The sequence below is a fragment of the Lactuca sativa genome, chromosome 3, assembly GCF_002870075.4.
Source record: "Lactuca sativa cultivar Salinas chromosome 3, Lsat_Salinas_v11, whole genome shotgun sequence".
Lineage (NCBI taxonomy): Eukaryota > Viridiplantae > Streptophyta > Magnoliopsida > Asterales > Asteraceae > Lactuca > Lactuca sativa.
Window position 1 is genome coordinate 278,983,707 of NC_056625.2, and position 72,089 is coordinate 279,055,795.

General features: G+C 39.2%; 1 protein-coding gene across 1 annotated transcript; it reads right to left on the bottom strand.

Moving 5' to 3' along the window:
* Positions 1–23,222: 23,222 nt before the first annotated feature.
* Positions 23,223–24,155, bottom strand: LOC111877366 (ethylene-responsive transcription factor 2). Its single transcript, XM_023873895.3, has one exon. The coding sequence runs from the start codon at positions 24,099–24,101 to the stop codon at positions 23,277–23,279; it is 825 nt and encodes a 274-aa protein (XP_023729663.1). The 5' UTR covers positions 24,102–24,155; the 3' UTR covers positions 23,223–23,276.
* Positions 24,156–72,089: the final 47,934 nt, after the last annotated feature.

Genomic DNA, 72,089 nt, shown 5'->3' on the forward strand with positions numbered 1-72,089 from the left:
TGAAGACACTTCATTTTTCTAACTCTTGTGTTCTTTTAATGGTTTTTAATTTAAGTGACTTTTGGTTTTCCATGACTTGAGGACAAGTTATGGACTCCATTAAAACACATTATGATTAAGAATTAAACTACCACATAGGTTACAAATAATTCCTATGATCATCTAAACATCATAAGATCCAGAACATGAATATGAACACTTTCATGAATCAAAAATTACACATAAAACTTTGTAATTTTGAAAACAAGTTGTTGTAAATGGATTAGCAAAGACATTACACCATCTAAAACAAGTTTTCAAGTACCAAAACAGTTTTGGGTAATGTTTATAGTCCATTTCCAGCAACTAAAGTCGAAAATCTGCACTCTGTGGCTTCTACTCGCCGAGTGCATGAACCTACTTGGCGAGTAGGTTGAAGATACACATGAACTCGGCGAGTCCCCCCATGGACTTGGTGAGTTCATCAGGCAGACAACAAGTTTTTTGACTTTTTCAACTATTTTGCATCAAGTATCAAACAAACAAGCCTAGGCTCTGATACCACTGATGGGTTTTGAGCATTCTAACACTTCCTAAGTGTACATGCAACCCTAATAAACCTTGGATCTATGTTTGTCTAACATACATGCAAATAATTATTTTTCCAACGTTCATATCCTAACTAGCATGGCATAGGGAACATGAATCAAATAAAGCTAGTAGAAATACTTACCTTGTAGTTGTAGTAGATTGTTTGGAGTTTTAGAGCCTAGCACCAATAGTGTGGATGCCTCAAATGGAAATCACAAATCACCACAAACTTGGAACTTTGAAAGAATAGTCACTACTATCTTGAAATCGGCCCTCACCTCAACAAGTGTCAACTATTGTTCACTGGCTTGATTTCAAGAACCAAAGCCTCCTTTATATAGTGTGGTGGATTTGGGTTATATCCATGTAAACCCTAATACCCATGTCTCTTCATTTCCATGAGATCCATGGGTTAAAGCTCCATGGAGTATCCATGGACTTTTCCATGCAAGCCTAGCCCATTCCAAATAAGCCTTAGCCCACACTATATAAATATAGAAGCCTATATTTAATTAGTAATATCTTTGATCTCTAAATTAATCCTAGATTAATTATAGATCAATACTAATTAAATAATATGATCTTATATTAATATATTAGAACTTATAATATATTAATAAATCATAACTTGTACTATTCTCAACAGACTATCCATAAATTGTTCGGGTGAAGTGCAACCCAAATGGACCATGCCGGGTCGGGTCAAGTACATACCAAATATAGTTATGGACTTAGACACTATATCCAATAGTATCATGTTCCGAGAAACCCTATGAACCATGATGGGTAGGACCCTGTCAGCAGAACCTCCCTCAGTGAGGTTTTGAGCAGCTGGAGGTAGGTTGTTGACTTCCGGCTCCGAGTTGGAACTATCAGAAAAACCCTTGGCATGGTGATCATCCAAAGGGATTGGGTGATCATCTTCTTGTTCTTCCTCTAGCCATCCAGCGTTTCCTTGGTTTGGTAAGTACGGGTCGTCGTGGGGAAATCCCGCCATTTAATATCTACGCGAGAAAAGGGATATAAGAAATAACTAAATAGACGAACTAACTAAGATAATTACAGTAAGACCAAATACCCCTATGGTATTTCTTTATGGTTGTGTTGGTAAGTTTTTAGACTTGGTGCCACATCACAACCATTCTTGGGCATATGCTAATCACTCCTTGGACCATCATAGTTGATCAGGCTATGCCACTCCTAAGACTGACCATATATCCCCAGGCTTACATGTGATATTCAACAATCATAATACTTTTGTTCTTGTAGTTGTGACACCTATTTTAGTATGAATGCAGACACGTATACTTACTTAAATATTTTAGTATTTAAAAGTATAAGCTCTTAGACAAAATGGTTTAATCCCAATGTATTTATAGTTTGTATATCTTTTATGGGTTGATATACTATATTCACGATAAACAATGCTCTGATACCAATCTGTCACACCTCAAAACCAAGAACGGCGGAAACGTTGAGGGGGTGGAGGACGTCATGTGAAGTATCATAATAGTGTAAACTAGTAAACAAGAAACAACATCATCCATTGCATTAAAAGTAAAGTTTTAATACATGTATGTTCTTTCATTGTAATAAGACACCAAAATAAGTAATCAAGATAAAAGACGGGTCTTATATGTGCTCCATCTTCTCAAAACCTGGCCATCGTACCTGTCTACTGGTGACCTGAGAATACAAGTTATTTTGAAAGCGAGTATCAGCGTAAAGCTGGTGAATTCATAAGTATTTAAGTGTCATTGCCTTGTTTTGGAAAGCTATTATGAATGCCATGTAAATCTTTGAATGAAACATTTGATATAAGTATGAAAACCATAGAAAATCCCATATATCCTAGTAGTATAAGAGTAGTCTTCTACCAAGACCCGAATGTTTTGAAAGTAGTCTTCTACCATGACTTGTATGTTTGCTAGTAGTCTTGTACCAAGACATGTATGTTTTGCTATACAAAGATAGTTTTTCCTCTTTTTGACTACTACTAACAGTACCTAGTCTACCTCATCATTTATGTGAATGTATCACAAAATAAAGTAATAGGAAAAATATAGCCATGTAAGTGTTATCTTTTTGTATTAGGATCAACTCGACATCGCGACTTCCGAAATATATAACCTTGAACATCCGTAGATTGTTCATTTTCCTCTGTAGCTGGCAGCAGGTTTAAGGAATGGTTAGTCCTGTAAAGGTACCTTTAATATAAGTATCAACCATAGGCATCCATAGATGTTCATTACCTCTGTTGCTAACAGGTAGGTGCCAGAATGGTTAGTCCCGTCTAGTTATCCTTAGCACTAGGATAGGCAGAACAAATTTACATGTATGGTATGTACTAGTAACTCATCATATAGAATCTAGGTACAAGTATCCATGTAAGTGTATTCAAGTAAATGTATCTATGTAAATCTATTAATGTAAGCGTATCGATGTAGACGTATTCATGTAACATGTAATGTATAGTATAGACTCATGAATGAACTGACTCTAGTGTAATTCCGTGTAATAGGAATAATGTTTTGTATCTCCTAACTATCCCTATAATAGTTTACTGGAAGTTAATTGATGTCCAAGAAGGTTTATACACCCTTGCTACACAAGATTGTGGGAACTGAATGAAGGATGAAAGCTATCATATCAATACATATATATAAGAACATAAGTGTATAGATATAGTTTTGATCAAGAGGATAAAAATGCTTTTGTAAAACATTTAAGAGTTTTGAACAATAACTAACAATGACTTGATGTCATTTTAATAAACATTTCAAAAGTAATACATTTGATAACAAAGTATTTTTAAGATAGAAAACCATTTCATGTATCACATTTTGAAGTATGTGAAATCTGCTAGATGAAAACACAGTTATAAATCACATATGATTGATTCATTAACATGTTGTTTTCTACTTGTATTCCCCCCCCCCCCCATTAAGGCATTTAAAATCATTTAAAACATTGATTAAGGGGTATGAACTCACCTGTAGAGGGTGGTTTGGATGAACTGAACGATGTAGGATTGCTAAGTGTCAAGTGAAAACTTATACACATCGAAAGATCCTAGTTAACATATAATCACACATATATGTACCCAATTAGTATTAAACTACTAATTGAAAATGTTAAGACATCCTATAACATGCTAAACACCTTATATAAGTGTTATAAGCCCTAAGGATTGCATCTAAGTTGTTGTTGGACAAGGCTAGTGGGTTTAGGGTTACAAAGGACCCCATTCTTGAGTTTACTCTCCAAGAACCATCACACAAGGAGTTTATGGTCGTAAACCCTTGAGTTTACGGCCGTAATCTCTTAATCCCTTGTTCATTTGATGTTTTGTAGTCTTACATGTTCCCTAGAAGTATTTCTACTTGATGGTTTAGTCCTTGGAAGAGATTAGGGCACCTTTCAAATTCTTTGAGGAGTTCACGGCCCTAGAACCAAATCCCTTAGATATTATGGCTGTAATCTCTCATGGAAATGGTGTTTTTGGTGTTTTCAAGTTTCTCACACATTAGGGTACGGGTCTAGGCTATTTTCATAATGAAAGGAAGGGACTAGGGCACACTTTTGGCCCTTAAAGAAAGGTTTACGGTCCAAGGTGTTCTTAGGCCGTAAACTCTTTGATCTTGTTGGTTTCTTATGATTTCTTGGTTACTAGACACATAACAAGCCCTATAGTACACTTAGATAGAAGTACTCACGATTTGGGACGAAAGGCCGAAGATCCGTGAGAGAGAATTTGGCTTTTCTCTAGTTGGAAATGGAACAAATGAATAAATATGGTTAAGGACCATATATACCCCTGGGGTTTTGGACCGCAAACTCCATGTTTGGGTAGGAAATTTCCAAATTCTTGTAGTATGAAAGTTTATTGTTGCACAATAACCCTAAGAGCATCCCCTCTCCTGGCATCTCCTAAAGTGTTAATCATAAAATGTTCAAACTTATCCCAAATCGTCTGTAAATTAACAGTAACTGTTCTGACTTCTATTGACTTGATATATTGTACAAAATGGAAATTTCGGGTTGTCACAGATGGCAACATCAAAAAGTATAAGTTGATTCCGGTACAAAATCTTTTTACTCATCTGAATCATTGCCTCTCGAAACAATCAAGTTCATTTTATGTGTCTTTTAATCTAACCTCCCATCTCAGTGTTAAGTTGAATAGTCTCTAAACCTTTTGAAGTCCAAGAACCAATATAGTTACATTGGTGAGAATTTTGTCTCGGAATATACGTCATAATGTCATCCCGGAATTCAAATCCTAAAAGGTATGTAAGTACTTTTTTGTCTCACTACGAAATTTTTCTCTTCGGAATGCAACTTATTTTCACTTCGGAACATTTTAAAATTTTCACTCCGGAATGTTTTTCAAACTTACTTCGGAACTTCTTTTCTAAATCACTTCTCCGAACACGTTCTCATATTTGACTCCAAAAATTTAAAAATTTCTTCTCCGGATTTTTTTCAAAAATTTTGCTCCACAACTTTACTTCAACTTTGGACTTTAGAATTCTGACCCTCATCATTACCATACTTGACCCGACCCATTTCCATCACCTATATAAAACTCTCAAACCCTCATTTGACTCTTTATTCATTCAATAGTCTCACAAATTCCCAAATTCTTCTCTATGATGTTTGTGTTCTTCAAGCTTTCAAAAACCTTCAACAATGGCGTCCCAATCATGTTCATAGAAACTCACTCAAACCGCTTCAACTCCTAAGAAATCTATTGCCAAGAAGAAATCACCTAAGGGATCTTCATCCTCTACCTCACCTGAACCCTTTCTTCGGGATACAACCCAACTGCGCTCACTGAATCCGATGGATTATGATGAATCCATCAGAGTAATGATCAAATTCATTGCGAACCATCCCATCTCCATCCCTCTAACCAAAGCCCCCGAACCTCCACTTCCACTTTATCTTCTTCACATAACATTCATTTAAGTGAAAATCCATGACAATGTGTTGGAAACCAAGATCACAGGCGATAGGATTGTGCCCATTCGCAAATCAACATTTCGTAGGGCTATTGGTGTAAAAGAAAACCCCCAATGGTTTCAAGGTACAAGAACCCACTGCAGAAGAATTTCAACTTTTCTTGAACCGCATTCGGTACAACCAGGATTACAAGGCCAAGTATTTCAAAAAATCAACTGTTTCCAGACTATTGACCGTGCTGATGCACTTCATCATTGTTGGGCTATCTAGAAAGCATGGTGGTACAGACATCCTGAGCAAAGACTGGCTGCACGTAGTCTACAACATATTCTCTGGCCGTAACAATGTTGTCGATCTTCCGGAGGTGCTATGGCAAGACATCCGCAAGTTTGCCATCAAGGGGAAAGACAATGAGATTTCAAGCCCCGGGTTTTGGGATTTGATCATTCAGGAACTCTACAAGGAAAGGTCTGGACCAATTTTCCTTTGGTCTTGTCTGAAGATTGCCTCAACAAATGATGGACCTTATCCCTTCCGGATCTACTCATTTGAAGAAGCATTTGGAGACTTCGACTGTGTACATCTCAACACAGTCTACCCAAGTCCCCATTCAGCCCACTACGAAAGTGGCCAAGCAAACATCATCCGAACCCAAGACAAAGAAGTCTGCAAAATGGAAATCTTCTCCCACCAAGTCAAAGTCGAAAAAGAGAACCAAAGTCGTTTCTTCCTCTCAACAAGAAGGTGCTCATGATATTCCGACTTACTCTGGCCGTCCGAGCACCCCACCTACCCACTCGTCTAAGGTACCCCTCGATGTTTCAAAACCACTTGCACACACTCACGGGGAGTCTACTAATAGACCACCCACACCTTCCTAATAAGGTGATGTTGGCGTTGAAAAAAGTTCCTTGCCCCCCGGGAACAATCCCACGAGTCAATTTTGATATCCCATCTTCTTCTACATGTACACACTCTGGAACCCCTGTTCCGGACCCCTAGCATTCTGAAGCCGAAGTTGTCCCTCCAACTTTGGATGCCACAACTGGTCTGATACCCAGAAGGTGTATAGGAGGACCAGGGGTTAACGATCCGTCATGGGATGATTTTGTTGACAGAGCTATGTCGAGGAATTCCAAATTTACAAGGTCTCAAGTTGAAGCTACATTGATCTCGATGCGAAATAGAGCTCTCCAAAACAATCAACCTTTTGTTGCCTCCACTGATGATGAAGCAGACCAAGAGCTCAGCACAGGAGGAACTCTTTCATCACCTAACAACAACCTTCAAGAAACTGATCTGGACAAAGAGCATTCGGAGGAAGTTATGTTTGATGAAGAAGGAGAAAAAATTTCCACCACCCCAATCCTGCCCTCCCATAAGTTTTAGTCTAAAGCTTACTCATCAAAATCAATGTTTGATTTCGGATCCTCATCTTCAACTCCGGAAACCGAGTCATCTCTCAAACTCCGTGATGATGCTGCAACCAAGCCTGGTACTTCTATTCACCCTAATAATCCGAACCACAATCACTCCAGTGACTCTACCGGATCCTTAACGGGCAAGCATATCGATCCATTTTCCTTCTTGGAAATTCAGGAAAATGTGTTCGGAACCATGAAGAAGGTGGAAACAATCGAAGCATATGTCTCCGGACTTAACTCCGAGATTGAAGAAAAGGTCTCCGGACTGGACTCCAAACTAGATGCAATTCTCCAGTCCTTATCAAGTCAGTATGGACCTTCTGTAGCTGAACGAGAAGACCAAATAAATAAACTAATCTCACTCCGGCTTAAACATTCAATCGAAGAAGTTGAAGTGAAATATGATGCCTCCATTGATCACTATCTCAATACAATCACCCAGATGCTCAAAGTCCATGACGACTTGGTTGCTGCTACCAATGAACTCATCAAGCAAACCCATGTCCGTTATGAGAAGAAGATTCAGAGGCTGGAAAAGTATATTAAGAACAAGGACGAGACGAACCTGATTATACAACAAGTCCTCGTCAAACTGCTCTGATCCACTTGGATCATTTTTGATGTTCTGAATCGCAAGTTTGATGAGATGATTGCCATCCTTGGACACTTATTTGATCATCTCACATCTCAGGCACCTACTGCTGAAGCCTATGATGCTCTCACCCTTCAACTCAACAAAGGTCTTCAAAAGGTTTTTGAGAAGTTTTCTGATTTGAAGGAATCGTTAACGCTTGCACCGGTTTCCAAGACCACCGATACTAGAGGGGGAGAAGTCCCAAGCACAGTATGGAAACGTGCCTCGGAGTTTACACTTAGGGATGAAAATTAAAGTAATGATGATGATCTAACGATTCTTTCCGTCTCTCCTCCAAAAATTTCTAATGAAAAAGAAAGTGAAGCTTGAAAGGAGAAGACAAAATAAGAAGACAGTGAAGAAGAGGAATATGCTACCAATGGAGTTATTGGTCTTGAAACTCCAAGGAAGCTTTTCCCACAGGTGATGACTGAAGAAGAAAAGAGGATCCGGTCTGCAGTTTCTTGGCCATCCGTTTTACCTGATGTTCTTCAAAGGGGAAGCAAAATGGCTAAGGCAAAAACCTTTCTAACTGCTCAAGCCTTCCGAGCCACCCCTTCAATGTTACCACCAATTCCGGCCCCAAAAATTGATCCTATTTACCAGGGTTCCCCACTACGAATCCCTGATGACATTCTGGAAGAACCTCTTTTGACGCTTGGTCTAGAATTTATTGTTGATGAAAACATGAAGCATGTGCGTGCAGCACTGAATAAAGATAAGGGCAAAAAGCCTATCATTGAAAGTCATCAAGCTTATCCCTCTGGACATCCTTCAAAGCAAAAATTCGGATGGTCTTAGGATGAAATCAACCAAGCTCTAGAAGACAACATCCAGATCCAAGCGCTAAAAGACAATCCTGATCCGATGTGTGGTATCTCTCCTCTCTGCTGTGAAGGTATTCTTAAGGATGTCAATATAGTACCCGTCATGTACTATGCCATTCCTTCTAATGATTCGGAATAGCTTAATCTGCCCCTCTCACCCTTCAACAAGTGTTACATCAAATTTGCTCCTCTCCATCCCGATGACAATCCGAAGGTCACCATCTGGACAGAGCGTGACTATAGTTGCACACTTTCAGATGACAATCCCTTAAAGGAAGTATGGATGAGAAAGAAGATTACAAAGATCACTGGGTACGGAAGGAAGATCCTCACCAAATTCGAACTCAGTTGTCCACTATTCTGGTACCATGTTTCCAAAAATAATCCAACTTATAAAACCATCACTGATGTGGATTTTCCCGCAATGAGTCTAAACGATATCCTGACTATAGTTGCACACTTTCGGACCCTTCAAAATGATGATATCAGTATAGGTGCTTATCATGCTTCCATAAACTTTCTCAAGGACTATGTCGCGGAATTTTGTCGATGCGACTACGAGTTAGCATGTTGGTACGGAACCAAATATTTCATTGACAAAATTGAATACATGCTGCCAGAAGCCGAACTGCTAGCAGAAGGTCCCATTGATGATCTGGTTCTAGGTTTTGGTTACAAAACCAGAAAGACAAACAAGAAGGACTTCTTCCGATTCCTTGATAAATACCTAGTTCCAACAAGAGCCCTCAACAAGTTCATCTGTAACAGCCCGGAATTTCAGGTATTTCTTTAAATTATTTTTAGGGCACATTTAGGAGGGGACTCGGCGAGTTGGTGCACGACTCGCCGAGTAGGGCCATGGTCTTGGTCGCAGATACGCGACTGGACTCAACGAGTCCAATAAGGGACTCGGCGAGTCGACGCTGTTCAGCTGAACCCTAGCCGTTTCGATTCTGAATCGTATATAATGATCTTATGGCCGTCATGTCGCGTCTTTTGGCCGATTGAAGATACCTTGGGAGTTTGTGGGCATCTGGAGCAGGAGTGAGGGCTAGAGGAAGGTTGAAGAGATTGTTAGACAAGGAGAGGTAAGGCGGTGATCAAAGGAAGTCCAAGGAGTCGAGTACTGGAGGTTGGGGACACAGGGAACACGTTTCCAGGTAATCTTCGGATCATAATCTGTAGCTTTTACGTTGTATGCGAATTTAGGGTTTAGGAAACCCATTTAAGGAATTGTTAGATTATAGTGTTGTTACAAGTGTTTAAAAAAACCCCTGTAATAGTATATGTGAAAGTCCAGGAAGCCCCATATCTATATACTTCGAAATCATGCGAAATACAGGAGGCAGCGGATTGACTGCATGGCGAGGACTCGCCGAGTCCAATGATCAGACTCGGCGAGTAGCTTGAAGATTCACTAGGGCTCGCCGAGTTGTTCTTCAGACTCGGCGAGTAGCTTGAAGATCTACTAGAACTCGTCGAGTCGTCCTTTAGACTCGGCGAGTGGAGTCGGGGTGTCTATACTCGCCGAGTTGCCCTTTTCACTCGACGAGTCCGGTCAAGATTGACCGTTGACCTGTATGTAACTTAGTAGGGTCAATTGTCTTGTTTGATAAGATCATTAATAAAGGTATGTGGTATTATAGGGAACCTGCGGATTAGCGGATCGAGTGCGAGTAGCTCAAAGGGTTTATAGCTTGCATACTACGAGGTGAGTCTTCTCACTATACTTCACCCGGAAGGGTTTGACTGTGAGACCGGAAGGTCGTATGTGTTATATTTATGCTATGTCTAGAGAGGTAGATGCTTTATATGTGATGTATGCTTATATGTGATGTATGCTTATACGGGCCGGAAGGCGAGACTTTATGTGATAGAAAGAACGGTATGATGTATGACTTATGTATTATGTGCGTTGTGTTACATGTGTTATGTTTTATACTATTATGGGCCGGAAGGCAAAATACTATGGGCCGGAAGGCAATTTAATACGGGCCGGAAGGCGATATGTTATGGGCCGGAAGGCGATTATGTTACGGGCCGGAAGGCAATGTTATGTGGACCGAAAGGTCCGGGCCGGAAGGCGTATGTGGGTAAGTCGTATACTGGGGAACTCACTAAGCATTTATGCTTACTAGTTGTGTTTATGTTTTCCAGGTACCAGTGATGACCGTGGAAAGGCGCCGGCGTGACACGTACACACTGCCATTGTCGAAGATCTTGGAGATTTATTATTTATACTTTTGCAATAAACTTGGAATAAACTCTTTTGTCGAATAATGATGTTTTGTTTTTAAATGAAAATTTTATTCGAAAATTTGAGCTGTTACAATTGGTATCAGAGCCTTGGTTTGAGGGATTCGGGTGTACTTTTGGGTGCAACTGAACTCAGACCGGGGATTTGAGGAAAAACTTTTTTTTAAATAATAAGGACACAACATTTTATAAATGGTAAGGCGGTAAAACAAGGATGGAACAGTGTGTACGAGCAGCCAACGTCCGGACGGTAAAGATCCCCAGAATACCTTACGATGTTATGTTATGCACTGAATTATGAATTGTTATGCATGCTAGAAGACTAGGTATACATGATAGGACTAGAATTGCCTGTTTTGTGATGCCTTAGTCTAGGGAGATTGCTTATATGAAATATTTTGTAGCGTGCAAGTAGATAGTGCATACTAGAGGTAGAGTACTCATTATTCGGGATTTGGGGAGGAAGATTTGGGACGAATACTGATACGGTGTGGTCGGTAGTATTGGGCCCGTACTACCGAAGGCACCGGATCAGTGGAAGACTCAAGTAAGAATCCCTGGAAATCGGAGACTGGGTAGGGCGCGTATCGAGTACAATTGTACTTGGTGGAGTCTCTGATGATTTTATGTTGTATTTCAGAGACATCATGGTTATCACACGCAATGGGGCGAGTTCGAGCGGTGCGAGTGACGAGGAGATTCGTCAGATTATTCAGGAAGAGGTAGCTGCGGCGGTCCGGGCTGAGATCCCGGAGATGTTTGGGTCTATTAAGACCACGCTGATGGAGGAGTTTGAGGAGCGGTACGCCGCACTTACTGAAGCTGCAGTTGCTGCCGCTACCGCAGCTGTGGCTGCTGCCAGGCCGCAAGGGGGTGATTCATTACTATTCAGGGAATTCAGCAACACGAAACCCCCTGAATTTGATGGGACGCAGGATCCGATTGCAGCTATGAGGTGGATCTCCGACATCGAGGGGTGCTTCTATACTTGCTCATGCCCGGAGCACTTGAGGGTACGGTTCGCCTTGAACCAGCTCCGTCTGGGAGCGAAGGATTGGTGGAAGTTCGTGACGGCGAACTTCGCTCAGGCAGAGATTTCGGCGGTGACATGGGAGAGGTTTACGGAGATGTTCAGGGACGAGTACGTTCCCCCGGTAGAGAGGGAGCGATTGATTCAGGAGTTCTTGACCCTTAAGCAGGGTACTGATTCCGTGGCAGTGATCACACAGAAGTTTCATGAGAGGGCAATGTTCTGCCCCGAGCTGGTATCTACGGAGCAGTCGCGGATGAGCCGCTATTTGGGTGTTTTGAAGAGGGAGATCCGGGAGTTTGTGTCAAACTCCACCTATCGTACTTTCACTGAGCTTCAGGCGAACGCCAGGAAGCGCGAGATCGAGTTGGAGACTCAAGCGAGGGAGGAGGCTGAGTCTCGACAGGTGGATCGACGGCCGGCCCAGTCTCAGCCGGCAGCCAAGCGGACTAAGTTCGCTGATTCGAGGATGGGAGGTTCGAAGGGTCGCACTTGCGCGAAGTGCGGCAAGAGTCATGAGGGGGCGTGTCGAGCTGGTGGTTGCTACAAGTGTGGCAAGGAGGGACATATAGCCAGAGATTGCCCTAAGGGGTTTATGGTTTGCTTTCACTGCAACCAGACAGGCCATCGGAAGGCCGAGTGTCCGCAACTTCGTCAGGGAGCTACACCTACTACCCAGACTACTGAGACCCGACCGGCGAAGGTCGAGGCCCCGAGGGCTCGCGGGAGAGCCTTTCAGCTGACTGCGGAGGAGGTCCGCGCTGCGCCCGATGTTGTGGCAGGTATGTTATCATTCGCGTATTTAATTAAAGGTCGAAATGTTATGCTTATGTTAATGTATGTGTAGGTACTTTCCTTGTGAACTCTATGCCTGCTCTAGTGTTATTTGATTCGGGTGCGAGTAGATCGTTTGTATCGTTAGCTTTTAGTCAGCACATCGGCATTAGTCGTGAGCCGTTAAGTCGACCTTTGAGCGTTTCTATTGCGGCTGAGAGGGTGATTTGTGCTACGGAGGTTCTTCGGGGATGTGTGCTAGAGATCTTCGGGGTCGCATTTCCGATTGACCTCATTCCTATTGCGATGGGGGATGTCTGTGTCATTGTAGGCATGGACTGGTTGAGCCGATTCAGCGCTGTTATCGACTGCGAGCGTCAGCTGGTGACTATACGAGACCCTAGTGGGGGAGTTCTTACGGTATACGGCGAGGGTACCCGTTCGGGATCGGCTTTTTGTTCGGCCGCTAGGGCGAGGCAATGCCTACATCGGGGATGTAACGGTTTTGTGGCGTATGTGATGGATACGCGGGAGAGTTCCGAGAGACCGAAGACATTGAAGGAGGTTCCAGTGGTGCACGAGTTTCCAGATGTTTTTCCCGAGGATTTGCCAGGAATACCTCCTGCGAGGCAAGTGGAGTTTGGTATCGATCTAGTTCCAGGGGCTGCGCCTATTGCGAAGGTGCCTTATCGTCTTGCACCTCCAGAGATGCAAGAATTTTCCTCGCAACTTCAAGAGTTGTTGGGGAAGGGATTTATTCGGCCGAGTAGCTCGCCGTGGGGAGCACCGATTCTGTTCGTCAAGAAGAAGGATGGTTCACACCGGATGTGTATCGATTACCGGGTGTTGAACAAGGTGACAGTCAAGAACCGCTATCCGTTACCGAGGATCGATGATCTATTCGATCAGTTGCAAGGGGCATCTTGGTTTTCCAAGATTGATTTGAGATCAGGGTACCATCAGGTAAGAGTGCGGGATGAGGACGTCCAGAAGACAGCCTTTAGGACGCGGTATGGGCATTACGAATTCGTGGTGATGCCTTTTGGGCTCACCAATGCCCCAGCAGTGTTTATGGATCTCATGAACAGGGTATGCAGGCCGATGCTGGATCGGTCTGTGATTGTATTCATCGACGACATTCTGGTGTATTCGCGGTCTAGGGAGCAGCATGAGGGACATTTGAGGGAGGTCCTTGAGGTAATGAGGTCGGAGAAGCTATATGCAAAATTCTCCAAATGTGACTTCTGGTTGCGGGAAGTTCAATTTCTGGGGCACGTTGTAAATCAGGCAGGGATATTGGTCGATCCGGCCAAGGTGGAAGCGGTGATGAGTTGGGAGGCACCGAAGTCACCTTCGGAGATCAGGAGTTTCCTTGGGTTGGCGGGGTACTATCGAAGGTTCATTAGGGACTTCTCCAAGATTGCGGTGCCACTTACCAAATTGACCCGAAAGGGTGTTACATTCTCATGGGGACCCGAGCAGCAGACTTCCTTCGAGACACTTCGTCAGAGACTGTGCGAAGCACCAGTATTAGCTCTCCCGGAGGGGATGGAGGACTTTGTCGTATATTGCGACGCATCGATTTCAGGACTGGGTGCAGTGTTGATGCAGAGGGGCCATGTGATAGCCTATGCATCGAGGCAGCTGAAGCCTCACGAAGCGAGATATCCCACGCATGACTTAGAGTTGGGGGCAGTAGTGTTCGCCCTCAAAATTTGGCGTCACTACCTGTACGGGGTTCGTTGTACCATATACACGGACCATAAGAGTTTGAAGTATTTGATGGATCAACCCAACCTAAACATGCGTCAGAGGAGATGGTTAGACGTGGTTAAGGATTATGACTGTGAGATCCTATACCACCCAGGCAAGGCTAATGTGGTAGCTGATGCATTAAGTCGTAGGGCGGAGAGTACTCCATTGCGGGACGTGTGTTTGAGATTGACGGTGATGACTCCGGTATTAGATGCTATTCGTGGGGCACAGGCCGAGGTCGTGAAGTCTGGGATGCAGAAACAGGAGCGGGTCGTCGGGTTGATTTCAGAGTTCGTTACGGATGGGCGGGGACTTCTGACATTTCGGGGTCAGATCTGGGTACCATTCGTGGGCGGTACGCGTGTTACTTTGATGGAGGAGGCACATAGATCGAAATTCTCGATCCATCCCGGTGCTACGAAAATGTATTTGGATTTGAAAAAGGAGTACTGGTGGCCTTGCATGAAGAGAGACGTTGCCTGGTTCGTTGAGAGGTGTTTGACCTGCCGTAGGGTTAAGGCCGAGCACCAGAGACCGCACGGTAAGTTGCAACCCTTGGAGATTCCTGAGTGGAAGTGGGATCAGATCACGATGGATTTCATCACCAAATTGCCGAAAACTGCCAGGGGAGTCGATGCAATTTGGGTGATTGTGGATAGGCTAACAAAGAGTGCACACTTCCTTGCCATTAGCGAAAGTTCATCAGCAGAGAAGTTGGCAGAGTTATACGTGAGAGAGATAGTATCTCGGCATGGAGTGCCGACCTCGATTGTTTCGGACCGCGATGTACGTTTCACTTCCAGGTTCTGGAAGAAATTCCATGAGGAGTTGGGTACTAAACTGCATTTTAGTACCGCATACCATCCCCAGACCGACGGTCAGAGCGAGCGGACGATCCAGACATTGGAAGATATGCTTAGAGCGTGTGTGTTAGACTTCGGGGGTAGCTGGGATGCGCATCTGCCGCTGGCTGAGTTTTCCTACAACAACAGCCATCATTCGAGCATTGGTATGCCACCTTTTGAGTTGTTGTATGGTAGGAGGTGTCGGACTCCCATTTGCTGGGGAGAAGTGGGACAGAGAGTGATGGGCAGTACAGAGATCGTACTTCAAACGACCGAACAGATTCAACGAGTGAGGCAGAGGTTATTGACCGCCCAGAGCCGACAGAAGAGTTATGCGGACAGACGCCGGTCCGAGCTCGAATTCCAGGTCGGCGACTTCGTTCTCCTAAAGGTTTCTCCTTGGAAAGGAGTGATCCGGTTCTGGAAGAGGGGCAAATTGGGGCCCCGGTTCATAGGTCCATTTCGGGTAATTGCAAGGGTAGGTCGGGTAGCTTATCGGTTGGAGTTGCCAGCGGAGCTGAGTCAGATTCACAATACCTTCCACGTATCACAGCTGAGGAAGTGTATAGCCGATGAGGCAGCAGTGGTTCCGTTAGAAGATATTCAGGTGGATGCGAGTCTGAATTACGCCGAGAGACCAGTAGCTATCAGGGATCGGAAGATCAAGGTTCTACGGAACAAGGAGATACCTCTGGTGTTGGTTCAGTGGCAACATCGGAAGGGATCGGAGATGACGTGGGAGCCGGAAAGAGAAATGCGGGAGCAACATCCGGAGTTATTCGCAGAATGAGACTTCGAGGGCGAAGTCTAGTTCTAGTGGGGGAGAGTTGTAACAGCCCGGAATTTCAGGTATTTCTTTAAATTATTTTTAGGGCACATTTAGGAGGGGACTCGGCGAGTTGGTGCACGACTCGCCGAGTAGGGCCATGGTCTTGGTCGCAGATACGCGACTGGACTCGACGAGTCCAATAAGGGACTCGGCGAGTCGACGCTGTTCAGCTGAACCCTAGCCGTTTCGATTCTGAATCGTATATAATGATCTTATGGCCGTCATGTCGCGTCTTTTGGCCGATTAAAGATACCTTGGGAGTTTGTGGGCATCTGGAGCAAGAGTGGGGGCTAGAGGAAGGTTGAAGAGATTGTTAGACAAGGAGAGGCAAGGCGGTGATCAAAGGAAGTCCAAGGAGTCGAGTACTGGAGGTTGGGGACACAGGGAACACGTTTCCAGGTAATCTTCGGATCATAATCTGTAGCTTTTACGTTGTATGCGAATTTAGGGTTTAGGAAACCCATTTAAGGAATTGTTAGATTATAGTGTTGTTACAAGTGTTTAAAAAAACCCCTGTAATAGTATATGTGAAAGTCCAGGAAGCCCCATATCTATATACTTCGAAATCATGCGAAATACAGGAGGCAGCGGATTGACTGCATGGCGAGGACTCGCCGAGTCCAATGATCAGACTCGGCGAGTAGCTTGAAGATTCACTAGGGCTCGCCGAGTTGTTCTTCAGACTCGGCGAGTAGCTTGAAGATCTACTAGAACTCGTCGAGTCGTCCTTTAGACTCGGCGAGTGGAGTCGGGGTGTCTATACTCGCCGAGTTGCCCTTTTCACTCGACGAGTCCGGTCAAGATTGACCGTTGACCTGTATGTAACTTAGTAGGGTCAATTGTCTTGTTTGATAAGATCATTAATAAAGGTATGTGGTATTATAGGGAACCTGCGGATTAGCGGATCGAGTGCGAGTAGCTCAAAGGGTTTATAGCTTGCATACTACGAGGTGAGTCTTCTCACTATACTTCACCCGGAAGGGTTTGACTGTGAGACCGGAAGGTCGTATGTGTTATATTTATGCTATGTCTAGAGAGGTAGATGCTTTATATGTGATGTATGCTTATATGTGATGTATGCTTATACGGGCCGGAAGGCGAGACTTTATGTGATAGAAAGAACGGTATGATGTATGACTTATGTATTATGTGCGTTGTGTTACATGTGTTATGTTTTATACTATTATGGGCCGGAAGGCAAAATACTATGGGCCGGAAGGCAATTTAATACGGGCCGGAAGGCGATATGTTATGGGCCGGAAGGCGATTATGTTACGGGCCGGAAGGCAATGTTATGTGGACCGAAAGGTCCGGGCCGGAAGGCGTATGTGGGTAGGTCGTATACTGGGGAACTCACTAAGCATTTATGCTTACTAGTTGTGTTTATGTTTTCCAGGTACCAGTGATGACCGTGGAAAGGCGCCGGCGTGACACGTACACACTGCCATTGTCGAAGATCTTGGAGATTTATTATTTATACTTTTGCAATAAACTTGGAATAAACTCTTTTGTCGAATAATGATGTTTTGTTTTTAAATGAAAATTTTATTCGAAAATTTGAGCTGTTACATCATCAGTCGAGCATCTAGGTCTGAAGCCCCTGCGCCTATAAAGGAAAAGTTTATAACGGAATTGAAATGGTATATCGAAGTCAGAGATTGCTTATATCGTGCTTACACTTTCATCAAGGAAGAATCAAGTTGAAGCTGACCAAATTGCTAAGTTCACTTGGGGGGAGATTGTTGGAACCTGAAAGTGAACCTCTAGCAATCTGAATCCTTTTTGAAGATCCAAAGTCAGTCAAGATTCCGAAGTAATAAATTGGTCGGAATCAGTTGAAGTCCAGAAGTCAAGCCAAGTCCGAAGCAGATGAGTAGAAGGCATTCCAAAGTGAAGGTTAGGACCGTAATGTTTGTGTTTCCGAATCAGTACCTTTTTCAGTGTGTATTAATTAGTTTTATCACTGAGCATGATTAGAAATTTCATAGGACTTAGTCTGTTTGTTAACTTGGACAATCAGAATGTCAAAAATATCTTTTTTATCCGGTCTTATGTATGTATCCCTGTTTATACCTTGTATCATGATCTCCTATTTATAGGAGCTTTTAATGTAAATCTATGTGACAGATTGTTCAAACCTTTTAGCAGTATTTCAATTACTTCACTCTCTTGGTCTTTACAATATTCTCGTTGTCCTTCATTTATTAGCTTTACTTTGATCATAATTCTCATTCTTCATTTATGGCTTGAATATTTGTTGAATACATTAACTCAGACTTGACTAGTCTATCGAGACTTCACTGGAACATTCATTAGGAAGCAGCCATTGATCTTAAGCATTAACTCAAGGTTTGAGTTTTCAAACCTTGTCCCTGCGTATCAGATCAATTTATTCTCTCAGAGGTCATACTAGCAATTATATTTATAGACTTATCCAAGTGGTACATTGTTGGATTCGGTATCTAAGTCCATCATTATAATTGGTATGTACTTGAAATTATAGTAGCACAGTCCTTTTAGGTTGCCCTCAAACTTAGCAACTAGATAAGGAAATTATGAAAGGGGGGAAATTAATTTATTATAAGATTAATAACTTAATATAAATGATTTATTAATGTGTTACAAAAATAATATATTAATCAGAAATCATAATATTTAATGAATACTTAGCCAAAATAAATTGTAATTGATTTTGGGGTTAATTATATTAATTATAAAGTATGGGGACTAGTTTGCAATTATTAAACAGTGGGATGAAATGTTCCCGAACCTCCTTAGAGTGAGTGGACGAAATTCATAGGGGAAACCCTAATGATTTTGTCCAAGGCCCTTGGATAAGGCTTTTGGATTAGCTTCGGCCTTAAGCAAAGGAACATTAGGGTTGTCCCTTAAACCCTAGCTACCTCAACTATAAAAGGAGCCTTCTAGTTCCCAAATTTGGTCACTCCTTCTTGAAGACACCCTAGGCCGAAATTACATACTACTCCTCCTCCTCCTCCTCCTCTCTCTCTCTCTCTCTCTATCTATCTATCTATTTATCTCTATAGTTTCCTTCTTGCTAGCTCTTGGGTGTGATTTCATTAGAGGCATTACAATTGTGGTGCTAGGCTTCCAAGAAGATCAAGATGTAAGGATTACCAATTGTTTACTTTAACAATTGAAATTTAAAAGATTCTATAACCCTAATTAGTTATTTTCAAAAATAGCCTCTTCTCTTAGGGTTCTTGTCTTTGCAATTCAAAGTTACATGTTCAATAGTTAAAACATAGATCCAAAGAAGGTTGCATGTGAACTTAGGAATTGTTTTTCTAGTTTATTTGTTTTACCTAAAACCCATTAGTATCATGTACCAACTTGTGTACAAGTAAAGATTGCATTAGATGTATGATTAGCAACCTGTTGAGTGCATGTGATGGGGAGCATCCTTGCAAATGTGTGTGTACTTTTTTATCTTTAGTTTAAAAAATTTTCCTATTTGGTGTACCTAGAAAAACTTTTTTTTAATGAGACACAATGTATATCCAATTCACACTAAGCATTGATAAATCAGGGGGAGAAGCTACATGAAATACTTCTTTAACCATTGTTTACATTTTTGTCTTTCGTTTAGAGTTTTTGTCCCACTTGGTCTTGTTTTAACAAGGTTTTAATGAGACACTTCATATATGATTATTTCCTTCGTGCCAGTGTAACATCCCAAAAATCAAGGTAAAATATTCATTTTTAAAACCCAAACAAAAACCATAAGTGTTTACAAAACATTGTTTTCAAAAACAATAACCACAAATCAGAGTATCCCCAGAATCCAATAACATAAAACCAGAAAGATGTGCACAATCATGCCTTTGCTTTCCCACGATTATCTGAAGTAACTGAAACATAAAACTTAAACAGTAAGACAATGCTTAGTGAATTCCCCAAAGTACCACAAACAACTAATACAAATAACATCATGCATATATGAGCCTTTAGGCTGACTGGGCCGCCTCACAGGGCCTACATTCTATCTGGACCGCTCTCTGGGTCTTCGGCCTGACTGGACCGCCTCGCAGGTCTTCAATCTATCCGGAACACCTCAGGTATCTTGGCATTCAACACAAAGCAAGACCACCTCAACACAACAAACCACAAGGTGTCGACATATATACAATAACAATCAATAATGACCAACATAAGTAATCATAAAGATCTACCAATCTAATGCATACTTAGTTAACTTAGGTAATCATACATATATACTAGTCTAACACATACTCATCATAACATCAATCCAATATATTAGGATAGAAAATCTAGTGGGCTGACCTTGGTGCTTTCGACCAACAAGTACAAAGAGGAAAACTCACCTTACAGTCTGAAAAAATAGTTGAACACATTTCTCTGAATACGTGATCACCTAATAGTGACCAAATCTAAGTCTACAACTGAAAACACCCAAAATACCCCGTAGGTCAAACTTGGTCAAAATCTTGGTCAAGGTCAAGTGTCAAAATGTCAATCGAGTTTACTTAGGCTGAGTGTGCCCGACGTACTCAGATATTACGCCCATCGTAATGCATTTTACTCGGCCAGAAAGTGGGGTCTCGACCAGGTATGTGTACCGTACAATAAGGTACGCCCAATGTACGTGACTACCAACTTTTCCTTCTAATAACTGTTTAATCTATTAAGTCATTTCATCCAAAGCGCAGATCTAGTCCCAAATATTGTTCTAAATCATAAAGTTTCTATGTTTATGATCTTACATGGCTATTAAGTGTCCAAATATTAAAATCCTAACTTCTTAACCCATTAAGACATCATAAACTTTGCATGGTAGGAAAAGAAGTGCCAAGATCCTAGTTTTATCACTCTAGAGACTCTAAAACTTCCAAAAGGACAACTCATTTGGTCTAGAGTAGCTTCTACCCAAATGGACCAAGATTATAGGGCTAATATGCACAAAACTCCACATCTAATAAGATTTAAAGAAATAACCAACAAGTTTAGAGCTTTATACCTTCTGGAGGTTGCTCAAGGAGTGTAAAACTCAAATCTGCCAAGCTTGGAATTCCTTCCTTGCTTTTCCAATGGTTTCCTTCCTTCAAGAATGGACAACCACACAAAAAATGAGCTCAACACCACCAATTATAGTTAGGGTTTGTAAGGGATGAAGTGGGCAATGGAGGATGATGAAAGGAAAAGGTTTTTGGAGTTAATGATGCTTAAATAGGGTCCGAACCCTAAAAATTAGGGTTTAGCCTTTAGCCACATATGCCCAACATACTAGACAAAAGACGTGTTCCTCATAATTTAACCATGAGACCAATTTTGCAAGAAAATCTCATATTAAGGGTCAAAATTATAAATTACATGGATAATAAACATTACATCAAGACATCCACATCATACTTTTTTATCCTTTGAACATAGTTTTTGTCCCAAAGGTAATCCACAATAAAAAAGTTTAACGAGACAAATGTTTGATGTATTACCTGAATATAGAGAACGAAGAAGTATTAGTACAATGTAAATATAAATAGCAAGGGGGAGCCTTGTAAATCCTAATATACCAATGGTTGCATACATTTAAGTCTTGCATAAGTAAGACTTATTTATATAAGCCATACAACCTTTGGTTTACCCAACATTTGACTTATTGAGTTGTTATGTACTTGTAACTACATTTGAAACAATCAATGAATTGAGCTGGTTACCATATAACACAATTCTAATTATTAACAACACATCCAAAAAAAATAATATCGGCAATTAACAGAATATAACATGAATCGTCATCGAAAAATATGAAATGGAACAAATTTAACGCTAACCAAGAAATTCTCTTTGGAAGTTCTTATACCAGGTATTGAAAATCCTCGCGAATCACAGTAGCATTTCTACTTTACTATTTCACTAATCACTACCCTCGTTTTGTGTTTACATAAACCAGAAAGCATATCACAAAAATTCCAATTGTTCAGTCTTTTTAAATACCTTTTGTGATAGTTATGAAACTGGAATATCTCTAAAAGCATTTACAAAGCTGTTTTGTGGGCAGATCGGACCTGGGTATGTCTTTGTCATATTTTCGCGAAGTGCTTGGTTGCTTTATAAGTTGCTATCTTTTTTCTAATACTTTGTAGTTGTATTAATCATTATTTTGCTGATAAAAAATGAATCGATCATCTCTTTTATCAAGCTTTCTACTATCATGTGCAACATCCGCTCTGGTGCATTTTTTGATCCTTGCTAGTTGCTGATCTATACTATGTTTGAAACTTAAACAATGTAAGAATGTTTTATTTATTTATTTTATAACCATAACAAGATATTGGGTAATTCGAAATAGGGTTATTGGAAATCTGGATCACTTACAGAATCGTGTACATACTTTCCTTGTTTGATATTTCGACCCTATATGTCTTGGGTATCACGAAATCCAAACTTGGGATAATTCCTGATGCAGCAATTCCAATTTTAGGCACAAAATCAGAATCAATTGAAGAAGATGACGTGAAAGAACGTTTTGTGTTTTCGTATGTGTTTCAATAGCCGTTTTCACCGGTTTATCCAATCAACGGATAAGTCACAATAGTTTCAAGCGGGACCCCCGACTTGACACAGTAGATTAGGGTCCAGTACTAATAATATTTAGTAAATAGAAGTGTACACTCGTGCACCTCTTAATTTGTTTTATAACTAAAACATTATTTTTGAAACACTTGTTAAATCCGTTACACTATAATAATATATTTGGTGATAAAATCACGAACACAAGAATCATATCGTACCATGATTCTGATTGTACTATACTTTACAACACATTTTATATGGAAAGTTCTCGGGATTAACCTATATATTTTAATTAAGGGCTTCGCATGTGTTTCTGTTTCCATGTTTGATGTTTGTACCGATGCTTCTTATTGTGTTTTTGATGTATCTCTGTTGTCTGTAATACATGTTTTGCCATTGCTTTTTGTTATTGGAATAAAAAATAAACGTGGACAATCTGTCACATCATCTGTATCCTCGTGTTGCATTGTTTAAAAAAAAAGAACTTTATGAGACTATTCAATACAGAATAATAGATATGCATGCAACCATAATATAACAGTTTCCATGTGTCATCATTTCCTTATTTTAAAATTCTTGTGATCCCTACAACCAAACATAGTTCAATCACCACGTGTTTTCCGTTACCATTGACTACGAAAACCCTAATTATGGCTCAGAGTTTAAGTCCAACTATGTTATGTAGTTACTGCACAGAATTTGAACTTTTCCATGTCGATCGATTCTTGAGACCAAGAAATGTCAAAAGAAATTAATCATGTAAAATATACAACTTTATTATTCCTTTTAAAATAAAGATACAAAAAAACCAGTCAATGTTCGGTTTCCGTTTTGAAGCCTTTGTTTTTTAACTTGCATTCCAAAGCTACTTGTGACAAAGAACATAAAGGCTTTATGGTTTTTGATCCGATCAGATGTGGGAAGTTAACCATGGCTCGTGAACCCCGAATCTTGAATGCTGCTTGATCATAAGCCAACGCGGCTTCTTCAGGTGTAGAGAATGTTCCAAGCCAAATCCGAGCACCTTTCTTACATGGGTTCTTTATCTCAGCTGCAAACTTTCCCCATGGTCGTCTCCTTACGCCTCTAAACCGTCTCCAATCTTTAGTTTTTTGATCATTTTTCTGTATCTTTTCGACTTTTCCAAGTGAGAAATCAAGTTTAAACTGCGCTTCCTCCGTTGAAATCTGTGAACATGGGTTATGAAGTGAAGGTCCAACTTCCCAATTCGTGACTTGAAAAATATTTGAGTTATCTGAACCAAGAATTATCGAGGAATGCGATTGAGATCTGCTTAAACTTGGGCTCTTTATCGATTCACTGCATGAACTCTCTAGAGAATTATCATGGAAAATTTGATTGTTGATACTATTGATAGCCCTAGGGCTACACACCCTTGAATTGCAAGAACTTATTACAGAAGAAAGAGAATCCACATATGAATCTACAGAGAATGATTGTTCGATGGATGTATCAAACGAGTAAGGGCTTGTGAAGCTTGAACTCCGGCTGTAAAGTCGTTTGTCGAATGATGAATTCTTCGCCGGAAAAGAACAAGAGATGTCGTGATCTTCAAGAAGGTGTTTTCGAACAAATTCAAGCATGGCAGTATCAGAATCTGAGAGACTTTCTGACATATTGGATAGTAAATATCTGGCTTTTGGTTAATAAAAGTGATCAGGTTTATAGAGTTTCTTCTTGGTGTGCGGAACGATTGGTTTGATGGTATTTGCTAGGACTTCTATATATAGCCAATCTATAATTATGTAACGAGAAATAAGATTTTAGAATTGTTTGGTTTGAACTGATATATAATTAATATTTTGACTAATTAATATATTAGATGCAAAATCAAGTAGTCTTACTACAATACAAGATAATGTGTGTTGAAGGAAAAGAAAAATACGTCTCAAGTCACAACAGATCGATTTTGTTTTTTTATCAACATATCGATTTTCTTATGTCATTAGAACTTGGTTTAATCATATTTTTGATTGTTTTTATTATCAAAAAGAATTTGGTTTTATCCAACCATATTGAAAACGAAACTAATTATTAACTAAAGGATATTTATCAAGGGCTTATACTCCAACGATATCAGATTGTGACTTTTTGTTTTGAGGTCGAGAGTTCAAGTCCCGTCAAAGATATATGTGTTAGTTAGAAATAGATAGTATATTTATATTTGTCGGTTAAAAAAATAGGTAATTCTTTTATAATTGGGCTTACAATGTACCAAATAACATGCATTGATTATATATCATTTAGGGAAAATGACATATATAACCCACAAACTTCTTAGGGTTTATCCTTTTAGTCATTAAAATTTTTTTATGGCTTTATAAGGGAACTAAATTATAGGTAACCTATTCTCTTAGATTATTTACTTGGTGTAGCCGGTTTCGATAATAGATATATCAAACTTGGGCCTCACCCCTCTCTGTTTCTCTAAACTTGTTGCAACAAGGAAGAAGGAGCTTCATCTTCTCCTTTTCTCTCCCGACCACACAGCAACCCCAACACGACTACACCACCACAACTACGTCATAGACCACCGAAGACCCACCGTGAACCACCACCATTGGTCAGTTGTCAACCAGAAGCCTCTTATTTCCGTCATCTGTTCAGAAAATCAATCACCACCACCGTTTCAGTTGTTGTGACCACCGGATACGACCCAAAACCACTTTCCAGCCACCACCTAACACCATCAAACGCCTATCACCGCGAATGCTGTGAAATTCCGACCACCACCAAGTCCCTCCTTTCCCCCACTCATTTTCCCGTCGAATTCAAGAAGAAACGAAGTAGCAGAAGGCCGCCAGAGCAGCCCCCTGTCGCACACCACCGTCGACTGCCCTTCCACCACCGTTTGTTGCTGCTACCGCTAACAATCTTCAGTTACCACAACTGTTCGTTTGTTGAGATTAAGATTAAAGAGAACAACATCAATGGATTTTTCCATAGCTGAATCTAATTAAGGAATGCGCAACAGGTGAAATACTCGTACTGTTGTTGATGTAAAGGCAGTGAACCACCGTTCTCAGAGTGTAAATGAAGAGATTCGTCTTCGTCGCAGGAATCATCATCCGAATCCGTATGGAAATGAAGATGAGACGAACCAGAATTCGAATGTGAATGACGCTGCGCAACCGCCGGAGCCGAAAGTCCAGAAGAATCGCCCTTCCTTTGATCAGGAAGGCTGAGCAACGGAGACGAAAGTCCATCGTCACCGGCTGCGGCGGTGTACTGCAGATCAAAAAAACGACGGAGCGAATCACCTACAAATTTTAGGGAATGAAAGTAGGCTATATGGGCTTCAACGAGAGCATATCATTGGTTAATTGCTTCATCAAGAAACTGACATCTTTTCCGACACAAGGCCACCGCCATCGAGTCATCCAGCTTGGAACCCACACAACCCATAAAATAATCGGATTCTTGACCAAATGGAATTAAAAAATCATTACAGAAGTGAAACAAAATCAAGGACTTTAGCTATTGGAATCAAATGGTAAATCAAGAACAACCAGCGGAATGAATTTAGGGATTTGAAGAGTGATATAAGGAATCTTTGACAGCCGGGAGTATATCGACGGTACGGAGAGAGAGTTGTGGCCCCTCTTATCATTTTTAATTGTTAAAATGTAAAATACATGGGCTGGTAACCTGGTTACCCATTTGTTTTCTTGAAAAGGACGTTTTAGACCCGACACAACCAACTTTGTTCATTTAAAAGACATAGAAATAATATTAGGGACTGAATGAGTAAATCCTAAAAAGTTTGTGGGTTATATATGTCATTTTCCCTATCATTTACAACACACAAAGGTTAAAATACTTGTGATGAATTAAAACATGGATTTTTTTTTTTAATTCTGAATTGATCACCACTACACAATATGAAAATATAATATCTATTTTGGAACTTCATAATTATATCATACCACTCGTAATTTTACTTCCCGTAGGAGACCTTGTTTCTTACCTTTTGAATAACCACCACAACAATAAAGTGTTGTTTGTTTTTTTAGGTAAAATATTTGCAGGTAGCGATTTAAATCTGTAAACCGCTGTAGTAGAAGAGGTGGACTAAAGGTCTATAGTCTGGAAAAAAAATTGTTTATTTTTTAAACATCTACAAACTATTAAAAAAACTAAAATATAAATAAATTGATTTTTTTTAAACTTCAAAATGATTTTTTTTTTATATTCTTATGACTTTGTTATAAATAATTAATAGATATAGATCAATTTTATGTATTATTGTATAAAAAGCAATGTTGTAGAAATCAGCATTAATCGTGGATCAATCGTTTGACGTTCTCCAACTGACTAGGATGAGCGGTACTTAACAGAAATTAAAGACTAATCAGGTTTGACGAGATTAATCAGTCAACAAAAGTAAAGAAAAAAAAAAGATTAAAAAAAATAAAAAATAATAAAAAAAATCCAAAAAATCAACTTGTTTTTACTTCAAAATTTTTCAAATCTTTAAAATTTGAAATATTATACGAAAATGTGAATGTTTACGTATTTCAAATTTTCTAATTTTGAAGTGCTTGTTTTTCTTAAGATACATTAATCTCAGATTAATATTAATATTTTATTAATAATCTATGGTTCCCAATTAATTACTACCTTAACCCGGTCGATCGTCGAGCTACTGTGCAGTGAGTTTTACAACCTTAATAAAAAGTGAAAATAAAAATGGTATGAATTAATGTATATATTTGATAAAAACTAACAATTTTGATTGTAAAGTTATACATAAACATTGTAATTAGGAATCAAAGAACCTGATACATAAATGGATGGAAATAAACTTAGATTTCTTTCAGTTAAATGAATTAAAAACGTACTATAATTATTTTACCAAGAAATTGACTATATTGTATTAAATAATATTATATACATTTTTGTATAGAAAATATAAGAATATATTATGATTTTATTTTCATATTTATATAAACAACTTCAACAACTATTATTATAATAAATCTTTATTTATAAATTTACCAAAAATTTCATTTTTGCGTTGTCGAACATTCTTTTTTTAAGTATTGTAATCTTTTTTTTCAAATTGTTTATCATTAATAAAGTTGGAATAAGAAAAAGTTACAAAAAACTAAAAAAAAATAAAGATATATGTGTTTTTTTAGGCTTGAACTCTTATCCACATCTACGTCAAGAAGAGGACGCGCAGACATTTTTAGGTCTACAATCTTCAGAAAAATAAACAGTTTGCGAAGGCTAATGCTTGCGTGTGGTCTGCACGACGCAGACAAAAGAGGCCAATAAGATCTGCAGACAAAAAGCATACAACACCTAAGTAAGCATCTGAGGCGATATTTTTCTTTTGTCAGTCATTGTAGCTTGGGTTAGGTTATCAGCCCATTGTATCTCACTATATAACTCTTTTCTTTGCAAATAAAGTCTTGTTGTTAAAAAAAAATAGTGTCGCCATATTTTAGTGGTGACACACACTTTAGCAACACCATCAGGTCAGACACGCATGGTGTCGTCACTATAGTATGCGTCACCACTAAAAGTGACGCCGCTAATGCTTAGGTTTGTGATCTATGTGCCTTCTGTAACATCCGGATCTTTTGAGGTATATTGGTGTGGGTGAATCTTATGATTAAAAGAGAGACTCGACGAGTTGAGGGTCCAACTCGCCGAGTCGAGTCGGGTTCTCCCATGGATTTAATGAGTGGACTCGACGAGTCCGAGGAGATGTGTTGGGATTAAAACCCTAATTGTGATTTGATGAACAAGATGCGGAAAATAAGAACAAACACAAATAATGAAGATTATGTCGAATGATCACTCGATTTATTGAAATGTGAGGAACGAATTACACTTAAGAAATAAGAATCTAACTCTACAAGAAACCTCACGTGGCGGCTACATTTTGCCTCACTCTAACCCTAATAATGAATAATACATGACTATTTATAAGGAAAAGACAAGTCTTGGGCTTTTAACCTAGTATACATCAAAGGGGTCCATTGCCATCATCCATGGAGTGCTTTAAAAAAAAATAGTGTCGCCATATTTTAGTGGTGACACACACTTTAGCAACACCATCAGGTCAGACACGCATGGTGTCGTCACTATAGTATGCGTCACCACTAAAAGTGACGCCGCTAATGCTTAGGTTTGTGATCTATGTGCCTTCTATAACATCCGGATCTTTTGAGGTATATTGGTGTGGGTGAATCTTATGATTAAAAGAGAGACTCGACGAGTTGAGGGTCCAACTCGCCGAGTCGAGTCGGGTTCTCCCATGGATTTAATGAGTGGACTCGACGAGTCCGAGGAGATGAACTCGCCGAGTAGGTACTGAGCAGAGAAACCCTAATCTCCGGGGTTTGGGACCTATTTAAAGGCACTTATAGCCTCCTTGGCCTCTTCCCAACAATGTCTTCGTCCCTTGAGAGAAACCGTAGAGTTATTTATGAGCTAGAGAGGAAAGAGGCTTCTTGGAGGTCATTTCTTTGAGAAAAAGACCAAGGGAGTTGCAAGGATCTCAGAGGAAAGTTCGTGGATCAGTCTCATCTTCATTTCAAGCTTCAGATCTGGTACAACTCTTGCCTCCATTATGTTTGAGTAGATTTCCTTGGTTGTAAAGTTGGGCTTGCATCCATATTGATAGGGTTTTGGGTGCATCCAAACCCTTTTTCGAGTCAATTGTAGATATGGACCTTGTGAGGTCCAAAGATCCAGAAAGTAGACAGCCTTGAGTGAGTAACCTTGGAGCTTTGAAGCGATGGAGCTTCAATGGAGTCAAAATGATGTATCGAGCAAAATACACCATGCATGAGCCTCAAGTTCAGACTTTTTCGTGACTTTTGGGTAGTAGGAGGTTAGATCTATGAGTTTGGGTTGCAGATCTGACCTCAAATGCCTGAATGAGAAATCTGTGGCTGCCAACTCGCCGAGTCCATGGGCGACTCAACGAGTTGTAGCTGGTTTGACTGAGTAGTCTTGACCCAATGTTGGCTCTCCAAGTTAGGGGTCAACTCGATGAGCTGAGTGAGTCCTTGGTAGAGTTCAACCGATGCGAGGGGACTCGAAGAGCCGCATGGGTGCACTCGATGAGTAGGGTCAAATGTGGACTGTTGACTTGAGCTTGACTTCTGATGACTTTGGGGTTTTGGTCAACATAAGTACTAAAGGCCATGGAAGGGTAAAATGGTCTTTTACCCACTTTAGAGAGTTAGAAAGAGAAGGAACTGCCTTCGATTATCTGAGTCGTGAAAAAGAGTTATTATAAGAGATATTCATCTTATGTGTTAGGCGGTGGCGAGTTCGAGATTCAAGTGTGAGGATAGCTGCTTTCTGCTTGCCAGGTGAGTCTTCTCACTATACTTTACCTAGGGTGGTAATAGAGTTATATGACGGAGTATCTTGTACGTTATTTATGTGATTGTGATACACTGCATTATTTCATTGTGATTCATGTCGTGTATGTTCCAGAGTTTACAGAGTTAGAACCGGAAGGTTCACAGACTTAGAACCGAAAGGTTCACAAGGTTAGGACCAGATGCTCCACAAAGTTAGGACCAGAGGGTCCACAGAGTTATAGCCTTGAGTGGCTAATATGTGTTATTTGTGGTATTTTGGGGAACTCACTAAGCTTCGTGCTTACTGTGTTATGTGTTATCTGTTGGGTTTTGAGCATTCTAACACTCCTAAGGTGTGCATGCAACCCTAATAACCTTGGATCTATGTTTTCACTAAAATACATGCAAATAATAATTTCCAAGGTTTCTTCCTAACTAGCATAGCAAAAGGATCTTGAATTATAAACCTACTAGTAGAAAGACATACCTTTTGATAGTGGTTGATTGCTTGGAGTATGAGAGCCTAGCACCAATAATGTGATTGTCTCAAGTGGAATCACAAATAACCACAAACTTGGAAAAACCTTGAGAGAATAATATGATATGTAGAAATTGGCCACCACAAAATCTCACACAACTAGTTTCCATTTCTTGCAATATGTGCATCTTTATATAGTGTGAAGGATTAGGGTAAACCCTAATAACCCATGTCTTGTCTTTTCCAAGGATCCACGGGTTAAAAGCTCCATGGATCATCCATGGACCCCCATGCATGCTTAGCCCATTCCTAATGAGTTTAAGACCACATTATATAAAATGCAATAGCCCATGTTTAATTAGTCTTCCTTTTAAGCACTAAATTAATTCATAATTAATTTAAGACTAAAACTAATTAAATAACATGACTTCATATTAATATATTATAAATTATAATATATTAATAAATCATAAACATACTATTCTCATAAGATTATCCATATAAATTATTCGGGTGAAGTGCAACCCAAATGGACCATGCCGGGTCGGGTCAAGTATATACCAAATAAGTTATCGACTTAGACACCTTATCCAACAGTCTCCCACTTGGATAAGTCTAATAACTATATTTGCGTATATTACTTCAGGAACCAACCAACAATCGTAGCTCTCGAAAACTCTGTTGAACTATGAAGCGCCATTTTAGATAAGTGATCATATAATCCTCTGTTCTCGTGATATCAGCCGGACAAATACATGGAACAACGTCGCACTTATTGTCCGACAGTTTGTTTCCCGATTTCCGATTTGTTTGACAATGAACTAAATTGATCACATCAATTAGGTTCTGACCGGGCCCGGTACATAGGTCAAAACAAAATCATCGAGGGGCCAAGATATCGCTTCTATTTCTAGAAGGAACAGATAAACTTCGACTCATATGCTTGATCTACTACTTGTTGAATTTGTGACAACTAGCATTTTTGCTAGGAAATTCTACTCTCATGCAATCATTCACTTAGTGTAATAACTTGCACTCTAAGTGAATACTATACTCTATTCTCAGTCAAATATATCTCATATGTTCAAATAAGGGTTGGAAACCCTAGAAATCCCGGCTCAAGTTCAATGTGGACTAGGATTCTCTTATTGGGCCTAAGGGACCAATAAATCATCAATTCATCAATCTATAACATTTTGGGCCATTTTGGCCTAGAATGATTTATTCTAACCCTAATGGGCCTTATTGGGCCATAAATAAATTACTTAGCCCTAATGGACCATAAAACCATTCTTTTATACCATAATGGGCCGAAAAACATTATCAGACCTAGGAAATTCGAATAAAGCCAAGAGAGTGAGCCCAACATCATTTTCCTTCACTCCATTAGGCCCATTCTCGGCCCAAGAAAGAAAAAAATGGAAAATGAGGATTTTCCTAATACATGACACCTAATCTTTATTTGTTGGATATCCATGCAAGAGTGCATGTATCCATGCACCTGTCCCACCATCATTAATCAAACTCTATATCTCTCTCTCCCCTCTCATTCTATCGGCCAAAGGAGAACACACACACACTCCACTTTCAAACCCTCTCAAAAATCATCTCAAAAACTCATCTTTCACCCATCAAAATTTCGAGATTTTTGGGTGCTCTCAAGAGGATCTTAATCTAAATCATCATCTTTGGTAAGTACTTACTTGGATCTATGTTTTAACTTCAAGATTCCATCAAAATATCTTCTTAATATACATCATTTCATGATCCATACCCTAGAACTCCATAGAACTCGAGATCTACTCAAGGAAAGCTTGCAAGAGCCGAAAGCTTTTCCTTTTCTTCACTAAAACCGAAATCAACAAGCAAGGTGAGTTCATACCCCCTTGTTTTCTGTTTTTACTTGTTTTTGGGTGGAGAATACAAGTCTTATGTGTAGATCTATGTATATATGCATGATTATGTGTGTTTTCTTGAAACATTTGGTGATTATGTGTTGATTTCTTCACTAATCTAAAAATATGTTAAGAAACTTGAATTGTATCACTAGGATCTTCATATGAATCATGAGAAAAGTATGTTTTATCACATATAATACATGTAAACTTGTAGATCTGGGATTTGTATAGTTGATATAGCAAAAATAACTGTTGTGTTCAAAGATCTATAAACTAAACTCACAAAACAACCATTGACAGAAAAGTTTTGGTCTAATCTCGGACTGTTTTGACCCTCCAAATTGAAATATTTTTCAAAACGGTTATACATGGATAAATTTCAGATTTATACCTTTAAAATGACTACTCTCATGTTTTCATACGATTTTTCTACAATGTTTGACGAATTTTACAAAATTGCCTATCAAATTTGAAATAATTTCGGACCAGCCTGTGAAGGTGAACAATTTCACACTTGTTAGAAGCCATTAAAAATTATTATAAAAATTGTGAACAAAGTAGACAAAATTTCAAAAGTTCCAGAATTTATGGATCCAAATTTCGACCTACGATGATTTTTCTACAAATTTTCCAAAAACTAGCTCGGAAAAGCCCAAAACCAGAAAAATATGTATTTCCACAAAAATGAAGCCAAAAATGATATTTTTGACAAAACTGGGTTTAAAATGTTATTTTTATCACAAAGTAGTCATCAACACAAGTTTTTAACAAAATTGGAGATTAAAGTGTTATTCTTACAAAAACTGGGCCTTAATTGTAAATTTTTGGCGTATTGGGCCAAGAACGTCATTTTTACAAAAAGGTGGGCTTTTTATATCAACTTTGTAAATAATCAAGCTAAAATAAACAAAACAATAACAAACAGGTTAAAAACGATATTCATATCCTTATTGGGTCTGGAAATAATATACATGTTTAGTGGGCCTTAGTGTCCTTTTACATGTATACTTGGCTTGGGATAGATATTCATATCCTTATTGGGCCTGGAAATAATATACATGTTTAGTGGGCCTTAGTTTCGTTTTACATGTATATTGGGCTCAGGATAGACAATCATATTCCTTTGAGCCTGGAAATAATAGACACGTATAGTGGGCCTTAGTCGTCCGCTTACATGTTTATTGGGCCTGGGAATAAGTTTTATATGTATTCTTCTTTCTTTTTCTATTTTAGTAAATACTTGAACCAAAACCAACAATAATTAACAAATGAAATTTTTGATCATTTTCTAGGTTGTTGGGCCTTAGTGGCCCACTTTTATGTGTGAGAGGTCCTGTATATGTTTATTGGGCCTCATTGACCCATTAACATGTGCAACGGACCTTGGATACTATTTGTGTGCTATTTGGGTCTGTAAAAACTTTACATGTGAAATGGGCCTTAGTTGTCCTTTCATATATATTTCGGGCCCATGTTATATAACTTCATTCTATTTGGGTCTTGAAATGATTTACATGTTTAGTGATGCCTTAGTGGTTCACTTACATGGATCAATGGTCCTGGAATGAGTTTATACCTTTTTCTTCGCGTAAATTCGATTAAGGATCTAGTGAGTTTTTGTCGATTGGCACCTATTAAGTGCACAATCGTAGCATGTAGTTATAACTAGAGTCTCTTGGAGGGAGAACGGGGATTTGTGTATAGATCTATACGGGGTTGACACCCCACACCTCAGTTGTTCGCTACAGTTAGACTAACTCAGTCTAGGGTGACGAAAATCTTATAATCAAAGTCAAAACCGGCGTCCAACGACGCCAAGACAGGCGAAATTGTCATTATTTAGTATGGCTATGACGGCTCGCTCAGAGGAATTAACGTTATGAAGTTTACGGAAGACCTTTTTTTTTACAGGCAACATCGGGTTGTCTGGGAACATTCTCTTTACATGCTCTTACATTCTCTCTACATTCTCTTTACCTTTTTAGTCAAATAAACAATAACATACATGCATTAATACAAGATCTAACACAAACACACTAAACAGTTTTCAGAAAATATCGGATTTTCTGGTCGTTTTCAAAGTTATACAAATCATTTTCACAAACATGCTTATGAACTCACCAACATTTTTTTTATTGACCGTTTTCAAAATAATTTGTATTCTCAGGAAACCGTTGAAGCAAGATGAACGAAACAAACTAATGGATAGTGTGTTATATTTTGTTTCATCATACTCTTACTATTTTGGCATGTAATATTCAAATACAATACTCGATGTAAACAATGAATGTTGTTATATTACATGTGTGATGATGATGATGTTATGATTCAATTATATTCACTGTAATGATATTTCAAGATGAAGTCACGCACAAGCCCCCGAACATTTCCGCAGTCTGGTTCGGGGGTGTGACAGAACTATACACAATGGCACGTTTTATAACATCAAGTTACTGATGCGTTTTGGTGCAATCAGTGCACAACTAACTCATAGGCAACAACTCATATCTCTAGGTTTGAAGACTTATATGATATTACCGTCTCACGATCACTCGAGATAAATTCCATGAAGTGATACAAGTGAGCGTAGGTTAATTCCAATACTCATAACTTATGAGCAGTCATGAATATTGTAGCAACCATTGCTATGTCTAAACACATTTAGCCATTTACAATATTGATTCATGACAGTCTTACTTCATACCTACTTCCAACATATGAACGGATATGGAGTGTTTAAATAACTTAGTTATTCGGAAAGAATGACCTAGCTATTCTGGAAGTCAAAACATGCAAAGTGAAACACAATAATAATCGAATCCAATATGGTCTCAGTACCCTTTTGAATATAACTAGAACCACCTTTTATTTATCACCATATTGATTACACATTATTCATTGTATAATGTTTCAAAAAATCAACTTAATACTTCAATAAAAACAACAGTCGTCCTATGCTCCTAGCATGTACACTTTGTTTTTCTAAACAATAGTTATGCCATACTCCAATTATGCACACTATGTTTATCTATGATCTTTACTTTTGTGAAATAGATCAGTTGAACATGATTCCAATGATGCTCATTTCACAATTCGCAATCCTTATTGTAAATATAAGAATTCCTAATTCTCACAATTTACCGAATTCAATTAGATTTTCAACTTATATTCAATGTTCCTCTTGTAATGATTATGCATAAAGTCACCAAAACCTTTTCACTAGTCATTACAGAGTATTCCAAAGAAGACCAACTCTATGGAAACGAAGTCTCATATTCAAAGTACATTGCTTTGAACATCCTTGTTGCATTAAGGTTTTCTAATCTTATACAAATTGAATAACTTCCACCTATGGAGACATTTCCATAGTCCCATTTGACTTCCACCATCATCATTACCACATCAAAAACAGGTTTTATAAGTTCAAAACAGTTTAAGGTAATGATTCTAGACCAATTCCAGTACCAAATCTCGAAAATCTGCACTTAGACCTGCCAGCTCGTCGAGTGCATGAACTGACTCGGTGAGTTGGTTGAATATACACATGGACTCGGCGAGTTCCATGAAGGACTCGGCGAGTCAGCTGTGTAGAATGCAGTTTTTCGACATTTTTCAGCAATTTGCATCAAGTATTCAAGAAAACAAGCCTAGGCTCTGATACCACTATTGGGTTTTGAGCATTCTAACACTCATAAGGTGTGCATGCAAACCTAATAACCTTGGATCTATGTTTTCTCGAAAATACATGCAAATAATAATTTCCAAGGTTTCTTCCTAACTAGCATAGCAAAAGGATCTTGAATTATAAAACTACTAGTAGAAAGACATACCTTTTGATAGTGGTTGATTGCTTGGAGTTTGAGAGCCTAGCACCAATAATGTGAATGCCTCAAGTGGAATCACAAAGCACCACAAACATGGAAAAACCATGAGAGAATAATATGCTATGTATAAATCGGCCACCACAAAGTCTCAAACAACTAGTTGCCATTTCTTGCAATATGTGCATCTTTATATAGTGTGAAGGATTAGGGCAAACCCTAATAACCCATGTCTTTTCCCTTCTAAGGATCCATGGGTTAAAAGCTCTATGGATCATCCATGGACCCCCGTGCATGCTTAGCCCATTCCTAATGAGTTTAAGCCCACATTATATAAAATGCAATAGCCCATGTTTAATTAGTCTTCCTTTTAATCACAAAATTAATTCATAATTAATTTAAGACTAAAACTAATTAAATAACATGACTTCATATTAATATATTATAACTTATAATATATTAATAAATCATAAACATACTATTCTCATAAGATTATCCATATAAATTGTTCGGGTGAAGTGCAACCCAAATGGACCATGCTGGGTCGGGTCAAGTATATACCAAATAAGTTATAGACTTATACACCTTATCCAACATTATGTGTTTCAGGTTTTCCTCTCGGAATCGCGGGATGGCACCGACTTGATTGTACACACCAGAGAAAGAGTTATTAGGATCCTGGATTATTAATGGAGTTGTGCTTTGTAATTGAATAAAGGAGATTTTTATACCATATGTTATGAAGAGTATGCATTTTAAATATGAAAAATTGTTTTAAATTTCACGTTGTTACAAGTTGCTATCAGAGCCTTGGTTTGAGGGATTCGGATGCACCTTCGGGTATGTCTGAACTCAAGCTGAGGAATTGAGGAATGCTTTTCAAAATAAATGATTTTTCTAAAACAAGCAGGAGTTTTAGGAGAAAACGAGAAAGAGTAGTGTGTACAATCAGCCAGAGCCCGAACGGTGATTTCCCAAAATACTCTTACCTTATGTGATATGAGATATTATGATATATTATGCATGCTAGAGACAGGCTAGGTATGTCATATTTTAGGACTTGAGTGGCCTGATTTGTGATGGCTTAGCCTAGGAGTTGTTGTTATCTATGATGCGCTTTCGAGGATGCGCTGAGTAAGAGTATCCAGCAGGAATCCTTGTAGAGAAGGGCCTTGAGTAGAGAAGTAATCTTGGAGAGATGCCTAGATGAGCATTTATGGTACCTACTGCGACAATAGTTAGACACCCGCGAGGGGTAGAGTTGCTTGATATTGGTGATATCTTTTGAGCGTGAGTAGAGCCAGTGTACTTGTACCTAGAGTGGTTTCTCATGTTGGTAGAGATCACTCAATGCCCGAATGTTGCTTGCTTCGTGCTTTGTATAACCCTCGGTGATGGGAGACAACTACTAAGTGAATATGACGATATTCAGGAGGTAGGTGGATGGCATCATTAGGAGTTCTTCATCAGCTGATGGCTGAGAAATGTGAGAACCTAGGAAGAGCCTAGGAAGTGACCTTAGCCAGAAGAGTACGCTGGCAGAGTAGAGATTTTCGCTGGGGAAGCGAGTACGTGTATGGGGATTGGTGACTGAGAGGGTTGAACAGCTAGTCATGGAATCTGGGATGGTCCGTGTAGAGAATATGGGTAGATGTGGCAGGTAGTATGGGCCCGTACTACTAAAAGCATAAGACCCATACTCGGTACAGAGAGTATTCCAGACATTCTTAGTAGCAGGTTGAGAGGTGTTGTCATGGTCCGGGTACCATGATTTGTAGCAGATCGAGAAGTGATGTCATAGTTCGGGTACCATGATGAGTAGCAGATCGAGAGGTAATGTCATGGTTCGGGTACCATGATCAGTAGCAGATCGAGAGGTGATGTCGTGGTTCGGGTACCATGATCAGTAGCAGATCGAGAGGTGATGTCATGGTTCGGGTACCATGATCGGTAGCAGAGCGAGAGGTGATGTCGTGGTTTGAGTACCATGCTTCGTAGCGGATAGTGTTTGTAACAACCCATTATTTTAGGTCAATGTAATGACTGAAAGTTGAGTCTTGTAACCTCTTTGTAAAGAAATAAGAATATCATCGAAAATGAAAGGTTCAAGGGTACACTATGTGGTAGATATCGTGATAAGGTTTCCAAAAATATAAAGAACGCTAGAATCCGAGATATAACGAAGGAGTTACGACCAATCAAAGATTCGTAACGCTACCGGTAAAGCGCTGTTAAGCATAAAACGAGAAATCTCAATAAAACACTTTTTAGCCTTAGGCATCTAAATGAAAGTTGTAAATATCTTTAAACCGCGAGCATACATAAAAAGAACGCCCCAATCTGACATCGTATGAGGAAGTTATGATTTTTCGAAGTTTTTGACTGAAGTGAATTGTTATTGAGATTATGAAAGCAATTATGATTGAATGATTGAAAAGTAAGAACACAACGAGTAAATATTAATCAGTTCTTATATTGATGAGGACTGATTACAATGCTTTAACCAGAAAGAATACTCGAGTTCAAAAGTTCTTTCTACTTCTATCCTCAACCCCTATTTATAGGAAATCTGAGTGTACAAAAAAGATACTAAGTCTATTACAATACACTTCGCATAAAACTATGACTTAGTAGAATAACTAATATGCGAAACTAAAAGAAACAACCACTTCGACTTTTTACAATACATAGACTCTACAATCTCCTCCTTTGTAAACAGTCGAAGCTATTCAGTCCATAAGCCTCTGAACAGCTGAGTGAATTGTCTTTCGCACTTCACCATACCAAGATATCACCTTCTTAAGCTCCCTCTTGTCTCCTTCGTTATTCTTCTTGCAGTTATTCATACGAACAATAAAATTCGTATATTGCGAAGAAGTATATATTTCAATTTCCGAGATCTTGAACAAAAATTTCTTGGGCTTCCCCTTTGTATCTCTCCCTCAAAATACCATGCCAAAAGGTTTCAGGCATATTTCACCAACATCATACTTAGATAATGCTGACTGGGTCAAGGTATCTTCCCAGGGGACATTCACTTCCCTTCCCAAGGTCGTTGCAAGTTCTTCATCGGTTAATGCCTAACAGTCAAAGTAGTTATCAATAAAAGTCTTGACACGTGCGAAACCGATTCTAAACACTTCAGTTTCAGAGCCTTTGAGCTTGTGATCTTGCATGTGTTTCAAAATAAGAGCTACTTGGATAAGATCATTGCAGTTCATCAGAGGAAAGTCAGCTATTGTGAAGTCATATTGTTTATTATCAGCACGAACCACAAAATAGCAAAAATTCTGAAGCATGTCTTCAAACATCGAATCCTTCTTAATCGTCAACACCTTTTTAATCTTCATCAAGGACCATACTTCATCTGGATTCTTCCCCAATACAACATGAAATCTGATTTTCATGTGTATGTAGTCATCAGCATTATCAAACTTCTCAGTTATCTTATACTGAGCCGTTATGAAAAGCATTTCATTAATCGGAAAATGCAACTAGCATTTTTCTGAATTCGCTATGTCATAACTTCTTTTTGGCTTTTTCTCAAATTCGTACATCTCTCTCCCCACCACTTTCGAATCTATAGTTTCATAAGAATAAAGCTTCGCAGGATCTCCTTTATTCATTGTGGGAGGATCACTTGCCCTTTATCTCATTATACTCTGAACTTGCCTCAACCTTTCCATTTCAGCCTCTGTTTCAGCTTTCTTCTCCCCCTTCGACTCTTCATACATAATCCTTTTCCCTTTTCCCACATCATCAGTTGGAGATTTCTCACTAGAACTTCCTCGTTCTTTTGACCCAATAGATATTCCTTTGGCTATTGGTTTCGTGGTCATTATTGTTGAGGAAATCGACATAGTGAATATTGGAAGAGTAGTTTTGAGCTGAGTGGATATCACTTTCCCCACCGTCTTCGCATCATCCTCTTTACTTGTATTTTTCTCTCCCCCTTGCACCCCTGTGAAAGCAGGTGGGGCATTCTTCGGTAGTAAAGAGGTAAAGTTGGCAATTGGGGCAAGTGCCTTCTGAATTGCTTGTTCCAAAGTATTAACTTTGAGAGACAAGAATTCAGGAGTGAGAATGGTCTGAGATGTAGGTTGCGAAACGAAAGTTTTCAACTCAATCATCAACTGAATCAACTAATCAAATTTCTCCTTGTTTTCTTTCTGATTAGCTTCAAGAATCGGAGCAGGAGATTGATAATCAGCAAGTAATTTGTGAAAATCAGTAGCAACTACAACAACCTTCTGTTGGACCTCCAAATGTTGAGAATTAATTGCTTGAAGTTCTTTCACAATTTCATTCTTCAATTCTTCAATTTTAAGATTCACATCCTCCCTGAACTTCTTGACATACTGCACAAAAAGAACATGACATTCTTTTGTAACAGATTTCAACTCATTTACAACTTCATTGAACAAACTCCATTGAGCTTTAATGCGAAGCTCATTATTCTTGTCTGAATGATCAACTTTGTCAAGTATTCTCTTTTCAGCAGCTTTGATCACAACTTCAACCTCCAATCTTGATATAGATGACGTTGTACCAGAATCAGCTTGTGACAGAATAATGGCATTCAACTTTTGATTCAGGATTTTGAATTGCTTTCCTGTCATAAGCATATCATCATGTATCTCCTCCTCCTCTGAATCAAAATGTAAATCCTCAAATATTCCGCCAAAACCTCGTCCTTCGGTTTCATCATCGGACATGGGTTGCGAAGGTTGAGGAGATTCGGGTGATTGTGATGGAAATAAGGTTGTGAATGGATGTTGTAGAGGATGGTCAAAAATTGATGAGGTAGAAAGTATAGGAGTTGGAAGTGAAAACGGTGGTAATGAAGTAGAGACTGTCACGGATGAAATAGGAAATGTAGAAGATAGGCTAATGGGCCGAGTGGTTTCAACACTTGTGATAGGTGCCCCCCTATCAGATACTTTGGCAACCGTATCAGAAATAGGTACCTCCTCAGAAACTGATTTGGTAGTGACTATTTCAAGTGGAATGGATAATAGGGTTGTTGTAGAGATTTGCGAAGTAGGTGTAATTGAAACAAGTGGAAGAGAAATGGTTACCGGTGTAGAAACAGATGGAGTCTCTGGAACAAGCTCTTCATCAGAAGACTCGTTGTGAATGATCAACTTTCGCTTGTTCAGAAGTGTTTGTTGCATCTGTTTCGCAACATCGTGAGCTCTTTTTCTTTTTGATCCTGGAGAAACAGGAGTTGGAACACTGCGAACTGTTGCCCCCTTACTACTTATTTCGATTTTGCGAATGGGAGAAGATTTGCGAATCTTTTTCAATACCCCAAATTCGGAGGGTATTGTTTCCTTCTTTGACTTTGTTGAAGTTGCCTCTATCTAAACCTCTTCTTCTTGAGTTCGTTTTGAATATTGAACTTTTTCATCCTTCTTAGTGGTCTTCTTCTTCTTTGAGGTTTCGGCAGTGACTTCCAATAGGATCCCAGTCTGCACAGTTGGCTCCACCGTCTTCATGTATCTTACCAACACGTTGTGAGTGGATGATACCTTACGAAGCATCGCGTCTGGAATGCGAGTAACGTGTGTAAAGATATTTTCATCATCTTCCACCACCTTCGGAAATTGATATAACAAGAATTCTGCAACCTCAACACCCTCTGGAACTTGAATTCCTTCTTTTTCATATGCCTTTTCAAGAATAAGGCTCCAATACCTTGCACATGAGATACCTTTCTCAGAATTCGTGTTTTCCAAACTTTTTACGAACTCCTTCCACAACTGAGTTTCGTAATCCACACTGATATCAAAATATAAACCCATCATCATAGCATAAACTTCCATATGCCCCCTGTCAAGACCTACTGTTCTTCCTGTCAAACACCTGAGAAAAATGCCAAAGAGAAAATTCCACATACATGGTAATCCAAATTTTCGGAAATCACTGATCTTCTCAAGTGCTGGCTGATGGCCCATCTCATTGAACATAAAGATGATTTGAGAAGTGATTGGTTTGAAAAAAGGAGGGTTATTGGGAATGTTCAAGAACTCAATGAACATTTTTTTTGTAAGTCGAACCCTTTTGTTGTTCATCAGATTGAATGTAATCACGTCAGTTGCATAGTTGTAAGAAGCCGATGAAGCTGCTAATGACAACCATGTCATCGGAACTGAGAAAGAAGTAAACATGGCTATGGACAGTGGAGATCTTTTTAGTGTAACTGTCAGCATCTTCAATCCTTCTCGGTAGGATGAGACATTAGGATCGACTTGATAGTTGGTGCTTTGGATCTTCATGAGTGATTGTGAGAGAACTTCATCGTTGATGGACTGAGTACCAGCCATTTTTAGGGTTTGAAAACGGATGAAGATGTAGAAGTTTGAAGAAATTTAGGATTGTGAGATTTTGTTCGCATAACCGTATACAATGATCTTGAACCCCTTTTATAGGTAACTCGAATCGATTTGAATTTGAAGCGGGATGCATTTAATGAGATACGACGTGGCACCTTGAAAATAAGACTTTTACTGCAAAAGCTAACCATGCGTCAAAAAGCAACAATCACTTCTCCTAGAAAATCGGGCAAAATTCCATACGTCACGTATACACAGCCTGTCATTATCCCCCTTAATTGAATTATAACCGTTAGAACCCTTCACATGGAGGCTAGGTTCTTTCGCTTTTGGGATGAGAAGCGAAGTCATATGCCAGACTTGTGAAATCATCAGCCTGAGTTGGTATTACTCAGAACCTCAAGGATTTCGTGAGTGCTGTGTTCCAAAGAAATGAGATAAGAAACAAGAGAGAAACAAAAATTTGGAATTATGTGATGTCAAAAATTCAATTTGACATGAAAGCAGTTAAACCCCAGCAAAAGGTTGCTTCGTTAATCATCAAAAGTGATGATCAACAGCTTGTGTATGTTCCCGTGAATTACAATCGAATACTTTTTGATAAGTATCAAAGGGCATATTTTAAAAGAAAATGTTGGGTTGGTTTAAATTTCATTACATATCAGCCTTAACATAAGGTGGGAAATTGTAAATGAAATTACTTGTATGACCAGTGTAGTCAGTGACAAGTCTGCTTTTGAAAATATTTATCATGACAAGGATATGCGAATGAAACTCACACTAAAATCATAAACACAGATTCATGATGTCAGATCATAAACACATAATTTTTGTATATCTAAGTCTCGATGGGATTGATCAGAGACCTCTCGGACATACGTCTTTGTGTGTGATTTGTGTGAAGAATTTTGTGATGAAAAAGATTGGTTATAAGATCAAATGTACCTCTGTTATTTGTGGACCAAACAGAAAACTTTTAACTCATATGAGAAGAGTAAGGTAGCTCTTTTGACTAATGCGAATACAAGCCTTGTTGGGAAGAAATTTTCATGTGATAATTTCATTAAGGCTTTCTTTTCTCACACATAGAGTCATATGAGGCTTGAGTCAACATGCTGCAGCATGCTTCTAGGGACATCCTAACTAGTACAAATTTGAAAGAATTGATACTTTCCCATAGAGACATATAAGCATGACCTCTTCGCATTAAGCCCTGGACTAAACTCAAAACACACAATACTTAAAGAACAAAACAAAAAATATTTTTGTGATTTTTAATTTTTTCAAAAATAAAAATATAACAGAATAAAATCTTTTTGGATTTTTGATTTTTCGAAAATGAAAATGAATCAAAAGAAAATATTTTTGATTTTTCAAGTTTTTAAAAAAAGAAATTTTAAACACACAAAATGAACGTTAAACTTACCTTAATTATCATGTATGCGAATCCGAAGAAATGTGGATGCGAAACCATGTGAAGCCTCTGAATGAACAGTAACTTCTGAACAATTTCGACTCAAAGCTTCTGAACGGAGCTTTCATCCTTGAATTATTGATTTTGAAACTGAATTCACATCAATCATCCCCAAACCTGCTAAAATTCTTACAAATGATTTTCCATCAAGAGGTTTATTAAAATATCAGCAAGTTGTTCAATGGTTTTAACAAAATGAATTTCAATATTCCCATCTTCCACATGATCTTTGATAAAATGATATCGAAGAACTATGTGTTTTGTCTTTGAGTGTTGTACTGGATTATGACAAATGCGAATTGCACTTTGAGAATCACAATACAAAGGAATCTTTTTCATATTGATAGCATAATCACGAAGTTGACTCTGAATCCAAATGATTTGAGAAGTGCAAGCAGCAGCTGCAAAGTATTCAACCTCAGCAGTTGATATAGCAACACAAGTTTCTTCTTCGATTGCCAACTCACCAACTTCCCATCCAACAGTTGACATCCACCACTTGTACTTTTCCTATCCAATGTACATCCTCCTAGATCAGAATCTGAAAAAGCTTGAATGAAAAATCCCGACTTCGAAGGATACCAAAGTCCTAACGAAACTGTCCCCTTAAGATAGCGAAAAATATTTTTCACTGCAGTCAAATGAGGTTCTCTGGGATTAGCTTGATATCTAGCACAATTACATATCGAAAACATAATATCAGGTCTACTTGCAGTTAAGTACAATAAAGACGCTATCATGCTTCGATAAAGTGTTAAATCAACAGCAGGAGCATCTAACGAAGGAGTTAGTCTTGTTCCCACCGCCATTGGTACTCTCAGTTTCGTGTTGTTGGTCATTCCAAACTTTTCAAGCAAGTTCTTCGTGTATTTTTCTTGATTGATTAAAATTCCATCCCTGTTCTGTCTTATATTCAATCCAAGAAAATTATTAATTTTTCCCATCATACTCATTTCAAATTGACTCTACATTAGATTTTCAAATTCAATTGACAATGCTGGGTCAGTTGAGCCAAAAATAATATCATCAACATAAATTTGAACAATCATAAGATGATCCCCAACTTTCTTGTGAAACAATGTGGGGTCAACTGATCCTTGTTTAAATTTAGATTGTTTCAAGAAATTTCTAAGTGTTGTGTACCAGGCTCTTGGTGCTTGTTTTAACCCATACACTGCTTTGTCTAGAATGTAGACATGATCAGGATGTTCCTCATTTATAAATCCTGGTGGTTGTTCAACATAGACTGTTTCTTCAAGTTCTCCATTTAAGAATGCACACTTAACATCCATTTGAAAAACATCAAAGTCTTTGTGAGTTGCATAAGCTAAAAATATGCGAACTGCTTCAAGTCTTGCAACAGGAGCAAATGTTTCTTCATAGTCTATTCCTTCTTGTTGCGAATTACCTTTAACAACTAATCTAGCTTTATTGCGAATAATATTGCCATCTTTGTTGGTTTTATTTTTAAAAATCCATTTTAATCCGACAATTGAAACATCAGAAGGCTTAGCAACTAATCTCCAAACCTTGTTTCGTTCAAATTCAGCCAGTTCAGATTGCATAGCAACAACCCAATCTGAGTGTTCCATAGCATGCTTTACTGTCTTTGGCTCTATTTTCGAAATAAAGACATTAAACATACACAGTTCTTGATTCGCATTCAGTACCTCATTTTTCGCACGAATTTGAGCTCTTGTCAACACACCATCTTGTGGATTCCAAATTACCTGTTCTTTGGGATGATTCTTTGTCCACTTCTCAAGTGGTGGAAAATCAGGATTAAATTCCAATGGTGCATCTTCATACACATCTTCATTCTCAGATCCTGCAACAGAAAAGTTATCATTTAATTCATGAATTTCATCATTCTCATCAAGATTAATTGTCTCTGTTGTATCATGCTGCTCCTCAACATAATGTTCATCTTGATGCTCGCCCTTCAAATGATGATCCTGTTGAATTTGCGAATGCTCCCCCTCAACTTGATGATTTTTTTAAGATTGCGAATGCTCCCCCTCAACTTGGTGATTCATATTTTCATTCTCCCCCTCAAAAGTTTGCTGCCTATGTTCATTGTTAATCGTATGCTCCCCCTCCATACGAACTTCAGGCATACTTTCGCAAGATATTGAACTTGTAGTGATTGTTGAATCATCAGTATGTTTTGAGGATTCTGATGTTTGATTATCAGGAGCATTCAGTTTCCGCATCAATTACCCTGTCAGGAATTCCGAAAATTAAGTCATAATCAAAATCATTTATTTCAGAATTATCAATTTGAGTAGCTAAATCAACAAGAATTGATTTATTTTCAAATTTAATATCCGTTTGTTTAAGATAGTAATCATCGAAAGTTAAGTTGAAATTTTTCTTCAACTTTTCTTGTTCGCTTGTTTAGCACTCTGTATGCAACTGAATTTTGTGAATATCCAAAGAATATGCCTTCATCAGCTTTAGCTTGGAACTTTGTCAAATTATCTTTGATATTCATTATGAAACATCTGCAACCAAAAACATGAAAGAATTTGATATTAGGTTTTCTATTGTTGAGTATTTCATATGGAGTAACATTGAATCTTCGATGAATGAATGATCGATTCTCAGTAAAGCATGCAGTAGAAACTGCTTCAGCCCAAAGATATTGAGGTAGATTCGCATATGTTAACATGGTTCTGGCTGCTTCGCATAGAGATCGATTTCTTCTTTGTACAACTCCATTTTGTTGTGGAGTATATGGTGATGAGAAATTATGCGAAATTCCTTTTCCTGTGAGAAATGAATCAAGTGTTTGATTTCTAAACTCAGAACCATTATCACTTTTAATTTTGCGAACACTCTTTTTAAGACTAATCTCAATTTGTTTGATAAAATCAATCATCGTCTGAGCAACTTCAGATTTTAACCTGAGAAAAAATACCCATGTGAATCGAGAAAAATCATCAACAACAACTAAAATATACCGCTTTTTATTGATTGTAGCAACAATCGACGGTCCACATAAGTCAATGTGAATAAGTTCCAATGGTTCCACGATTTTTGAATCTATCACAATTGGATGACCTTTTCTATGTTGTCTTCCTTGTTCGCAAGCTGCACACAAAGTATCATTGTCAAAATTTTAGTACAGGTAAACCTCGAACTAAATCTTCAGTGACAAGTTTGTTAATCTTGCGAAAGTTCAAATGCAACAATCTTCGATGCCAAAGCCAGCTAATATCATTAGAAGCTTTTGATAATAAACACTCTGCAGGTTTGCCCATGATTGGTTTGATGTCTAATGTAAACATGTCACCATATCTGTTGGATTTGAGAAGTACTTCATTCGTCTTCGCATTTGAAATTATACTTCCTTCTTCATTAAACATAACTTGATTTCCAGTACCCACAACAAGTTGCGAAACACTAATCAAGTTATGTTGAAGACCTTCAACATAAGCAACCCTATTAACAGTGAATTTTCCATTTGTGACTTTCCCATAGCCTTTCACTTGACATTTGTGATCATTTCCGAATTTGACTACTCCTATATTTTCCAAGCTTCGATAATCTCGCAAGTTTTCCTTTCTTCCAGTCATGTGACGACAGCAACCGCTATCAACATACCATTTCGCATCATATTGCTTGTCACACATCACCTGCATTTATTGAAAAAATTTATGAACCCAAGACTTATTGGGTCCTCCATTAGTATTTTTGAACAAATGTTTTGAATTTAAAAACCATGTTTTCACTTTGTCTATGACACTATCAATTATATCAACATCATCACATCGAGATATTGAAATATAGTCGTTCAAAAGTTTTGGATTTTCATTGAGTTTCATCTCATCTTTCACAACATTCGCAACTTTGATAACTGGTTTCCATTTTTGTACCGAAACTTGCGAATTATAAGATGATGAACTACCAGTAGAAGAGTTATTTGCGAACTTGTCAAATGCATTCTTTATTTGTTGCTCTGAAAACTTCCCATTTTGATATTGTTTTCCTTTTCCTTCAAGCCAATGATTTATCATACATACATCAGATTTTCCTTTTGTATACAAAACTTTGGTCGGTTTTGAGACCGGAGGATTTGGAAAATTTGGTTGTTTAGGTGAAGACTTCATTTTTGTTTGAGTTGTGACATTCAAAGATGATGAATTATTCATGAATTTGTCAACATTATGAAACTTTTGATTTTTCACAAATTTTTGTGAAGTCTCAAATTTTCGATTGTTGTCATATTTGCGAACAAGTTTATCATTATTTTTCATTGGAATTTTGTCAATAGAATTTATTGGTTTATGAAAACTTGTATCCTTTTGTTTATTTATGCTTTGAAATTTTGATGATTTTGACTTTGAAATTTGTCCTTTTTCAACTTTTGATTTATCACTGGACACAACTTGCCAAAAGATTTCTTTTCTTGCTTTTCTTTTTGAAACATTATTTTCTGTTGAATAATTTCCAACCATCAATTTGAATTCATTAGAATTTAATTTCACTTCAACCTTTGGTTTTTCAACTTTTTCAAAAACATTGTTTGCTTTTTCACCTTTAACCACCCATTTTTGTGATGATTTTTGTCTTTGAAAAATATAAGAATTTTGAGTTATATTGTTTTCTACTGTGTTTTGATTTGCGAAGAAACCTTCAGTAGTTGACCTTTGATTATCTTTTTCAACCATTTTGTTGAATTCAGGGTTAATTTTCTCAGCATTCCCAGTAGTGACAAAAATTTGATTTGGAAAAATGGTGTTATCAGTGCATATAAAATTTGGATAAACCACAGTGTTAGTTTCCAAATAATATACACCTTTGTTGTTTAGAATTTTGTCGAATTCTTTTGTATCTCCAAACATTTGATCAACCACAACTCGTGGAGGTATTTCATGTGAATCCTTCACATCTTCTTTGTTTTCATCAGTGTCATCAGACTTCCAGCTTTCAACTTCCACATTATCAAAATTACAATGTTGCGAAGTAGAGGGTTTTTCAATTTCATCTTTGACTATCAAATCAACTATAATTTCTTTACCTTTGATCTTAGATGTGATATTAATGATTGACAATTGAGAACAATCAACCTTTTCTTCCTCTTCAATCTCACTGATTTCACTCACATTTTCTGAATTGTCATCAACATCAGCATAATTGAGTTGAGAATCAAGAGTTGATGTTTCGGTTTTCTTTAATCTTTTCACTTGTTCATTCTTTGTCAAACTTTCATTGACAATACTAATCAACTCATCAGCGTTCAAAAATTCATCAATTTTGACAATACCATATGCGAATCTATCATCAGGTATTTTGTCAAATTGAGGAATTGTGTTTTCGCAATCATCAGACACAACATCAACTTTATCACAATCATATTCAAGAAAAGGTAAAAGTTTCCTATGTTGTTCTTTGCTAATGTCAGATGAATGATGCAAAGCAGTTAATTTTGCATACAAACGCTTAGCAAACTTACAATATATATTTCTTTGTGCTAGCAACAACCTAACTTCATTTCCAAGATTGTCCCAATCACAATTTACATATTTGATTTGTAGTTCAAGTTTGTCTACTCTGCTTCGTTTTATTCCTAACTCTTTTCATGTCTCAACTAGTTCCATATTTAAATTTTGAGCTTCAGTACTAGCAGACACAATAACAGAATCAAAATAAGCAACAATATCATCAAAAGAAGTAATTTCAGCATCATAAGCAGATACAGGAATATTAAAAGATTCAAGAATAGAACGTACCTTGGTGGTCATTGGTGATTTGTCTGTTGATTTGGATACGAAGAACCGACCTGAAACATCCTCTTCGCAATTTTCTTCAAAGCTGGCGAACATAGCTCCATGAGTTGGATGCCTCGTTTCTTCGTCATCAGATCCTGAAGACCAGATCTGATATGTTCCACTCTCTTCCTCATCAGACTCACCCTTCGCAACTAGTGACATTCCTTTTGTCTTTGCACGCAACTCTTCAATCTTTTCCGAATAGTAAGCTTCATCTTTCACTTTGTTCTTTTTCTCCTCTTTCTTTCGCAACATGTAGTCAGCTGCGAAGTGATTTGCTCCATTGCAGTAGTGACAATAGATTCCCAAATCACCTTTCAGTTTCTTCACATCCTTCACATCTTTTTGCTTTTCATCAACTTTTTCCATTTTCTTCTTCTCCTCTCCTCCAGCTTTTGCGACTCCACTTTTCGCATCATTTGCCTTTCCTTTGGGATTAAAAGGCTTTTTGAAAAATTTCTTAACTCTGTTGTTTGAGTAGAATGCCACAGCTTCATCATCAGAGTTCATTAAGAAACCTTCATTGTTTGAGCCATCTGTTTCATTAATTTCAACTTCTGATACCTTTGAAAAAAGAGCCAAAGGTCCTCCTATACTTTGTTTTGATTCTTCATACATTTCTGAAACTTCACTTTCGTGTGTTTTTAGCTAATTGTAGAGATCATTCAAGCTGGTTGTATCAAAACTCTGTTGATTCTTAATCATCATGCTCACACTTCGCCATTCCTTGCGAAGGCCGATGATGAATGTTAAATTGAACTCCATGAGAGACCTAGTGATTCCATACCTATTGCAACGATACACAAGATCATTCAGACAATCATAGTAACTTTCAAGAGTTTCAGCATCCTTTTTTCTGAATTCCTTCAGTTCAATAAGACATTGCTTCACAGAGTTGATCTTTGTTTTTCCGCTACCTTGATACTTCTCTTTCAGAGTAATCCAGATCTTCTTGGCTGTTTTACAACTACGGATGTAATTGTAAACCACAGGAGGTAGAGCACCTCTTAGTTCCCTCATGGATCTCTTTTCATTCTTCTTCAAACGATTTTGTTGTTCAAAAACTTCAGCAGAAGTAGTAGATGATCCAATTGACTGAATATTAGCAGGAGCTTGAACTGTTCCATTGATACAATTCCAAAGTTCTTCATCTATTCCATTTAAGTAATCCTCCATTATATCGGCCCATTGATCATAGTATTCAGGGATTAACATCGGAAGTTTGGTTGAAGAACCAAGCAAATGAGAGAAAGAAGTCATTGTATTCATGTTGAAGTTCGCCATTGATGAACACGAAAATTTCAGAAAACTTGAAAAACTTTGATGAATTTGAGAATTAATCAACTGAAATGATCACAAATTGCTAATCGATCACTCGACTAAACAATTCAAAGGCAAAATCGATTCAAATCTGAAGATCAAATGTGATTTTCAAAACCAAAATGCGCGGAAAATTTAGAGTAAAGTTACTACTCAAAAAGCAGATGATTCTAACACGAAAATCAGATCGATGCAGTTTGAATCCTGCTCTGATACCAATTGAAGTGAATTGCTATTGAGATTATGAAAGCAATTATGATTGAATGATTGAAAAGTAAGAACACAACGAGTAAATATTAATCAGATCTTATATTGATGAAGACTGATTACAATGCTTTAAGCAGAAAAAATACTCGAGTTCAAAAGTTCTTTCTACTTCTATCCTCAACCCCTATTTATAGGAAATCTGAGTGTACAAAAAAGATACTAAGTCTATTACAATACACTTCACATAAAACTGTGACTTAGTAAAATAACTAATATGCGAAACTAAAAGAAACAACCACTTCGACTTTTTACAATACATAGACTCTACACTGACCCAACATTAGACAGCTAAAAACTCGAAATACTGATCGAGTGGACTTTAGCCGACACAACTTAAACGAAAGTTGAAGACCCCGACAATCAGAGTACAACAGTCAAAAGTCTGATGAAAATGGACACCAGATGAAGGAGTTATGGAATTTAAACGGACTTTTCCAGGTCCGGCCTGTTAAAAATAATATTATAAAAATAAAGTCAAAATTAGCCGACGAAGTCTAAACGAGAGTTGTAGAGCCTTTTCACACCTATGTGTGCATATAAGGAAAGTTGAAATTGGAGCCCGTACACAAAAGTTATGGATTTTACAAGTTGGGGACACAAAATCCGAGGTGGACTTGGCCTCACGACGTGAGGGGACCATGCTCACGACGTGAGCTCATGATTGATGGGTTCCAGATTGTCAGCCATGTCAAATCGTCGAAGAGGATCATGTTGACTAAGCCACATGACGTGAGGATCCAAAACTCACAACGTGAGACCCCGAATTAGCCACTATAAATAGAAGCTTAAGGGTGTCTGGTTTGGTGCTCATTTCTTTACTTCTAAGTGTTGTTACTCTGCGTAATTACCTCGATAAGCCTTCCCGAAGCAACGGTTTTTCATACTCGAGTCCCGAAGGAAGCTCTACACTCCCGAGATCCCCAAGAATCCCGAGATTTCAACTCTCTCTCGTCGAAGTTCTGCTCGATTCTTCTCTCGACTACTTCAAAACAACCACTTCAATCAAGTGAGTTCATGCCCCTTTTATACAACTTCAAATACTTTATAATGTACTTTTAATACATTTTGGGGGAGAATACAAGTAAACACCCGGTTAATCCCAAGTGAAAATGTGAAAACTCTTGTTATATCTTGCATGCACTAGGTTTATACAAAATGCATAGTATTCAGGGTAGCCATCCTTGTTAAATCATTTTATGCATTCAAAGAACTTATGATTTATGCTTAGTCCAACATTGCTAAAGAGAATAAACATTGTATACAAAACTATCACCTTAATACAGACTTCGTGAGACATTTACATCTTCAACGCTACCTTTTTGTGAAAAGGTACAACTTAAAGTTCTTTCTACTATAACCAAAGTCTGCCATTTGGAGAGCGTGTCAAATGTGTATAGATCTATACGGGAAGTCGTGATCCCGCACCCTGCCTGTTAGTTACAGTCCTTTGGGTGAGAGTTTGTCATAAACGTTTCGACGCCTGAAGACCGTCGCCACAGGCATATTATGTTTAGTATGGTTATAAAACTCACCGGATAGACAATTATTATGGTATTCTGATTTTATGATTGAGTAGTTATTAAAACTATTCTTCATCTAACAAGTGTGATCTTCTTATAGCTTTATTATATAAAGCTATGCCTCAACCTTTAAGCACGTCGGTTGCATGCGATTTTCGGTCTTGGACATTAGAGACTGCCTGTTACGTTAGGAAAATAAGGGATTTTCCTGCATCTAAAACAACCAACTAATAGGAAAATAAGAGATTTTCCTAGTACAAACTATTTACAATTCACAATGCGGAAATTCATATGCATTTCTTACTTTTATAAGAAAATAAGGGATTTTCTTGGAAAAACACACGAACTTTGGAATGGCAAACATTTTTCTCAAAACCGCATATGAACTCACCAACTTAATTGTTGACACCTTTTCTTTGAAATAACTTGTATTCTCAGGGAATTGCTAAGCAGGTTTGGAAACCAACTTTTGAGGATTAACGCTCTGATGTTAATTACTTCTTTTGAAAGATCTTTATGTATTTATCTTTTGAACATGTAACGAATACAGTTACGTAAACATTTTGAAAACTTTAGATGTATGGTGGTGTGTACTTTCCTTATTATGAACTGTTACGATACTGAACATGACGTCCTCCGCCGACGAACGTTTCCGCCGTTCTGGTTTGGGGGCATGACAAATTGGTATCAGAGTATTGTTTACAGTGAATTAAGTATATCAAAACCATTTTTTGTATACAACTATAAACACAACTGGGCAAAAACACTCTACGTAAGACTCATACTTTTAAAAATTAAATTTATTTAATTTTTGTAAAGTAGGAATGCATTCATTTCATATTAATAGAGTGTCATAAATAGATCAATATAGAAGTATTATAAATAAATTGTGCAGTGCAGGTGTGCCTTGGGATATGTAATCGGAACTGTGATGAATATAGCCTGATCAACTATATTTGTCTGAGAGCCGACTAACGTATGCCAGGGAGTGTCTGCAGTGGACAACAAATTTAAAACTTACCAAGAGCATATCATTAAGAATACTATGGTAGTATTTGGATATCATCAATCATCAAACTTAAGGGTAAAACCTTACATGATTTAGCTTATAGTCAATTCTTAACCCTATTTTCGTATAGACTCAATGGCTGGATTTCATCACCCCGACGACCCCTACTACCCCAACCAAGGTAATGAGGGATGGATTGTAGACGACCCCGCGGAGGAACCCATGGAAGATGAGGAAGAGGAAGATTCAGATAGCTCAGCCTCAGAGCCCGAGGTAATCAATCCGCCAGCCGTCCGACCTCCATCCGTTCGACCTGCTTTTAGGATGGGATTTCAAGGACCAACTCCCGTCAGGGGAAGCCACATCCATCATTGGAGCCAGCAGCAAGGACGGCGCCCTCCTTACGATATGTGTCGGGACTTCTATGATGTCAGCGGGGGAAGATTATATAATCGAGCACTCCCAGTTATGGTAGGTAAACTTGCCAATCATGCTTATCAATCCGGAGTCCAGGCAACCCAAATTCACGAGGTTGAAAAGAGGATGGAGGATAATGATGGGTTTTGGTCATAAGAACGTCGACCTATGTGCTCATACAAACCCTAATGCTTGGATCTAGGTTTCTCTATTGTATATGCAAGTTATCCAAGACTATAAACCCTAGTTCTAGCATACAAGTAATCATATTAACATAAGAATGGGTTTAAGTTATTACCTTGATTATTATATAGCAATAACAATCCCAAATCCTTCTTATATTGACTTTAGAAAGCTTAGAGTCACAAATGTCACTCCTCTAATGGTTCACAAACACCAAGAGCAAGAGGATGAAAAAGAGAAGAGAAGGAGGCTCTCAAAAACGTGTTGAAACCCTAGACCATTAGTTCACCACGTTTTTGGAGCATAAGGGTTCTATATATAGTGAGGCTATTAGGGTTATCTAACAAGGAAACCCTAATTTGGATGCTTAAGCCCTAAGCAACCCATGGACTCCTTTCCTTAAAGGCCTTGGACGATTTCTAGTGGGTTTCCCCATTGAATTCGTCCCACCTTATAATATAAGGCAATCCATGGCCCAATTGCAATTATCTTATAATTAAAATTCTAGTCCCTTAAGTTTAATTAATCTCTTTTAGTCACAAACTTAATTCTTATTAATTCTTGACTAAAAGTAATTAAACAATATGATTTCTCGTTTAATATATTATTCTCATAATATATTAATAAATCATATTTAATCCTTTCTCTCCATAGTTCATCCTATCAAGTTGCTTTGGTGAAGGCAACCCAAAAGGACCATGCACCATCAGGTCAAGTACATACCAAAATAGTTATGGACTTAGACACTAATCCAACAGATAATACAACTGATATCCGACGCCATGACATGCTACAAGGGAATGCTCAACTCCACACCAACTCTCTCTAAGAGCAAATGACTGCAGCTCACTCTGAAATGAGAGATTTGAGGGAGTAACAAGCTGCCTTTGACAGGCGTCTCATGTGAGCCAAGCAATCGGATGCGGAATCGAGCTCCAAGCGCAACCCGCGCCGCGAGTAGTGCTCGCCTAACTCCCAAATTTTGATATAGAATAGGACCATCGGCTAAAAGTCTTACTTTCTTTAACTTCCTGTAATCGGAGACTTTTAGAAAGGTCAATTTTGTTCTAACTTTGGATGTAACACAACGATATGTTTAATATATATAAGGCATATCTCTTTCGTGTGTTAATTCTGTACGTTTCATTCAAGTTCATGACTTTATCTATTGCTATCCAAACTCCATTCGTCAATCAAACTCAAAGCACAGTGTGGTCCAAACCAAAATTTTAAAACTATTAAATATATCTAACTCATTCAACCCTTGACCACCAAAACTAATGATCTTTCATTTTTAATTCTTAGCAGCGCGATGCCTCCTCGTCCAAACCTAAGACCCAGGCTGGGCACGATACCAACACCACCTCCACCACCAACTTATGATCTAGCCATGGTCCAGGCTACTATCACAGCAGCAGTAACCGCCGCTCTCTCTCAAATAAACTCCAATGGAAATGGAGGGGCGGGAAGCAGCACGAATCATCCCAACCACGGAAATGGTCATGGTCAAGTAAGGGAATGTACTTACAAGGAGTTCTCCAACGCAAAGCCAAAAACTTTTAATGGCACAGGGGAGTCATTGCACTAATGCAATGGTTCGAAAAGACCGAAACAATCTTTGAGATATGCTCTTGCCAAGAAGCGAGCAAAGTCAAGTTCGCCGCTTGCACCCTCACCTGGTGGAAAAGCCATGTGAAGTCCATGACTCTTACCGTTGCCAATGCCTTAAGTTGGGAGGACTTAAAGGTCTTACTATTGGAAGAATACTACCCAAGGGTTGAGGTACAAAAGCTAGAACAAGAGCTCTGGAATCTGAAGATGACTGGGTCTGACCTAGTAGCCTACACGGCCAGGTTCAGCGACCTTGCCGCTTTGTGCCCTGCCATGGTCAACCCAGAACCGAAAAGGGTTGAAAGGTACATTTGGGGGTTGTCACCCCAGATTCAAGGTCACGTATTGGCCTCCAACCCTATCACTTTCAATAACGCAAAGTGCTTGGCTCAGCGACTCATCGACCTTGGGGTCAAACAGCATACTATTGCAACTACTGCCGATCCATCAAAGGAGGTACAAGGCCAGGGAAGGCCTTGGAACAAGAGAAGGGGGCAAACCCTATAGGGGAACCCCAAGAAACAACAAGTGGTAGCGGCTCTCGCTATTACTATTCCTGTCACCACTGCACCCACAAGTTCTTATAGTGGGAGATTTCCAAAGTGCAACCAATGCAGCTTCCACCACCACAGTCTTTGCAGTGACATGAAATGCACAAGGTGCAATAAGAAGGGGCATACGGCCCGCTTCTGCAAGGAGCCATCCAACAAGCCGCCCCCACTACTAATTTCGGAGTAAGTCGCGCCTGCTTTGAGTGCGAAGCCACAAGACACTACCGCAGGGACTGCCCGAAGGCAAACAACATGGATGCCGGCGGAAGGGGCCGAGTGTTCGCAATGAGACTGGATGAAGCCATTGCAGACCCCACTGTTGCTATGGGTACGTTTCTTGTCGATAACTCGTATGCATGCATTTTTTTGATAGTGGAGCGGAGAGGAGTTTTGTGAGTCATAACTTCAAAGGCCTGTTGAAACAAACACCCCAATCATTAAGTGAACCGTTTATAGTAGAAATGGCCAACGGTAAAAAAAAGGAACTAGGGAGATATATGTAAACTGTAACCTAACTCTAAACGATAATCCCTTTCCAATCAGCCTCATGCCAATCTCGATTAAGTGTTTCGATGTCATCATAGGCATGGACTGGCTGAGTTCTCATCATGCGGACATTTTATGTTACGATAAGGTCGTTCGCCTTAATCTGCCAGCCGGAGAAACCCTCATTATCTATGCCGACAAACCCAGTACCAATATTCGTATCATCTCGAGTATCTAAGCTCAGAAGTGCCTATGCAAGGAATGTCACGTGTTTTTGGCACATGTCGTGGATGTGAAACGCGAAGTCCAGGACATCAAGATCGTGCCTGACGTATGCGAATTTCCCGATGTTTTTCCCGAAGATCTTCCAGGAATAGCACCCACGAGACAAGTCGAATTCATAGTCGATCTGATTTCCGGAACTACCCCAGTAGTGAAAGCGCCCTATCGATTAGCCCCAGCGGAGATGCAACAGCTATCCAGCCAACTGAATGAGCTACTCAGCAAAGGATTCATCTAGCCAAGCTTCTCGCCTTGGGGACCACCAATATTATTTGTGAAAAAGAAGGATGGATCATTTAGGATGTGCATCGACTACCGAGAGCTCAACAAACTTACCATCAAGAACCGATATCTTCTACCACGAATCGACGACTTATTAGACCAACTCCAAGGAGCCATCTACTTCTCCAAGATCGATCTGAGATTGGGATATCAGCAGTTGCGAGTCCTGGAGAGTGATATTCCCAAGACGGCCTTCCGAACAAGATACAGGCATTACAAGTTTGTAGTGATGCCGTTCGGACTAACGAATGCCCCTGACGTATTAATGGACTTAATGAATCGAGTGTGTCGTCCATTATTGGATAAATTTGTGATAGTATTCATAGACGACATACTCATTTATTCAAAGATTAAAAGAAGAGCATGGCCAACATCTGAGACAAGTCTTAGAGACATTACGAGTTGAGAGACTTTATGCGAAGTTCTCAAAATGCGAGTTTTGGATTAGGAAGGTGGACTTCCTAGGTCACGTGATCAGCGAAGAAGGAATCCACATGGACCCATCTAAGATCAAGGCTATCGAAAATTGGTCTGCACCAACTACACCAACGGAGACTCGCCAGTTTCTAGATGGGTCGAAGGTTCAACTACACCAACGCTGGTTATTATCGAAGGTTCATTCAAAACTTCTCCAACATCGCAACACCTCTTACCTCCCTAACTCAGAAAGGTGTGACCTACAACTGGGGTGAAAAGCAACACGCTGCATTACAAACTCTGAAACATGCCCTGTGCGGTGCACCCATTCTTTCTCTTCTAGATGGGATCGAAGATTTTGTGGTGTATTGTGATGCTTCGAACCAAGGGTTGGGATGTGTGCTAATGCAGCGAGGAAAGGTTATTGCGTATGCCTCACGACAACTGAAAACACATGAAGTCAACTACACCACACATCACTTAGAACTTGGAGCTGTGGTCTTCGCTCTAAAAATTTGGAGGGACTACCTTTACGGTACCAAGTACACCATATTTACGGAAAACAAGAGCCTCCAACACATACTCGACCAGAAGGAGTTGAACATGAGACAACACCGTTGGGTTGAATTGCTCAACGACTACGAATGTGAGATTCGATACCATCCGGGAAAGGCGAATGTAGTAGCTGATACCCTTAGTCGTAAGGACTACTCTGGTCGAAGAGTGAAGTCATTAACCATGCCGATCCATTTCCATATGTCGACACAAATCATGGAAGCTCAAATAGAAGCCTTGAAACCTGAAAACATGACAGGTGAAACCCTTAGAGGGATGGATAAGAATCTAGAAATCAGGAGTGACGGAGTGTGCTACCTCATGGACCGAATCTGGACACCAAAATTAGGTGGGTTCAGAGAGATAGTTATGAACGAAGCACACAAGACCCCATACTCCATACACCCAGGTTCAGATAAGATGTATTTGGATCTCAAACAACTCTACTGGTTGCTAAACATGAAAGCAGAAATTGCTATCTATGTGAGTAAGTGCTTGACTTGCGCCAAGATAAAAGTAGAACGCCAGAAGCCCTAAGGTATACTCCATCAACCCCAAATACGTGAGTGGAAATGGGATTAGATTTCCTTGGACTTCAAAACAAAACTACACAATACTGAAGGTGGTCATGACACCATTTGGGTGATCGTCGACGGACTAAGCAAGTCTGCTCATTTCTTATTGATCAAGTAAACTGATAAGATGGAAAAGCTAACGAGAACCTACATCCAAGAGATCGTGCGACTACATGGAGTGCCAACGTCTATCATCTCGGATAGAGACAGTAGATTCACATCCAAATTCTGGCAATCATTGCAAAAATCCATGGGAACAAGGTTAGATATGAGTACAACTTACCACCCACAAACTGACGGACATAGTGAGAGAACGATCCAAACCCTAGAAGACATGTTCCGAGCATGTGTAATCGACTTTGGTAAAGTGTGGGATGTTCACTTACCATTAGTCGAGTTATCTTATAACAACATTTATCACACTAGTATCAAGACTGCTCCATTTGAAGCCCTTTACGGCCGTAAGTGCAGATCACCTCTGTGCTGGGCGGAAGTAGGCGACAAGCAGTTGGCAAAAGGTCTAGTCCCTGATAGAACTCTCACTGGTTCAGAGATCATTAGAGAAACAACGAAAAAGATTGTTCAAATTCAAGAGCGTCTGAAAGCCTCGAGGGATAGGCAAAAGAGCTATGCTGGCAAAAGACGAAAACCCTTGGAATTTCAGGTTGGTGACCACGTTCTACTGAAGTTCTCACCCTGGAAGGGCATGATACGCTTTGGGAAGCATGGAAAACTAAATCCAAGGTACATTGGACCCTTCAAAATTACTTCAAGGATTGGTATAGTGGCATATAGACTTCAAATTCCGATCGGGCTTAACAAAGTACATCAGTGTTTCACGTATCTAACCTGAAAAAGTGTTTGTCCGACGAAACTCTTGTGATTCCACTAGACGAAATTGAACTTAATGTAATTCTTAACTTTATAGAAGAACCCATCGAGGTCATGGATAGGGAAATCAAGCGAACTAAACAGATTCGCATACCATTAGTGAAGGTCCGCTGGAATGCTAAGAGGGGACCTGAATTCACATGGGAGCGAGAAGATCAGATGCAATATAAGTATCCACATCTCTTCCCTAGTCCCTAAACTTTTATTTTGTAATTAATTTCGGGACGAAATTCCCTCTAAAAGTGGAGTCTTGTAACCTCTTTGTAAATAAATAAGAATATCATCGAAAATGAAAGGTTAAAAAAGCTCTGTTTGGGTACACTATGTGGTAGAAATAAGGTTTCCAAAAATATAATGAACACTAGAATCTGAGTTATAACGAATGAGTTATTACCAATCAACGATTCGTAACGCTACCGGTAAAGCGCTGTTAAGAATAAAACTAGAAATCTCAATAAAACACTTTTTAGCCTTAGGCATCTAAATGAAAGTTGTAAATATCTTTAAACCGCGAGCATACATAAAAAGAACGCCCCAATCTGACTTTGTATGAGGAAGTTATCATTTTTCGAAGTTTCTTAACTAGTAGTAGACAGCTAAAAACTCGAAATAGAGATAGAGTGGTCTTTAGCCGACACAACTTAAACGAAAGTTGAAGACCCCGACAATAGGAGTACAACAGTCAAAAGTCAGACCAAAATGGACACCAGATGAAGGAGTTATGGAATTTAAACGGACTTTCCAAGTCCGGCCTATTAAAAATAATATAATAAAAATAAAGTCAAAATTAGCCGACGAAGTCTAAATGAGGGTTGTAGAGCCTTTTCACACCTACGCGTGCATTTAAGGAAAGTTGAAATCAGAGCTCGTACGCAAAAGTTACAGATTTTACAAGTTCGTGACACAAAATCCGAGGTTGACTAAGCCTCACGACGTGAGGGACCATGCTCACAATGTGAGATCGTGATTGAAGGGTTCCAGAGTGTCAGCCACGTCAAATCCTTGAAGAGGATCATGCTGACTAAGCCTCACGACGTGAGGATCCAAAACTCATGATGCCACGCCCTGACTGTTAGCTACAGTCCTTTGGGTGACAGTTTGTCATAAACGTTTCGACGCCTGAAGACCGTCGCTACAGGCATATTATGTTTAGTATGGTTATAAAACTCACCGGATAGACAATTATTATGGTATTCTGATTTTATGAATGAGTAGTTATTAAAACTATTCTTCATCTAACAAGTGCGATCTTCTTATAGATTTATTATATAAAACTATGCCTCAACCTTTAAGCACGTCGGTTGCATGCGATTTTCGGTCTTGGACATTAGTGACTGCCTGTTACGTTAGGAAAATAAGGGATTTTCCTACATCTAAAACAATCAACTAATAGGAAAATAAGGGATTTTCCTGGTACAAACTATTTACAATTCACAACGCGAACATTCATATGCATTTCTTACTTTTATAAGAAAACAAGGGATTTTCATGGAAAAACACACGAAATTTGGATTGGCATACATTTTCTCAAAACCGCATATGAATTCACCAACTTAATTGTTGACACTTTTTCTTTGAAATAACTTGTATTCTCAGGGAATCGCTATGCAGGTTTGGAAACAAACTTTTGAGGATTAACGCTCTGACGTTAATTACTTCTTTTGAAATATCTTTATGTATTTATCTTTTGAACATGTAACAAATACAATTATGTAAACATTTGGAAAACTTTATATGTATGGTGTTTTGTACTTTCCTTAGTATGAACTGTTACGATACTGAACATGATGTCCTCCGCCCTCGAATGTTTCCGTCGTTCTTGTTTGGGGGTGTGATAGTGTTTGTGTTTTTTCCAGCTATCCTGTCGTGTTTGGGTTATTCTATGATCGGATACGATAGGATATGGGGTCAGAGGGCCATGTTGAATGAGTTTCAACAGAGCATACCTTGAGAAGAGATTTGAGTTCATTTCCGAGGGATTTTTAGTGAGATGTCAGTTAGAGTCACAAGACTCAAAGATGAGTGGAGATGGTATTATATGAAGGATTGCGGTCGGAGTTGAGAAACCAACTGATAGTGGAGATGCCACCTTCTGGGATCTGAGTGTTGCTATTTCCGTTTCCTGTGGGAAACATAAGAAGTGTCGAGATCTTCGGTTTTGAGCTTGGGGGTAAGCCCTGCGGGGTAGCAGTGATGGCGATCTTCCACCGTAGTATTTGGCAGTATGTCTGCCGCGAGGTAATGATATAGCATGAGTAGCATGTCGGTGGGAACTAAGATGGTCAAGGACCATGACACACCCTACTCCAGTATATTAGGGAACATGTTAGTTGTAGCAACGGATGATCAAGAAGAGTATATTGGGGTGGTGGGTTTGTGTTTATGGCGGGTATCGAGAGTGGAAGTGGAGTCTCTGCTCTTATGATGAGTGATGTGATAGAGCATGGTTGAGGAGTCGAGGATGAAGAGAATGATAGTTCATTATTTCCAGACTAAGAGTCAGAATTAATACTTGACAGTTAGAGAGGTCTGGTGATGGGAGGGTGTGAGTTTCTGAATGACTAGAGAAGTCATGATGGGAAGTTCTGAGGATTTCATCTGAGATTGGGGTTATTTGGAGTTGCTTGATCTCTGTCAGGAGATCATCGAGCGTGCGTAGCCCCTTCTAGGAGTAGGTGCGATGTTACTGGTGGGAACAATCTGTGGGATAGATTGTTGGTGCGTCAAATAATGATGGTTCAAACCCTGAGTAAGGGAGAACTAGGTATTCTAATGAGAGAATCAGAGGTGGGTTCAAGAGCGGTTAGAGAACTGGGTATACAGACTTATGGTACGGATTCAAAATACTAGCGTTATTGGTGGTTAAACTTTATGCATGAGGCTCGTGCTCATGAAAGGATGAGTGTCTCCACGGCCGGTGGCTGATGGTTAGGGAACTTGTAGTGGTCAGTAATTCTTCGGGGTGGTTTGGCTTGTAAGGTTAGTTCGGCGGTTGGAAATTTCGATCCGATGAATGGGCTGTTATATGTAGTTTGGGAAGAGAAGATGTGAAATTAGACAACCAACCTCCGGGTTGGTCAGTGTATTCTTGCATGAGTTTTGAGCAATAGAGGAGGGAGTTTCAGATGGTTGTCATCATGTTCCGAGTCATGGTCGATTCATCAGTGTTTCATTTGTGAGTTTCGATACTCCGAAGTTGCGCGTCATGTGAAATGAAGGATAGCTATGATATCCTGAGGGAATGCTTTGAAGTATCCGTGTATGATGCCGTAAGTATGGGATCGGTGATTGAGGCAGGACATCGTGATATTTTGCGATGGTTTTCCGGGGTATCCGAGCATGATGCACTGAATTTCGAATTATTTTTAGAGTCTTGAATTTGAGGCGGAAAGTGGTGAATCAAGTATCTACGGTTCCAGTGGGAGCCCTTCGGGTATTGACATCAAGAGGGATCATTTAAGAAGATGGATTGCATCAGGGAAAGGTGTTTTGTTATCACGGTTGTCGTCATATATTATGATGCTTAATTTAGATGAGTGTGGGTACCTATTATGTTAGTCCGCAGAGCGTGAGTTATAGGACGCTGTGTGGTGTTATCGTGAGTATGAGACTATGGGATGATAAAAGAGAGCGCTAGTAGTCAGTGAGAGGGTGTTGTGATACTACGGGGAGCCGTAGTACTCACTAGTCAGCGAGAGGGTGTTGTGATACTGCAGAGAGCCATAATGCTCACTAGTCAGTGAAAGGATGTTGTGATACTGCGGGGAGCCGTAGTACTCAGTAGTCAGCAAGAGGGTGTTATGATACTACGGGGAGCCGTAGTGCTCACTAGTCAGCGAGAGGGTGTTGTGATACCGCGGGGAGCCGTAGTATTCACTACTCAGCAAGAGGGTATCGTGGTACTACAGGAAGCCGTATTATTCGCAAGTCAGAGCATGACGCATACGAGTGTTAGGCTTGGGTAGCCTTATTATTGAGCTTTTGGGGACCTGGAGGTAGGACCAGGAGCGAGACCGTGGTCTCCTTAATGATCAGGGATCGTGAGATACTGAGTTAAGGTGTGGTTATCACAATCATAAGGAATTGGGGAAGTGATGTACGCGTGGGTTGCAGGTCATGAGTCATGGGTTGAGTGGTTCAGAAGGACGGGTGGTTCCAATTCTGGGTCGGACCAGTCTCTTGAGTTTGAGTTTAGCTCTAGTGGTGCCTTGAGTAGGCGAGATGAGATTCTAGATTCTGAGATGGGTTCCAAATTGAGAGGTATTGTTATTCAGCTGATGTCTTAGACCTGTGTAGGTCAACACTCGGGTATGGGAAGTACCGCGAGGCGCATGTATCTAGGGAGTGGTGTTCGACAGAGGTCGAGGGTGAAACCATTTAGTAGGTTTGTGGTATTCGTTGGGGTAAATAGAGCTTCATGACTTGTGTGTTACCGGGCCGAGAATTTTGTTGTGAGAAGGAAGTCGATGAGACATTTCGGAGCATGTTATGGGTGACCATTGGAGATTCAACCGTGGAGTCAGGAGTTGACTTCGTGCCCAGTATTGAAAAAGGATATGAGAAACGAAGTTGGGGCTTTCGAATCTGATGTCTGAGGACACTTATGAGCAAGTATGGTTTTCCCCTTGTGCCTGAAGGTAAAGTGTTAAGGATTCTATATCGGATGGGTTCTGATAGTGGTTTAGTGGGTGAGCCCTAGTAAGGTGTGGACCCTTCCGTTTCTTGGGGCGTGATTCGGATCTTTTAGCATGTTAGTATGAGTGAACTGTATCCAATTGTTGGATTCGGTCTTGTGAGAATCAGAGGATCAGTGGGTTATCAGGGTTGAGATTCGAGGAGTGAATATCATGGTGATCGCTTTAGTAGGTGGCCTAGCGATGAGTTAGGCCACTAGAGTTTCCAGATATTAGGAAAGAGTATATCAGCGGCCGAAGAGTTGGTTTAGTTTTGTGACTTGGGAGTTTCTGTGTGGTTTCAGGTGTCCATTGAGAAACTTATTGGTGTAGTATGAGATCTTTCCAGTGGTGTCTTTCGTGTTGATGAACCTTGTGTGGCTACGAAGTGATTTTGAGGGAGAAATGTAATTAAAGTGGGGAGAATTGTAACATCCAGATTTTTAGAGGTATATTGGTGTGGGTGAATCTTATGATTAAAAGAGAGACTCGACGAGTTGAGGGTCCAACTCGTCGATTTGAGTCAGGTTCTCCCGTGGATTTAAGGAGTGGACTCGACGAGTCCGAGGAGAGGGACTCGCCGAGTAGGTGCTGGGCAGAGAAACCCTAATCTCCGGGGTTTGGGACCTATTTAAAGGCAATTATAGCCTCCTTGGCCCCTTCCCAACAGTGTCTTCGTCCCTTGAGAGAAACCCTATAGTTATTTATGTGCTAGAGAGGAAAGATGCTTCTTGGAGGTCATTTCATTGAGAAGAAGACCAAGGGAGTTGCAAGGATCTCAGAGGAGGGTTGGTGGATCAGTCTCATCTTCATTTCAAGCTTCAGATCTGGTACAACTCTTGCCTCCATTGTGTTTGAGTAGATTTCCTTGGTTGCAAAGTTGGGCTTGCACCTATATTGATGGGGTTTTGGGTGCATCCAAACCCTTTTTCGAGTCAATTGTAGATCTGGACCTTGTGAGGTCCAGTGATCCAAAAAGTAGACAGCCTTGAGTGAATAACCTTGGAGCTTCGAAGCTATGGAGCTTCAATGGAGTCAAAATGGTGTATAGAGAAAAATACACCATGCATGAGCCTCAATTTTAGACCTTTGCGTGACTTTTGGGTAGTAGGAGGCTAGATCCATGAATTTGGGTTGCAAATCTGACCTCAAATGGCTGAATGAGAAATCTGTGGGAGCGAACTTGCCGAGTCCATGGGCGACTTGACGACTCGTAGCGGGTTTAACCGGGTAGTCTTGACCGAGTGTTAGCTCGCCAAGTTGGGAGTCAACTCGACGAGCTGACTGAGTCCTAGGTAGAGTTCAGCTGATGCGAGGGGACTCGACCAGTCGCATGGGTTGACTCGACGAGTAGGGTCATATGTGGTCTATTGACTTGAGCTTGACTTCTGTTGACTTTGGGGTTTTGGTCAACATAAGTAATAGAGGCCTTGGAAGGGTAAAATGGTCTTTTACCCACTTTAGAGAGTTAGAAAGAGAAGGAACCGCCTTCGATTATCTGAGTCGTGAAAAAGAGTTATTATAAGAGATATTCATCCTATGTGTAAGGCGGTGGCAAGTTCGAGATTCAAGTGTGAGGATAGCTGCTTTCTGCTTGCCAGGTGAGTCGTCTCACTATACTTTACCTAGAGTGGTAATAGAGTTATATGACAGAGTATCTTTTATGCTATTTATGTGATTGTGATACACAACATTATTTCTTTGTGATTCATGCCGTGTATGTTCCAGAGTTTACAGAGTTAGAACCGGAAGTTTCACAGAGTTAGAACCGGAAGGTTCACAAAGTTAAGACAAGAGCATCCACAAAGTTAGGATCGGAGGGTCCATAGAGTTATAGCCTCGAATGGCTAATATGTGTTATATGTGGTATTTTGGGGAACTCACTAAGCTTCATGCTTACCGTGTTATGTGTTATGTGTTTCAGGTTTTCCTCTCGGAATCGCGGGACGGCATCAGCTTGATTGTACACACCAGAGAAAGAGTTATGAGGATCCTGGATTATTAATGGAGTTGTGCTTTGTAATTGAATAAAGAAGATTTTTATACGATATGTTATGAAGAGTATGCATTTTAACAATGAAAAATTGTTTTAAATTTTCACGTTGTTACACCTTCATTCGTAGTTGTTAAATATTTATGTGGATCCAATAGGTACAAGGTCGTACAATATGAAATCGAGGACCCCTTTAGAGGTGTCATTGTCGCCGCTAAGGTGTGTTGAAATAATATTGAGTAACTTTCCCCCAAATTAATTATGTGATGTCGCAAAATAGTATCAGGGATTGCCACTAATGCTAAACCATGTCGCCGCTAATGCTCTCAGTAGATAAAGCACGACCTCACCTTCACTTTTCTAGTTTACATGAACACAAAGCTTCATTCCACAACGCCGATAATCATAAACTCGAGACCACCAACAAATCTTACATTTTAGTGACGATCTAGTATTCCGACGATGATTTCGATTAAAAATCACCACCTCCGTTGCCCTTCCTCCATTTGGTTGCACTCCTCTTTATTGGAGCGCAAAGCACCACATTGACCACTCTGCTGCACTAACAACGATGAAGCTCCAAACACCAAGAAAGCCTTGCTTTCAAGGATGAAGTAGTATCCATCAACAACCACCATGTAACGTCCCAAAAATACTAGATAAAATTTTGTTTTAAATCAACCAAAGTATTTATTCATTACTTTCAAAAATAGAGATAGTACAAAAAGTATTTCGATATCAGTGTGGTAACAAAATCAAAAGTATGAAATCTCTTCTTGATGCAATGCAATCGTGCCAAACTCTTCTCATTAAACCAGAAGTATCCAGCAACATAGTCAATAGCTAACCAGCTCACACAACTAAGAAATGTGTACTACACACCACCTAATCATCAAGGTCAGAAATGAGAAATAGATGCTAGATGAAAGCCAAAGCCAAGCTTTTAATCCACAAAATGGACTCATTCTTCTTCCAAGCGTCACAAAATGGCTCCAAGCTCTCAAAACACACATGAAGAGGCTAGGGTTTAAGTGGACGTCATTCTCAAATGATGGAGGTTTCCAAATGAGGCAGCCCAAAATCTAGAGTTTTGAGCCCTAGCCACCGTCACGTCGTGGCAAAGAGCGTGCCGCATCGTGGAGGTTCACGAATGCGCCTTTACCTGAATCGGGTTGCCACCTCGTGGTTATTCAGACACCACGTTGTGGCGTAGGAAAAATCCCAAAACTCAATAAATGAAATTAAATTAAGAACAAACATGCCAGGAAACAGGACATACAACTCTTTATCCCCCCGAACTTGAATCAAATTTCATCCTCGAAATCCGTTGCTACAAATAGATCCGGATATCACTCCCTTTTCTCATCCTCAGTTTCCCAAGTCCATTTGGAACCATTACAGTGTTGCCATTTCAAATTAACTAAATCCAAATACTTGTTGTATAAGGTCTTCATCCTCTTGTTAATATTTGCAACAGGTGTGTCCACGTAATTTTGGCGCACATCAACCTGAATGTCATCCAAGGGAACCACTATGGAATCACCAACTAAACACTTCCACAACTAAGAGCCATGAAACATTTTGTGAATTTTTTTACGCTCGGTGGGTAAATATAGTTGTTATACAATCATGTCTACCTAGACGATAACTCTGAATGGGCCAATAAACCTACGACTTAACTTTCCCCGCTTCCGAAACCGGATGACACCTTTCCAAGGCGACACTTTCAAAAGATCAAGATCTCACACCTGCTAAATCAACTCAGTAGTCTTGAACACCACTTTGGTGCTCTCCATCACTTTTTGACCGACCTCACCCAAGCTAATTGGAGTCCTACATTTTCTCCCATAAAACAAATCAAAGGGATGCATACCGACGGTCGCGTGGTAACTATTGTTGTATTATAATTCTGCCAAAAGAGGGTAGGTATCCCAACTCCCACCAAAATACAACAAATACGCAACAAAATAGCCATAATTGTCTGAATAGTCTACTCACTCTGTCTGTCATTCTGCGGTGGTAGGCGGCATTGAAAAGTAACTGAGTACCCAACTCCTCGTCAAACTTAAAACATAATCGGGAAGTGAAACGGACATCACGATCTGAAACCACTGAGATGGGAACCCTGTGTTTTCTGTGGATGAATTCTCCTGAGGTAGGATGAAGTGGGCGCTCTTTGTCAACCATTTGACAATTACCCATATATAATCTACCCCACGTGTCGTCCTCGACAACTTCGTGATTAAATACATAGTGATCTCCTTCTATTTCCAAATGGGAATGGGTAACAGCTGCAACTTGTCGTGGAGTCTCTAATATTTGTCCTACACATTCCAACAAGTCAACCACTCTTCTACGTACCACATTATCTCCCTCTTCATGTAGGCCACCAATAGCTCAGTCTCAAGTCTCTATACATCTTTCTAGCCCCCAGATGGAACGAAAACTTCTACTTGTATGCTTCTTCTAACATAGTCTGCCTAATCCCATCAAATTTCATAACCTAAACCCTGTCGTACTGAGTCAGTAACCCACGCCTATCCTGATATATGACGGAAAGTGACCGGTGATCCTTACTTCCTTCTAATTCTGCTTCTTCAATCTATTAACCTGTACATCCTTGTTCAAATCTAACAAGGGTGAAGTGATAGTAATCATTTATCAAATCCATCAACATATACATCCTCGAATCGGAGTACTAGTTTCTTTTGTAACATTCGAAAAATCCTTGAATCAGAGTACTAGTTTCACATCAAAGTTTTCCCAGAAATCATTACACAAAACACGAGTAGGTGCACGATTAAGCCTTCGCTTTCTAGCGATCATCTTAGGTACCATAAACATAATCCATAACTGTAAGCCGAGAGCTTAGTGAGACTTCCCCAAAATATAATCACAATACATAATCATAACTGTCATGCAAGAACATGCATACAGAACTTTCAGCATGTCTGGACCGCCACACCGGGCCTATAGCCTGTCTGCACCGTTCTCTAGGCATTCGGCCTGACTAGTCCACCTTTCAAGCCTTCAGTCTTTCTAGACCACCCTGGTTCTGTTTGTCACACCCCAAAACCGAGAACGGCGGAAACGTTCTGGGGTGGAGGACGTCATGTATGTATCACAATAATGTAAAGTAGTAACAAGCAACAACATCGTCCATTGCATTAATAGTAATAGTTTAATACATGTGTGTTCTTTCATATAAATAAGACATTACAACAATTAATCAAAATAAAAGACGAGTCTTGACTGCTCCGTCTTCGCAAAACCTGGTCATCGTACCTGTCTACTGGTGACCTGAGAATACAAGTTATTTTGAAAGTGTAGATCAGCATTTAAGCTGGTGAGTTCATAAGTATTTAATGTCATTGTTCATATAAGTTTGATGATAACATTTGAAATCGTTCAATGTAATTGTTTGTATATGTTTTGAAAACTCCTAAAAAATCCCATATTTTCTACTAGTATAAAAAGTAGTCTTCTACCAACACCTAAATGTTTTAAAAGTAGTCTTCTACAAAGACTTGTATGTTTTGCTGTAACAAAGATGGTTTTCCCCTTAATGACTACTATTAACAATATATATAGTCTACTTCATCGTTTACGTGAATGTATCACAAAATAAAAGTAATAGGGAAAATATAGCCATATAAGTAATATCCCTTGGTATTAGGATAAACACGACATCGCTAACAGCAGGTGGAAGGAATGGTTAGTTCCTTAAATGTCTTCCTAGTATAAGTATTAACCGTAGATATCCATAGATGATCATTACCTCTGTTGCTAACAGCCGGGTTTAGGAATGGTTAGTCCCTTATTGTTTCTTACCACATAGTATCTATGTAAAAGTATCCCTATAAGTGTATCCATGTAAGAAGAATCTCTATAAGAGTATCCATATAAATGTATCCATGTAAGAGGAATCTCTGTAAGAGTATCCCTTCATATAGCATGTAGTCTAGACTCATGAATGAACTAACTCAGGTGTAATTTCTTGTAATAGGGATAATGTTTTGTATCCCCGAAACTATTCCTATAATAGTTACTAGAATGTAATTGATGAGTGTCCAAGTGAGTTTATACACCCTTGCTACCCAAGAGTGCCGTAACTGAATTAACTGATGGAACATTTATGTCTATATATGTACATATGATATATAACTAATATTTAAATGACCTTCGGATGAGTACCCAATATCCCATCAGACCACATCCAAATCGAGGAAAAGGAAACAGGCGGATAGCCTTCCTCAGTCTTTTAAACATTTCTTATATAACTATACTTATATAGGCATGCAATTTATAATATAAAAGCATAAAATAAGTTTTGTAAAACCTTTGAAAAGTTTAATAAATAAGAATTTATGACATGATGTCAGTTTATAAATTGAATCGAAAACCATTTGACAAAACAGTTGAAGTGTGAGAAAACCTTTATTTGAAACACAACCATAACAGATTCAAAAGGAAACCTATAGTTTGTAAGACAGTTTCTAAAAGTATTTCAACATGTAAATACGTTTGGGAAAACTATTTGAAGTACACATGAAAATGTTCTTTTGTTCTTGTATATGAATGTATCTCCTTGAAATGGTATTTGTAGTATGTAAAAGTTCGTGATGTTCTCATAAAACTATACCTATTATAGTTTTCAAAAAGTGTGTCTTGTTGGTATAGTAATCCCTAGTGAAACACTCACTTGTTATGAAAAGTGTAATTTTTGTAGTGCCTAATATGGACACATATGCTTACAGTATAAGCAAGGTTTTGATTTATATATATAACAACATTTATCATTTCAAAAGATATGATGTTATCGTGATATATTTTCCATATGAAAGTTTCCTTATAATAGTTATAAATCACATATGATTCCGTTCATAGAAAGTGTATAATGAAACTTTATATAACACACGATAACAATCGTGTGTTTTACTTGTATCCCCCCCCCCCCTTAAAAGCATATAAAAACATTTATAAAACATTTAAAAGTGGTGATTATATGGGTATGAACTCACATGATTGAACGAAGAAAGTGAGACGAAAACCGAGCAGAACTTCTACTCGAGAAAGCGGACTTCTCGGGATTCTCGGGAATCTCGGGAGCGTAAAACTTCCTTCCAAACTTGGATATGAAAACCGGGACTTTGGGATGACTCCGAGGATTGATACGCAGAGCTTCGGCGCAAGAAAGGAAAGAATTGAGCAAAAAAGGCCGACATCCTCGCATCCTTTATATAGGTTCTGAATCCCTTGTGTACGCTGGGCGTACGCAACGTCATGCATGAGCGCATCCTCGGTCGAAGCATCAGAGCGACATGGACGAGCCGGAGCCTAGCATCCGAGTACGCTGGGCGTACGAGGGTATGCTGGGCGTAACTTGGATTGGTCCGATGACTCCTCCTTCGGATAATACCGGATTTTGAATTAAATTTATATTTTAATTATTTAGTAAACTTCA

Excerpts from the sequence above, each read along its gene's own strand:
- LOC111877366 (XM_023873895.3), bottom strand. The coding sequence starts at position 24,101 with ATGTCAGAAAGTCTCTCAGATTCTGATACTGCCATGCTTGAATTTGTT.